The following is a 72,089-nucleotide window of genomic DNA, read 5'->3' as shown; positions in this document are numbered from 1 at the left end:
CATGAAAGCTCTTGACTTCTCTAGATGTCTTAGGTGTTGGCCAATTGAGGATAGCCTCTACCTTTTTATGATCCATCTTCAATGTACCCTTTGAGATGACAAAATCCAAGAATGTCAACTTTGTCTATAGGAATGAACATTTTTCAAGGTTAATTTCTAGTTTGTCATCATGCAGCCTCTTGAGGAATTGTTCAACATGTTTCAAGTGTTCCTCCTTACTGCTACTAAAGATCAATATGCCATCAAGATAGACAACTACAAATTTGTCTATGAAATCATGCAACACTTCATTCATCAATCTCATGAAGGTGCTAGAGGCATTGCTTAGACCAAATGGAATGACAAGCCATTCATACAACCCTTTAGTGGTCTTAAATATAGTTTTCCACTCATCTCCATGTGTCATCCTTATCTGATGGTATCCTAATTTAGGGTATATTTTGGTCAAGTAGCATGCTCCTCCTAGTTGATCAAGTAGATCTTCAATTTTGGGTATAGGGAACCTATACCTAATAGTTAATTTATTTATTTCCCTAGAGTCAGTTCATAGCCTCCACTTTCCATCATTTTTAGGGGCCAAAACACTTGGGACTGCATAAGAGCTGAGACTCTTTTGAATGAGTCTTTTGGACAATAGATCACTTATCTGCCTTGACACCTTTGCATTTTGATCAGGGGTTAGTTTATATGCAGCCGTATTAGGAAGAGAGACACCTACTATGAAGTCAATTTGATGTGAGATGTACCTTAGTGGTGGGAGTTCATCTAGTGTGTCTCCTACAAAGATTTCCTTATATTTCTGCAGTGGGTTATTGATCTCTTTTGGTACATCTTGATAGAGGTGTAGACACCTAAAATTGTCCAAATACCTGTTTCATGACCAATTAAATAAATATTATTTATTTATTTAATTACCTTACCTTTTATTAAATAAATTTACATTTATTTAATTATATTCACCTCTTCTTGATTTAGATAAACTAAGGTTTATCTAAATCCTAGCCTTTTCTTGATTTAAATAAACTAAGGTTTATTTAAATCCTAACCTATTCCACTTGCATCCTAACCCATTCACTTTAATTAAGTACTTCATTTACTTAATTAATCCCTTTCCTAATCCCACTTGGAATTAAATATTACATTTAATCCTATTTGAGCACATGGCTCCTTTCTTTAACCCTCACCTAACCTCACTACTCCTAACCTAACCCATCATTCTAAACCTACCCACTTCCTAATCATGCTTGCCTTTCCTAATCATCTTGCTAATTACCTTTTAATCCTAAGTGTGTGCTCACACATGTGTGAGGAATCCACACACATGTGTGAGGGATGTTCAGACTTTCCTCATCCCTCATGTCTTCCATGCCTCTTGCACACTTGTCCTCTTGCATGAGAGTCAAGGTGTCTCACACATGTGTGAGAAGCCATGCTTCTCGCACCTCTTGCACACTTGTCCCCTTGCATGAGAGTCAATTTGTCTCACACATGTGTGAGAAGCCATGCTTCTCACACCTCATTGATCATGTCACCATCAAAGGTTGTTCACACATGTGATCATATTGCCCCCTTTGAATGGTCAAAACCCCAATCCACATGGAGTCTACTTGGCCTCCACCTCATAGACACCTCATCGATCCTGAGAGATCCTAGCCCTTCATCTTGCATTTCATCTTAGCTGTCCATTGCATCTCATTTCCTATAAAAAGAGAGCTCTCTCCTCATTTCCACAAGCACTATCTACCTCATTGTTATGCTGCAAGAATTGTGAGCAACCACATCCCATAATGTGAAATCATCTCCACTTGGTGATTTCATGAGATTTTCATTAGTAGATTATGGTCTTTTTATTTCATGTCATTCTTAGTTACATGTTCTCTTGCATATTTTGAGGTGTGCATGATCATGTAGGAATAGATGTTAATGTTTATCCTCTTATTACATTTTTATGCAATACAAGAGGTTTTGTCTTTGGCTTGATAACCAAGGAATACCCAATCTAAGAGTCTCAAATGGTTTATAACATTTCCTGCTCACCTACCATAACAACTAATTGTTCCTTGGGCTTCTCTTAGTGAGGGTCAAGGCTAGGAAGAATATTGAACTTTTGGCCATCCTTCACAATTTGGTATTTTTTGTTGACACCATCATGTTTTGCTTTGAGGTCATACTACCATGGATGACCTAGAAGAAGGTTACATATGTCCATGTCGACAATATCATAGAGAACCCTATCCCTATAGTCCTTGATTGAGAAATCTACCCAGGCTTGTTCATTAATCAGGATCCGTTGGCCTTTTGTTAACCAAGATACATGGGAGGGGTTTGGGTGGGGTATCCTTTAAAGATTCAAATTTTCTACCATTTCCTTAGAAACAAGATTTTTAGTAGAATCAAAATCAATGACAACTTTACATACCTTTCCATGGCTTTTTTAGTTGGTCTTGAAGAGAGTTTTCCTTTGTGGAGGTTCCACTATCATGGGTGCTTGAATCAATGTTCTCTTCATGATGAGAGTAGCCCCCTCTTCACCAGTACAATCTCTAACACCTTTATCATCTTGAAAAATATTGGTCCTTCTTTCTCCTTGGTTGTTCTTCTTCTTAGGACACTTGTTTGTGTAGTGGCCCATCTGATTGCAGTTATAGCACTTGATATGCCCATTATTCCTTCCACCATTCATGCCTCTGCCATTACCTTTCCTTCATCTATATCCACCTCTTTAACTAGTCTCACCTTGAGTGTTTTCTTTGTTAGAATCTCCTCAGGGTTTGTCTCTTTGTGTTCCTTTACCCCAATAATTTCCTTTTCCTCTATCATTCTTCCCTTTGTAATTTCTACCACTTTGCCCATTTCTTCTTTTGAACTTCTCCTCAACTTTAAGTGCCAATTAATAGCACTGATTTAAAATGGTAGGGCTTGTCAAACTTAATTCATCTTGGATGGAAATCCTTAATCCTTGCATATACCTTGCAAGCTTCATACTTCCAGGTTCAAAAAGTTTGGATTTCATCATCACCAACTTTTGGAATTCCTCAGTGTAGGTAGGGATTTCCATTTCTTTCTACCTCAAACTAATTCTTTTCTAATGAAGTTGAACTTCATAATCCTCAAGTACATATATCTCTCTGAGTAGAGTCACCATCTTCTTTCATGTGGTGATTAGATTCTTCTCATTCTTCACCCTAACATCTAGGATAAAGTTCCACCATGTGAGTGCACAGCCCTTGAGTCTAGACTTGGAAATATTCACCCTTATGTTCTTAGGGATGTCTTCATAATCAAATAAACTATTTAGGGCATCCACCCAATCAATTGTAGCCTTTGGGTCCATCTTCCCATTGTATGTGGGCAAGTCAAACTTAGCATCCATGGTTCTCCTCTCCATACATTTAGATTCCTCACAAGTAGCCTCTGGTTAGTAGGACATTCTTCTTCCTCCTACTCAAGGGGCTCTTCATCACTCCCTTGTTTGAATTCTTTAGTGTTTTCACTAATATTGTTACGAAGTTCCTCCTTAAGTTTGTTCATTTCTTGCCTCATTAACTGTATCTCTTTGTCTCTTTTCTCCATCTTGCCTTAATCTCTATTCTCTCAATTATTTCACAATCTCTGCATTGGTCATCCTTGAAGATAACCCTCCTTCATCTTCTTTTGCCATGGTGTAAATAAATTTGTTAGCCTAAGGGATCTTAGGTATGCTCTGATACCACTTGATGTAGAGCTTTCCTTAAACAATAAAATTGATGTGGTGGGGCCTTGGAAAACTTTTGAGTACTCCAAAATAGAGTCAAGAGAGGTCTCTATTCCTTTGAAACAACTTTACTCCAAAAACATAGCCTAGGCACCAAAATTGCACAACTAGGCATCCAAAACACAAAATCTACACAAACTAGGCTTTTGCTTAGACATGGAACCTATGAGTTTAGGGGGAAGTGGAAAGGTTCCCTAGTGATCAACCATCTCAATCTAGTGAGTTTGATTAGCCCATTTTTTCCCAAAGGTTGCAAATGGAATAACCCCGACAAGATTATTAAACACCAAAAATAACTCTTAATTCTTTAGCACCAAAAAAAATACTCTTTATACTTCAGCTCTGATACCACTGAGATTACCCTAGCTATAAAGGTCACTAAATCTCAACAATGTACTGTGGCAATTCATCAAATAGTTTGCAAACAGGCTCTGATGCTACTGAAATAACTCTTACTATATGGGTTATTCAAAAATAATAATGAACTGAGACAATTTGTCAAACGCTTGTTATGCAACCTTCAGTTTGATATTATTTCCAATAAGTTTCATCAAGTGATATAGATGCAACAATAGGTAACATTGCCATACTTATTCAAGGAGGTATTTGTAAATTCAAGCTTTTCAGTGTCTGATCACAAATACAATAGTTGAATAACAAACCTGGATTAGAGGGATATTAAAAACCTCAAATTTGCCGCCCTCTATGGAATTCACTGATACTGTTCAAGTTGTTTATACCCGGTGAATTCAACTCGCACCTCTCAATTCCTGCGATGTCAACTGGTCCTTAAATGCCTGGTCTTGCCGCCGTTTCTCTTTAGCTTCCAGCTTCCTTAACCCTTTGGAACCGGCATTCATTTCTTTGAAATTTCTTTTGGGTCACAATAGTGAAGGTTGGGAACTCGTTTACAGAAACCCTTCACTCTTTCAAATTACCACAGCGAAAGTTATTCGCCTTCAATACACCCGCAACCTCCCTCATTTCATGCAATTTTTACTGGTTTTTAGGAAGTGACGGGAAAGATAATGAAGACGCCTGTTAGCAATGCTCCAACAGTTATATGGAAACGCTGCCCACTGCTCAATTCGCAAGTCTTAGAATAATCGCCAGTTCGAGCCGACCCAATCTCGGGAATACTGTATTTCAATAAGTGTTCAGGAGTGCTTCACCAAGGGAAGTATCGCTCTCCGATTCTCGACCTATTCTTATTGCAGAAGATGTCCTTTACTCTTTTCAACTTTGCCCTTGATCTGATTGCAAACTTGTTTCCTGCAAAAATAGGAGCTACCCGCAGTCGAAGGTGATGGATTTGTGTTGCTGACGGATTCCCACTACACAGTGGTGGATTACTGACGGATTCCCAAACGCAATACCGTCAACGGTGTGTAAAATCCGCACGCATGAATGCCCTTCGTAATGGTTCAGATGGTGGTTGCCGGTACTTGCGATTTCACCTTTTGATTTTGCCTCCAATGACGAAGATGCCCTGCAGATTAATGCAATTGTTGTTCATAGGAACCCCACCATAACTGATCTTTGCAACTTGCCTACGGTCCTGGTTCGGCCTCTAATGAAAAAGCTGGCTGGAAAGATGTCTTCAGTCCAGACTTTGATTCCAACATTAAACAGGAATGCTTGCTGATAAGAAGTCTTCCGTTCTTTGAACTTTAAATGCTTATGCAATTTATATATCTCCAATCGTTGCTGATACGGATGGATTTCAATCTTGGTTGACAACGAACAAAGGCGGTCCTATATTGCAGCTATCTCTATTCTACAAATAATTCACACAATATTCCTTCCACGTTGGCCCTTGGCCACAGATTTCGCTCTGATGAAATGACTGCAGCGTCACCTCCAATTTGCAATAATTCAGATGATATTTCACACCCTCAAAATCGTGTACCAATTGAGAGTTATCGTTCTCAATGGCCAACTGTGACAATTGCGAAAACCCTAGGTTCCACAATGCACCTGTGATTGAATCACAATCTGAAAACACAAAGAGAGATAATCAACTACCTGATTCGAATGGAGCCCCGGGGTGCCTATTTATTCTTTTCTCTCCACCTTCTCCAGAGACTTCTAGAACATTTTTGATCTTATCCCTCAAGTGACTTTATTAAATATTTTCCAAGTCACTTTATTAAATATAAAGTTATCTTTTAATAACTATTTATTTAATTAAAATAATTAATTAGTCGTCCTTGGACAACCATTAATTAAATTAATTAAATCGAACTGTCACCTAAAAATTGGGGACATGACAGCAAATAACTATATTTCCTTTTAGGCCATAGAGCCCCTATTAGCCCTACTAACAAGGTAATTAGGAATTGGTTTGAAATTCCTCCAAAATACCAAAAAAAAATTGCATATATGGATACCCTTTTGGAAGAAGTCTAAGATTCCAAACTTATAGACTCTAGACTGGTTAGATTATCCCCTAACCAAAAATGGAGCAAATTCCTTATTAAAGCCTACTTGCTAGGGTTTGAGGAGAAAATGTTTGACTAGGAAAAAATATCAATTAGGAAACATGTAGAGAACTATCAGGCTTCAATATCCACCCTTAGGTTGGTTTCATTCATCCCCAAAGTGCCTGCAACACTCTAATACTTGTTGTCCTACACCAAACACATAGAGATGTTTCGCCTAGGGCTTGCTAGAAAAAATAGGATCCTTGACTTCCATCTCCCATCCTTTAGGAATCTTATAATACAACTTCCTAACTTTCATTTTACCAAGTGGTTTGGAAATCCCATGGTGGGAACACAAGTTAGGGCTTCATTTCTAAAATTGGGCACCAAAAGGAGGGTTTTGGTGTACTCGAGAAAGAACTTTGAATATCTTGAGTTGAAGAGTACTTAAAACCCTAAAATAAATTGTATTAATCAACTATGATATCCAATATTTCAGAACAATGGGTTATTCACATGTGCCAATCTGTACCTATACGTACATACATAAATTACAACATTTTACAAGGAAAAAGAAGATCTTTATTTGATTTGAAAGGCAAAATCATATTTTGTGACTTCCACCCACCTAAAAGGGATATTTGAATTCCTTCCCCAGCCATACCAACTAATATTCAAAGGTTATGACCATTGGGGAGTGTTTAACAAAAATTGACAACTTTTTGCAAAAGTTGTCAAGCAACTTTTTGCATCTTTTACAAATTCCTCAATCTGATCCATCTAGGACCTTTGCCTTGTGTCTTAGGGGCCTAGAAAATGTTTAGAAACCTAAATATACTCCTATTTTATGCTAGGATATGAAATTCCTCTTGACCATAGTCAAAACCCGTGGTTTATAAAGTACCAAATGGGGACTAGGTCTTACAATTAGGCTTATATTATTGAATAACTATTACTACCTTACTAAAAATGTCTCTTGGGAATAAATGCCTTTGAGTAGAACTCATGAAGAGTTAAAATTGTGATGCAATGGAAAATGGAGGGTTAGGTGCTCCTACACCACATCTTCTCTAAGCTATGTTGATTTTATGATGTGAAGGAATGTACTACTAACAAATCAAATGTGATACAAGTTGGTTCAAATCCATGGTGGAGACAAAAATGTGTTGAGGGATAAAGATAAAATTTTGAGAGGAAAATTTGATGACATGTGAGAATGAAAGAAGGTGAAACTATTGCTCAGTATTGTGGCCAAATCAAGGAGGTTGTGAATGTTATTAGAAGAGATGGAGGCATCATATTTGATGAGACTATGATAAGTAAGGTATTGATGATTTTACTACCTATCTATGCAAATATATTTTCTACAATTCAAGAACTAAGATGTACGCCTAGTAATGATCTAACCTTGGATATTCTAATTAGTAGACTTGCTGCATTTGAGCTATCAAATTTTGATAATTATTCACCTGCTAGTATTGAATGTGATTTCAAGTCTTAACTAACCCTTAATAAATCTAAGAGGAATAAGAAAAGCAGATATGTGGAAAGTGATAGTGAATCATATGATTATCTTGATGGTCTTGAAGAATTATTGGAAAGAAGGCTACCAAGATGAAAAGGCAAATACAAAGGCAAACTCCATATTATCTATTGTACATGTAACAAAGTTGGTTATATTGTTGCAAGATGTACTAACATAACTAAGAAGGAAGAAAGGAAGAACAAAAAAATTAGAGGAAAAAGAGAAAGAAGAGATAACTGAGGTAACATAGACTATAAAGGAAAAGGTAAGCAATAATGTTACATTGCTGAAGAAGATGGTTATGATAGTGATATTGATGAAAATGATGAAGAAGTTGTTTATGTTGCAATGCAAGAATATTATGATGAACATTAGAAAACTACACTTATTTGACATGTGAGTAAGAATAACAGATGTATAATTGATAGTGGTTGCTCACATCATATGACTGGTGATACAAGCCAGTTCGAAAAGCTAGAACACTATAATGGAAGTAGTGTTAAGTTTGGCATTGATGCACCATATTATGTGAAAGGTAAATGATCAATTATACTAAATGATAAGATTAGATTTGACAATGCATGTTGATGTTTTAAAATATATCTTGTTGAGTACGACACAATTGATCAATTCATGCTACTAAGTTAAATTACAAAATAAGAAGGCAAAAATCTTTGATGCTACCGGTGAACTGATTGGAAAAGGTGATAAAACAAGAGGTAATTCATTCTATCTAGACTTATCTAAAGACACTTGTCTATTTTCACAATTTGAAGATATTTGGTTATGGCATAAGAGGCTATGTCATGTAAAATTTGATAATTTAGTAGTCATCAATAAAATTAAAAGAGTTAAAAGGATTACCAAGATTGAGAAAACCTAATAAAGTGATGTGCAAACAATGTCAAATGGGTAAAATAACAAAGTCTAGTTTCAAGAGCAAGATCTATTCCTTTGATGATATTTTGGAGTTGGTTCATACTTATATATGTGGTCTTATTGGAGTAAAAAGCTATTATGGGGATAAATGCTTTATTTTATTTGTTGATGACTTCTCTAGAATGATGATGGTGATGTTTCTAAAAGAAAAATCTGATGCATTTCAAATGTTTAGTGGTATTTGGCCAGAGTTGAGAAGGAAACAAGAAAGAGTCTAAAGTGCTTGAGATTAGATAGAGGAGGTGAATTAATACTAAATGAGCTCAACATATTCTGCAATGATAAAGGAATCAAGAGACAAATGAGTGCACCAAGGACTCCACCATAGAATAGTATAGTTGAAAGAAGTAATAAATCAATCATGGACTGTACAAGGACATTGATGATGGAGAAGAATGTTTCTCAAAAGTATTGGAGATATGTTGTAAGTATTGTAGTCTATACTCAGAATGAAGTTCAAGTGAAGAAAGGCACAAACAAAATACCTTTTGAACTTTGGTATGGCTATGCACCTAATGTTAATTATTTCAAAGTTTTTGGAAGCAAATGTTATATATTGAAGGATGCAAGGAAAGGAAAACTCAATGCAAAGAGTGATGGAAGGTATATTTCTAGCATATTCCACTAAAAGAAAGGCATATAAGTATTTGAATTCTTACACTTAAAAAATTGTGGAAAGTGCAAATGTTAGAGTTGATGAATTTGCGAAAAAGAATGAGGAGGAACAGAAGGAAGATTAAAGAAATTTTGTCTATGTTTATGAAGGTGAACAAAAACTTACCTAAACCATAGAAAGAGGTCATCAAGCATAAAAAACTAAGCATTGTTAAGGTTTAGCAAAAGCGCTATGTTGAGTAGCAACAAACTATTAAGCATCAGGCTATAGAATCTGAGTTACTGATAACAAAAGTCAAACATCGGAGAGAGAAAACTGAACACTAGACTAACCAAGCCAAGTTGTAGCTAGAGATACCTAAAATTGAAGAGAAATCATAACCAAGTGAAATACATGAAGAAAAAAGAAGACCTAAACCTATCTTAGCAAAATATGTAAGGAGGAATCATATAGGAGACCAAATCATTGGAAGCAAAGATTTAGGAGTCATGACAAGAAGTAAGTTGAAAAATAATACATTTTTTTTTGTATGAGGTTAAACTTAAATCAATCAAAGAAGCCTTAGAGAATGAAGACTGGATAAAGTAAATGAATGAGGAAATTGATCAGATGGAGGAAAAAAACATGGACATTGGTACTTAGGCCAAAGGACAAGAATGTGATTAGAATTAAGTGGTTTTTTCAGAAAAAAGATGAATGAGAAAGGTGAAGTTACAAGGAACAATGCAAGACTAGTTTGTAAGGGATATGCACAAGAAGGAGTTGACTATGGTGATACATGTTCCCCACTTTCAAGATTGGACAGAGTGAGAACTTTGCATGTATATGCTACTTACAAAAGATTCAAGGTATACCAAATGGATGTTAAATCTACATTTTTGAATGAAATCTTAGAAGAAGAAGTCTACATTGAAGAACTTGGAGGATTTGTCGATCCAAGTAAAAGGAATATGGTATGTAAGCTACATAAAGAATTATATGGTTTGAAATAAGACCCTAGAGCATGGTATGAAAGGTTACACACTTATTTGGTGAAAATTGGTTTTGCAAGAACTAATGACAATAGAAATCTGTACCTAAAAAGTGAATCTAAAAGTAAGATAGTGCTAACTAATTTTTTTTTTGATGCTATCATATTTGGAGGACAAGATTTGATGTGCAATTCATTTTCTAATGAGATGAAAAAGGAATTTGATATGTCAATGTTTGGAGAGATCAAGTTCTTTGTTGGTTTACAAGTTTATCAAATGAAGAAGGGTATTTAAATTACATAATCAAAGTGTATCAAGGAGATATTAAAAACTTCTGGAATGGAAGACTCAAGACCAATTGGATCACCTATGGTGACTAGTCATAAATTATCAAAGAATGATGATTCAACTAAGGTGAATCAAACATTATATAGGTCAATGATTGGAAAATTTCAATATGTTGTACATATAAGACTTGACATTGCATTAGCAGTTGGTATTGTTGCTAGATTTTTTGTTAATCCTAGAGAAAACCATATGATGGCAATGAAAAGAATATTGAGATATTTGAATGGAGAAGACTATGGATTATGGTACAAGAAAAATGATAAGTTTGAATTGAAGGTTTATACGGATATTGATTGGGTAGGAAACATTGATGATATAAAGAGTACAAGTGGAGGTACTTTCTTTCTAGGTAGGAGATTTATTTCATGGACAAGCAAGAAGAAGAAAGTATTCTCAATACACAACAAAGGTTGAATATGATTCTGCAGTAGTCAATTTTTCAAACATTGTGTGGATTAAGCAACTTTTGAAAGATATAAAGGAAGAGATCATTGAATTTGTGGTAATATATTGTGATAACACAAGTGTTATAAATATATCAAAGAATCTTGTGATGCACACTAAGACAAAACACATTGCTATCAAGTATTATTACTTGAGAGAGGTCGTACAAGACAAAGAAATGAGATTGGAGTATGTAAACACAAAGGAGAAGATATCTGATATATTCACTAAGGCATTACCTAAGGATGCATATAAGTATCTAAGAGATAAGATAGGGGTGATTCCCTAGTCTAAAGCAAGCTGAGAAGAGATTTTGCATTGCATTAAATGTTATGATTAGAATATCTTACACATTGATACATGAGGTCACACTTTAGGAGCTTCCTAAAGATTATGAAATGAGGGACTAAAGCATGAAGAAGATGAGACTAAAAAGAGTCAATCTACATATGATAGTGGAAGTAATATTTCTATATCAGTCAAATAGTGACAAAGTGAAGATGATATGTTTGATGAAAAAAAGAGGACGAGATATGTGAATGGTTAATGTCTTTGGAATTATTGTCAAAGAGGGAGAAGTTGTGCAATTACCATTCATATCCATATGGAGAGTATGATTAAGAGGGAGAATCTATAAGTAGTTATTATTGTCAAAAGAAGGAGGCATATGAATATAACTAGAGGTGTTGTCATCCAATGACAGAAATAGATCTGATAGAGGTGTTGCCAATACAATTGGTAATATAATGGATGTCATAGAGGGAGAAGTGTAAATAAGTGCAAGATTAGAATTAAAATGAAACTAATGATATTATGAAGATCTGTATCAAATTACATAGGGAACTGTTAAGGATTTATTACTGATAAATCATGAGAATGTCTTTTGCATTTGCATGGTAACTAGAGGTGTTGTCGTTAATGCCAAGGAGGGAGATTGTTAGAAACTACAATTGGAACAATTTTTGTGTTGTCATTGATGTCAAACCTACTAGAGAGATGTTTACTACCTATGTAGAGTAACATATCAAATAATTTATGAAGAGAATTTGAAAAGAGAGATATATGGTTAGTTAATGAAGGAGTTGAAGTAGAAGATTAAGGAACTTAAAGGTTAGCCGAGAAAAATAGTATTGGCCAAGTAATAGTTATGGCCGAGCAAGTTGGAGAAGCAAAATGTAGTGTTAATCGAGAAAGCCAATAGATTTTGAATGAGATAGAACAATAGTGACCGAGCGACACAGTAATGGTTGAATGTCAGCAAAAGTTACATTTTAAAAAAGAATCAAGTATGAGATCGACATAGTTGAATTTTCAGATTATTCAAAATGTGTGGATGATAAGGATTGATGATTTTCCATATTTAATGCATGAATAGAGTTTGTTATGTGATCAAAGGCAAGGATTTAAGAAGAAGTTTCTAGAAGTGTCAAGAAACAAGTAGAAGGGGAAAAAATGGATAGATTCAATGGATCTAACCTAAACCTAATATCTACGGTGGTGTTTAAGAAGAAAAATATCAAAGCTACCTATTTAAGAAGGCATAAGAGATATTTTCTAAGGTTGGTCCATTGTTTATTGGTGATTTTAAGGAGAATCTATGAAGAACGAAGTGGCAAAGAAGTAGTGAAGAGATTGGTGAAGTGTGATTGCTTGAAGGGTTTCCAAGTAGATTGATCATGGAGTTGATAATGAAGTCTAGTAAATGAACCAATATATGAGCCAAATGGAGTTCTAAATTGACAAAGTGAGTTGTGTTTTATAGATCAAACCTATTGTTACTTTCTAACCATTGTGACAATCAAAATCTTTTAATCAAGGTTGACCTAACAATCATTTTGTAAATAATTTAATCAAGGTGACATTATAATGGATGTTATAAATTCCTCTAACCATACCACTCCTAACATGTTTTATTAAATCATCTAACCAAGTCACACCTAATAGTGTGTTTTATAACCTTTAACATGGTTGGATCTTAACCGAGCTCATTTTAGAAGAGTAAAAAGTTGGTAGCATGTTACTGGTGTTTTTTCCCAAATTGGGTTTCCACATTAAATCCTAGTGTCATTTACTTGTATGGATGTTATGTTATACATGTAATTTATACAATTGTTAAGTTTATTGTTAGTCGCCATACACTAAAACATAGAGTTAAGTAATGAACAAAATATTAAATTAATGATGGTATGTTATATAGACCGAGTTGTTTCATGAGATTGTTTAAGTTGTTTGAAGTTGTTAAAAGTTTACTTGATATATTTGGACCTAAGGATAACTGATTCACACCTTGGCCTCTCAGTTATTCTAAATATTCTAACAAATACAACTTACTTATAGAAGTCATGTGTTTCTAGGAAAGGGCTAAAAGTACTTTACCTTGAAATAACCTTATAACGAGGACCCTACTTCCACTCAATAACTTATAAATTTTCTACTCTTAAAGAGTTACTTTTTGTAAAGAGATAAATTAACAAGCCAATAAAGAACTTATTTCTAAAAGTCAACTTTATCTTTTTTAATTAAGGCCATAGTAATTTTGTTTAAGTTGTTAGCATTTGGTGAGAATCATTGTAATCCCAAGATTTAAGTCTTTTATGGTGCTTCCTTAACCACCTTGAATTTGGCACCTAAATTCTTTGATTATTTGAACCAAAATTTTATATTACATGAATTTAATGTATTAATTTTAAATTTTTGATGCCCTATTCAAATTTATAGAGCTAGTTCTACTATTTCTAAAAATTTACTTAATATTACATTTATAAACTAATATGCTAAGCTAAAACATTAAGGTAACCCCCTTGACTTCATAATAGAATTAAAACTAACAAGCCTCATTTAATTTTAGAAAATCCTCCAAATGGGTAGCTTATAAATTTTTATAAGCTATTTTAATATAATTAAATCCCCTTGTCTAAACAAACTCCCCCTTACTATGATAAATCTAATGATGTAGTCATTAAAATATTAATACTTTCTTGGTTGGGTAACATCTAGTCATTATTTAAATATTCCTTCTAGATTTAGTATAAACTAATTCCTTGTGAAAATTAACTCTAAAACTTTCAAATCCCTCCATCATATATAGAGTTTATTAATATACTACCAAAGGAAATCAAAACTTTTAGAATTTTAACATTTATTATTTCTTCACATCATACATTTTATAATCATTTAATTATTAGTGGGATGATTTATAAGTTATTATTACTCAAGAAATATGATGATATAACAAGAACCACTAACATGGTTAATTTAATTAATGCATAGATTTAGGTGATGTTTTATTACTAAAGAACCCCTTATGACTTATTGTAGTTTGCATTATCTCTAAATGATTGAATTTATCGTAAATGAATATGAAAATATCAAGGTCATACTACTAGTCATATTAAAAATCTCTTATAGATACTATTCATAGTTACTTAAAACACCAAATTTCCCTTCATTAAATTAAGCCATTGAAATTATTTAACCATCACACTCATGAGAATTGCCTAAACTTTATTTGTTATTATTTTTATTATATTGATTTATTATCAACTCTACCACCATCCAAATATGATACTGTTAGTGAACAAATTGTCCTTCGAGAAAATGTATGCAATTCTGACCCTGAACACCCAAGTGAAAGGACAAACTAACACCAATAGTTGGATAGGTTATCACGGGGTTGATAACCTTCCTCTAAATTTTACCAAGTACAACTCCCCATATGAAATATTCAATGAATCAAATGTGAATGCTTTTACCAGAAACCATAAAAGGATATCAAACATCTACCCGTAAATACAGTGTAGATGTGAAAATCTATACTACTGCATAGAAAGAAAGCAAAGAACAACAGACGACACAAAGTTCATTTGCTGAACACTACATTGTGTAATGAAAATGAAACTATGTTTTTCATCTTCTTGAGGGAATTAAAATCAAAGCTTTGAAGGATGACATAATAAAGAAACAATGATATCATACCGTAACTTCAGAGAAAACTAAAAATGACTCAAAGTTTGAATTCAGTCGAAGGAAAAATACATCATAACCAAAGTTTAATGTGTTTAACCTCCAGCCTCCCTTCCCTGACTGTAAAGATTACAAAGCCTCTTTCACATATTACAATCTAACCATTATTCAAAGAAAATAGAAACTTTCTCCACAATATTACATCAAACACCAAAATTTAATCTTGATCTCAGAGACACAATTTTGAAAAGAAAGAAAATTTGCCAATGCTCTGCCTCTCACTGTCTCTCAAGAAAATGAAAAGATTTTACAAAATCCCCTCCCTGCCTAGAGCCCAAAGTTTGTAGTCTGGAAGAAGGAAGAATTCTAACCCTCTACACCTCTATTGCTAGCTTATTTATTGTTTGATTGCCTTTGTGACCTTTTAGTTACATAACTAAATCTTGAAAAGACTTTTGAATTCTCCCTTCCTCTTTTTTAATATTTCACTCTTCTATCAGCACCATCTTTTAGATAACAAGGTATGATGTGTTTTTATCCTTCTTGATTCTCAAATAAAGGCATTTCTTTAAAGTCTATAACTACTCTCTATATGGTATCCCTTAAAGTAGGCCTTTTTTATTTCAGCACTTATGTTTTAAAAATATGTGTTGCATGAAAAATATAAATTAAAGCTCCACATATATATGTGTCTTTGATCTGTTTCACTCCATTTTCTTATTTAAACTCGATGAAGCTCACATCTTTATTTCTTGGCTAGTCACCATGTGGCCTCTATGATATACTCATGTTGACAGGTGGCATTTGTTGGTGATGATGTTCTGTCATGATTTTGTAACTGTCATTGACAGTTTTGATAGCACCCTACTCAATCGGCTGTAACTCATTAACCAGGAATAATTTTGAAGATCGCTTTGGTCAGGTCGTGTGTAACTTGCCTCTAAACAACATATCCAAGATTGAGCTTGATCCAACGGTTCAGTTGGAAGTTATGGCCCCCGCACTGAGACCCAATTTGGTTGTCTGCATTCTATAATTACTATGGCTGAGTCGATAGAGGTGCAAACAGTGATGTATATGTCATGATTCTCAACACATTTTGGAAATCTCCCTGGTCAGAAAATAGAAAACTAGGATTTAAAACACATATCCAAGATTGAGCTCAATCCAACAGTTGAATTGTGAGATATGACTATTTGTTTTGTCATCAAAGAATCTATGTTTGCAAGTTATATCTTGCATGGTGTTTCGGGTTTTTTGTCATGGGAGCACCAATGCTTGTCTTTATTAATGCTTGCAAACATAGGCTCTGATGCATGTTCCATCATTTCCATTGATTACAGAAGCTAGTGCATTGAGAAGAATTGGCTATCGGGTTCTTCACACAGGGAAGGATGTGCTGAATAGCATGCTGACGATCTAAAATTCTACAAAACTTTCTCACCTTTCTTGCAACCACAATATGCACTTCTGCTTCATCATCCATGAATTATTCACAGTAGCAAGCCTCTTCATAGGTGGGATAAACCAATCGATCAAATCACCCTCCTTCACCTAAGAACTAATTCGGCACAGTGGTTCAACAGGTTTGTTTCTCACATATGTTTCCTTTATTGTACAAAGACTTTCCAAAGGAGGCAGCCAAACATGAGCATGTTGGACTCCACCGATATATGGTATAAAAATTCCCGATTCTTCAACCATTATAAGAAAAACATCATCATCAATGTCATTGTTTTCACTCAAAAATGATATTAATTCCTTGCTTGTTCTCTCTTCACCAAATTGTTGAAAGCCTTCATGTGGAGTTCAATCATAACTGAAAGTCTTCATTTTTATCGATGTCCCTTGCTGACACTTCATGTACTAATTGTAGTGGAGCTTCTGAATTTCTGTACTGGATCATTGAACTTGACAACTTTGAGCCTAGACTTGAATCCGCATGTTGAACCAACGAACCACCTTGGACCTCTGAACCATTGAACCACTTTGAACTACTTCAAACTTCAATTTGAAGTGGTTCAAAGACTCTGAATTTGAAGTTTTACTTTGATTGTATTGAACCTGCAGAATGGGTTGTTTGAACCATTGAACCATTTCAAACTACTTTGAACTAAGGTTCAAAGTGGTTCAAAAACACAAAATCCAAGTTTTAAAACCATGCTCATATTGGTTACTAACAGATACAAAATGAGATAAATAAAATAAAGCCCTCTCCATATGAACCCTAAATAGGGTTTTGTTCTACTCTTCTTTTGACCTAATGTTTGTAACACTATTTCTAACCCTAATCTGTAATAGGCACTTTCAATATTTGGGTTGTAGAATTATTTCCTATAGAAGGTAGAGGCATGGCTGTATGGTAAGGTTAATGATGACTGCATCCTTTTGTTAGACACGATCAAAGGGTGACGATCACATGGTTACTGTGTAGTTGGGTGGGGGTTGTTAAGGTTATGTGGAGAACAAATGCAACATTGTTTTCTTCTTCTTCTTTTTTGTTTAGACAGGGAAGTTGATGATGAGAACATTGAAGCAGTGAATTTGGTAACCCGGAGTGGGGTTATTGGGGGACATTGCTAGTGTGGTGTTTCCCAAGTGTGCGTGGGGGTCACATTAAGAAGACATGTGAGCTATGTAAGGAGGCACCTGAGTGTTGGTTATTTTTGGTTGCATCCACACTCAGTCATCCTAAAATAGAGGTGTGGGCTAGGTAGTGTTTGATATACCATAACAACTATGAGGGAGATATGTGTGCCATGAGGTGGGCATCGAGGTAGCTTGAGTACACAGAAACTAAAAAGTAGTAGCACAAGGAAGCTTGTAGTGCCTACCCCTAGTTTTCTTTTATGTTATATTTTCAAATTCTTTTAGGCCACTTTGCATGGTTATGTGATTTGATTTAGTGGTACTTGGTTACCTAATTTGATTGATACCATTTACATGTTTGGATTATATATTTGATGAGCTACTTCAAACTCAGATATTTTATATGTTCATGGTTACTTATTTGATGACAATGTTTTATATACTTCATATAGTGATCTCATTTGTTTCATGATGAAATTTTTATGGATGGTTTCTATATGGTTTATGGATACTTACCTCATACTTGCATGTATATGGTGTGCATGTATGTTTTAGCTTATGTCTAACGTATTTGATGTGGTTGAGGGAGGGAGTCATAGTCACCTTCTAGTTGGGATCTACACGATGTACCACTCTCCACCATTTCTTATTTAGTTTAAATATATATACATATGTACATGTTTAACTTTTATGCAGATTGTTGGTACTAGGCATCGAGTTCCCTAAATTGCGAAGATTAGTGTGCCCTATCATAGTATCTCAATGGTAAAAGAGGTGAGATAAATCTCAAGTCCAAATCCTAAACCTGAGCCTAATTGTCCTAAGATAAAGGACAAGTATCTAATTTATTTACCTTTCTGAATTCATCAAGTAACATGAAGTTGAGATTTTAACCTTTGAGTTTGATTTGTACTTTGCCTTTTAGTCAAGTTTTCTTAATTGAGTCTGTGGGTTTATTGTGATTTTCAAAGTAGAATTAAATCAGTCAAAGACATTATTAAAAGATTTAATTGAAATGAAGATTTAAAGAGAAAACTCAATTTTATTACATTTAATTAATTGAATAAAAGAGTTAAATTTAGAGATTTAATTAAATAGATAATTTTGGCATAATTATATTTATTTAATTTAAAAAATAATAAATTTAGAAGTTACATTTAAATAATGAGCTTTAAATATTATTATTGGTCAAAATAATAGATATGTCTTCTTTAAATGTCTTGCTAATTAAAATCGAGTGGTAATAATTTAAATAATAAGTATTCTAATTTAAAAGCTATAAACATGTACAAAGGAATTAAATAAATTAAAATAATAAAAGATTAATTTAATGAGAGGCCTTTGCATGTTTGTAAAATCAAAAACCCTAAGTAGGGTTAGTCTCTTTATTAAGAGATGAGAGCTCATTTCTCCACACACAAGTTTGGAGGAGCAATGTGAGAATTGGCAAGCATGAATTTCTTTTGTAGGCTTTTGGAGACAAGAATTTGTGGGCAAAGGATTCACTGGTTGTTTAGCATCAGATTGAGGTAGGGTTTTGTAGAAACACATTTTAGAAATTTCCTCAAGCTTTTGACTTCTTCATGCCTGCAAGAATGAGAAATTCCTGTGTTGAATCTTTGGAAACATTTGTGTTGCTTTCATTTTCCATGAATATGCTAGAAGGAATTATGAAACTTTGTTGTAAAAATTGATTGCCCTTGGTTTAAGAACATCTGTGAGAGAATGAAACCCCAAAGGAAAAGTCTGATTTAAGAAAATCATTTTCACAACTAGGGTTTGAAGAAAAGCAAAATTTATGTGACTAGGTCTTATTTGAGATTTTTTCAATTTTTGGTTTTGATTATTTAGAGTGTTTTTACCATCAACGTTTCAGATCATACTACATGATCCATCATTAGGATGCAAGAGAATGAGAAGAACAAAAGATGGATCCTTAAATAAAAAAACTCTACACAATTGAATCCAGAAATTAAGAAAATCATTTACATGGATTGTAGAAATCTAATAGATCTTATTTATAAAATAAATAAATAAAATTAACCCTTTTTTGAAAATCATGCCCAAGGATTTGATGCGGGGGAGAGAGTTTATTTTAAAAATAAAACTAAAAAATAATATATAGGTGGGCAGGGGCCACCACCCCCCCACCCCCTCTCCTCCTTTGGTAGTGCTACCGCCGCAACATCCACTACATGGCAGCACTATTGCTACAGTAGTTGTATATTGCTACACGCAGCGGGTTGAGCATGCAATTCACGTTGTCATAGCAGTGTCCACTTCGAGGATGTTTCAATAAAGTTTTTTAAAACTTTTTTTCTTTAATTTTTTTATTAGTTATTATATTTAATGTTCTTTTTAAATTAAGTTTTTACTATAATATAATAATATTTAGTGTAGTATTAATTTAATATTTTTTAAATGAAACTAATTTTTAATTACTTACTAAAAGTATATTCAAATAATTAAATATGAATTTTTTCTAATGAATAAATAAAGTAATTATTACTATGAATGTGCTATTATGCTTGGATAAATGCCTAGACATTAGGAAAACACAGACATATAACTAGGAAGTCAAAACTTAGTTTATGATCAAAACAAAACTTGGAAAGCTATACTAACTGAGAAAATTTTGGAAAATAAAAAATTAATCTTTATTCAAGAGGAACTCTTTGAAATATTACGAAAAACTAGAGTGCTTGGAAATATCACTTGCTGTAATGTTGGATGCAATGTCCTGTTTTTATCTTGTGATGGGTTATTTGGGAAAAAAAGATTTTTAGCTGCACAAATAGGAACATTACCAGAGGCAAGGTGTCAAGTTTTTTTTTCAAGTAGTTCATGTCAAAGATTATTCTATGTTTTGTGATGATGACTAGTTCTTTTGTAAGCTCTTGTGTCATGATCTTTTTTTTATCGGTGAGAAGTCGAAGCCAAGATTAATTATTATGTGTTTTGATTAATTATTACTATTATTTATTTATTTAAATCAAGTATAATTGAACCCAAGACCTCCCACATAAGAGGCTCACAATTTACCCTTGTGTTGTAGGCTCTTGCCTTTGCGTTGTGATTCTTGATGCAACCTATTGAGGGTATTTGTTATGTGATCTATTTGTGATTCTGGTCGGTTGTATAGAACTAAGATGTTTATGGTGATTTTATGAGGTACATTTCTATGAGATTAGGGTAGGCTATCTATGTGTATGTTGGGAGGTGGCTTGCAATGGGGGCCAAAGCCCTACAGAGGTTGTCTCAGTAACTCATAGTAAGAAGTATTAATAAGTGATAACATTATCATCAATGGGGTTAAAATGAATTTACAAGATATCATTTTGGTACCTCGTTAATGCCTCGAGTGCTAGTACAAACTAGGATGGTAGTAGAGAGGGTGCTTACTTGCGACCTTGCTTCATCGGTATGCCTTGTCTATATGAAAGGATATTGATGCCACATAGAGTCACTAGGGGGTCGAGGTACTGAGAGACTATCAAGGCAACCTTAGAGTTGACTCATGTGATGACACTTGCCCTTATATACATTAGGTTTCCTATGTGTCTTTTTGCTTTTGGGATTACTTACCTTGTGTACTTAATACCTTTGAGATAGATTACTTTTAGGATCTTGAGACTTAGATTCTTGTTGTGACTTTTGGATTGATATCCATTTATGACTTTATATTACTTACTTAGAATGGTGGGAGTGGGGCCACTTAGGCTCCATGAGATCGAGAGCTAGTGTTTCTTATACCAGATTGAGATCCAAAAATCGGATGTTGATGCTAGATGAACCTTGTATAGTTGTCATATTCCTCCTATCTTGTGATTATGTTCTATGGTCACACTCTAGTATTTTGTACTTTAGTTATTTTAGATCATATGGGATGTTGTATCTTATCATGATGTATATTCTTTTAGTATTCCATACCTTATTACATGTGTAGAGGATGAGTATGCATTCTAGTTATGTCATTTGGCATCTTATGTTGTATTTTCTTCCATGTGATTTTGTACATGTGGCTATTCTATGACATAAACTTTGTTTAATTACAAAACTTTAATTTAATGAAACATATATATGTGACTCAATGTTATGGAACCCTTGAGAGATTTAACTTCTATTGTATTACTTATGTATGTGTGTGAGTTATTGCTTCTGCTTTGTTATCTCTTGATAGGTTAATTTATCTTGGGTTCCCTAGTGGGGTGTTATAAAGACCTGCTCAACTTAGGGCATCCAAACATAGGTTCAACAAACAACAAAACCAACATATGTTATTTCATGTAGGCCCACACCCTGGTCTATGTCATAGGGTAAGAGTCGAGTGAACCGCCAACCTCCTCCTCCACCACCCCCACCCCCCCCCCCCCCCCCCCCCCCCCCCCCCCCAACTAACGCTTTATTTTGAAATATTTTATCTAAATTCCTTTGTAAAAGGAAATTAGTTATCTTGACAATAGTTTTATATGCTATGTAAGAGATGTATGATCTCTGAATAAAATTTTATTTATCAACCTTTCCATATTTGAAAAGGCATGGTTTTACTTGAAAGCATATACTTAAGTCAGTCTAAATAATTTTTGCAATACAATTAAGGGGAGATAAAATCCATTTATTTTGTATAGAAAGGGGATGTACAATATTTTCCTATATAGCATAGGTTGTTTCTAATCAATTAGGCCTGTTCACATACATTATTTCTATAATATGTTTCATGTTTTTTTAAAGTATAATGTTTAATTTGTACTACTAACTTAAGTTTGTTTCTCCTCGTTAACATTTATAACTATTTAAGAGAAAGGGGGATGTGCTTATATTTATAGCTTAATCTCTTAGGATCTAATCACAATAGTTTAAAATTATGTGCATAACATTCATTTTTTATCGATATGTTCTTGGTTCTTCCTTTGGAACTAATGCAACAATTTCATTTAAACATATAATCCTTTTAAGGAAACATTATTTTGTTTATATGTATTTATGTATTATTATAATATGTTAGAATGATTAGAATAACTAAGGAGGAGGGTGAATTAGTTATCCTTGGGTCCAGATGTACCAATTCAACTTTCAAAAACTTAATCACACCCATAAATCCACTCGGCCAATATAGCAATTCATTAGTAATTCAACTTATTCATCTCATCACTTAGCTCTATATTTAGTATATGTTGAATAACATAAACATATAATAGTGAATGACATGAAACATGATAACAACATTAACACGAGTATGAACTAGGATTTAACGTGGAAATTCAATTTGGAAAAAACTACCAAGTAACATGCTACCACTTTTCACTCTTCTAAAGTGATCTCGATTAAGAGCTAACCCTATTAAAGGTTTCAAAACACATTGTTAGGTGTTACCATGTTAAAGGATTTAATAACCCTATTAGGAGTGGCTTGTTGGAAAATTTTCAAGACTATGCTAAGTTACTGAGAGGGGATGGATGAGTCAGTAACTTCTAAAACTTCTACCAATTTCAATTCTTAATCAATAAATCAATTAACACTTAATTCATCACATTTGATCTAATTGCATGCATGAGAAACTGAAAACATGAAACCATCCATAACACTTGAACACAAAGATTTGGTGACCCAGAAACCTTCCAAATAGAAAGTAAAATTGGGGTAGGTATAATACCCACAAACTTTAGTATTGCAACATAAATTTGGCCTGTTAAGGCTTACATTGATCACTTATGATGATCTACCCTATTAGGAGCAAATAGGACTACTAGATCCACCTTGTGAGAGGATTTACAAACATATAATTAAGTATGCACTCAGTAAAGAGATTTAGAAAAGACTATTAGGTTTGCCTTGTTAGAGGAGTTTGACTGGTGCACCTATTAGGATGAAGAAGTAGATCTTTGATTTGCAATTGAGTTTGCTGATAGAGATTCCTTAGTGTAGTAATCACCTTTTTGTGATAGATTTTTCACTGCTACTCCTTGTAATAATATGGCCTTTATAATTCTTTATCTACTGCATTCACAATACATATGCTTACACATTCACATTCTTGCACTTTCTTGCTCTTACTTACTTTTTCATACATTGGATATGATACAATACATCACATATATATACCAATCCAATTTGCAAAATTACAAAGTTAGCCATGACACAAGTTAACACAAATATTACAAAGTCAGCACACATGAAGATACGCAGGTTTTGAAGACTTACTCTATGAGGTTCTAATACACAACATTCATTGTCACTACTTGTCATCGTCATGCTCTTGGTAGACATAGAAGCTCGATCCATACTGATCACTTTCAAGTATTCTTGAACTTGGTCTGTACTGTTGAGTCAGTAGATACTGTGCAACTTGGAAAACATTGAATCACTTAGTCACCATGAAGTAGATTAGTTAACACTGGGTTTGCATCACCTGAACTACTAGCTCAATAGATATTGCAATGCTTAGTAAACATAGGCTCCGCATCACATGAACTGCAAACTTGGTAACCATTGATAAACTTAGCATATACTAAAATGCTCAGTTTGAACTATTGAACTTCACATTGACTGGATTTGCTCAGTTTGAACTACTAAACTTCACACTGACTGAATTTTCTTTGTAACCACTAGAATTAGTCCAAAAGACTCGGTAGCAACTGTAGAACTTGGTGGCTATTGAATTACATTTAAAATATTGTAGACTATTCAATGAGCTTGATAGCTGTATAGAATTAGAATAATTGTGTATCACTAATAACAAACTTGACTGATATCTCAACATGGCCATCTTAGAGGTCTTTAGAACATCCCATTAGAATGTCAGCTTGATTAAAGAATTTACCATATGATTGTTAGGTCAACTTTGATTAAAGGATTTTTACTGCCATAATGGTTAGTAAGTAATAGCTAGGTTTGATCTGATAAAATACAACTCACTTTGCAAGTTCAGATCTCCATTTGGCTCATTTCTAGTTCATTGACTAGACTTCATCACATTCTCAATCTTTGATTTGCTTGGCAACTTTTCAAGTAATCTCACTTTACCAATTTCTCACTTTTCCTCTGCAACTCTATTCTTCACTTGTCCTTCACAAATTTGCTAGTCCAATCACCAATAAAAGCCATATCTCGTGCCTCCTTAAATAGATAGGTTTAATCTTTTTCTGCTTAAACATAACTGTAGATCTTAGGGTTTGGTCAAATTCATTGAATTTGTTCATCATTTTTTTCTTTCTACTTATTTCTTGAAACTTTTGGAAACTTCACTTTGAGTCCTCACCTTAGATCTCTTAACAAACACAATTCATGTATTAAATACACTAGCTCATCAATCTTAATCTCTTACGCTTGTTGACCAATTCATAAATTCAACTATGTCAACCTCAAATATTGATTCTTTCTCAAATTGTTGATTTGTTGACACTTGATCATCACTACATTTGTTAGCTCAATCAACACTAGGTAGCTCAATCACTATTGATTTATCTTGCTAAGCTTAGACTTTCTCGCTTGGCTAATATTATGCTCGGTCATAACTTCAGTTTACCTTCATCTTGCTTGGTCATTACCAACACTCGACTAATATTATTTTTCTCAAAAATTACTTAAGTTCCTAAATCTTCTGCTTCAACTTCTTCATTGACCTATTAAACTATCACTCGGTCAACTTCATGTAATACTCAACTTCTTTTCTTCTATCAATTTTATCTTCCATACTTCAACTCATCTTTATTCTTCACTAAATACAATGATCAAACAATACATTATCTTGTCAAATACAAATTTATCAAGTGCCCATTGTAATTCCATCATACTTACTCCTCTTTACTCAAGAACTTTACTAGTTCATCTTGTTATCTCTATTTTCAAATCCTCTTCATCAATCATAAGATATGGCACTCTAGCTTGTTAGCAAATGTCTTACCAGTAAGGTTTGACGTTAATGAAAACATAAAAATTGTTCCAGTTGTAGTTTACAATATAATATTGAATATTACTTATACACAACGGAAAGTGGTTAGTATATAGCTTTTTTATGCTATGCAATGTTTTTTTTTATAATAAATAATTATGCAATTTTTAACTTAGAAACTTATGTTAATATTTCTTAGGCCATATGTTGCCCTAGTGTTGCAAAAACCTCGCTCTAATACCAAATGACATGCCCAAAATTATTTATACATAAACTAGGTACTTTTATTCATTTATTTATTTGGGGTTTATATTCCAAATTTAGTTTTAACCAATAGAGCCATAACATGATCTTTTATTTATGTTGTAAAACAAACTACATAGGAAGCATAGTCAAACTTCTATGAACAACAAAACATAGTATTATCCAAATTTAGTGATCAATAAACTTCTCTACTTTTACAAGCTATGACTATTCCATTAAAACAAATCCTTAAACATTTTCCTTTTAGAATTGAAAATATCTAAAAGCAAACCATAATAAAGCATGACAAAGGAGTCTTCTAATTAACAAGAAATGTTAAACTCTATACATGCACACTTTATTATTAAATGTTGAACAACATAATTAATACTAGAAATAAGCATGACTTTCCATAATTGAAACTCTTGCAAATCTAATATTTTTCTTTTGTTTTCCATTTTTCTTTATAACATAGGAAAGAAAATAAATCTATTCTTTTCTCTTAACCAAAATTCTTGAATTATAAACATGCCCTTAAGGGAGACTCTCTCACACTTGTTATGAAAACAAAAATTATTACAACACAAGGGGAACAACAACAACTATAATATTCATTTACAAGCTTTAAAAAAAAAAATTCAAGTAGAATATGCACTATAGGAAAGAAAGACTATGCTATGGAAGGTTCACCTCCTAGCCTAGGCCTTTACAAGGCCACCCTCGAGCTAGGAGAACTAGATACCAAACTAGGATACACACATTGCCACACAAAAGATAAAAGCTACAAAACAAGAATATACATGTAATGGCCCCATCTAGTAGGTTAGTTTAGAAAGAATATGAGATTATGTAGAAGTCAAATTAATCATATTTAAATCAAACTTGTAAGTATCAACACTAATCTCTATTAATAGTTTTAGATCATGTCTATATTCCCCATGTATCAGATCATGTAATGGATGGTAAATTTCCAACAAGTCAAGTTTGGGCACAATCTATGTGGTTTTCTCTTACCCAACATGAACAATTTACTCCTCCCCCTATGCACACTCCATATCCATTACATAATAATAAAAGAGTACTTATCAACTTACCCTTACTTACTAATACAATTATGATCAAATTATAATAGTTTAGATTATAGTGTTTGGTCATATATTTCTACTTAATAACATAGTAGGTTTCATATTAAATAGTATTGGAGATAATTATATTTGCTAATTAGATAAAATGAGGGAATTAAGTCACTTCCTTATAATATGCAAGTTACCTAGCCTATCATAATTTAAACTCGCCTCTATTACCTCTACTAATATTAGAGATGGCATTATTAAATATTATATTATAATATTCTATTAGTTGTTACATAAATCATTAAATGAATTGGTCTTCAACATACTATAATTATCTTGTCCCAATATAACATGTTTCTCCTAGGATATCCTTTGATGTAAGGTGGCTATGGTTCCTTATATATTATTGACACACTATATACATGTGTACATAAACACATAACATGGCAGCCCCTTGTTCTCCTCAAAGTTGGTTGTGTATGTGGTAATAATCTTTAATAAGACTTGTGTCTATATCCCAATATTTACAAGTTCCCAACCAAGTACAAGTGGGTCCTCCTTTGACACTAGCCATCAGTATTTTGCCAATAGCGGGACCCTTAATTTCCATTCTGAGTTTGAATGGATGAAATTTTTCTAGCCTCCCCATATTTCTTCAATTGATCCCAATTTTTATGGGCCTATATTGTTGATGTCATATTTTGAACTCCTTATCTCTACATATCTTTGGTAATAGTGTTCCCTACTAATAAGGTGGCCAAATAGGATGACATCGCCTATAAGACGTGTTAGCATGAATGCTGATGATACTATTTTGGGGGAGTATCCTAAGCATTAGAGAGTATTGACATGTTGCATTCATGATTGTGTTTGTCATTGATGACAACATAACAGTAAGTCTGTCAAGACTACTAGAGTAACAGAGAGATATTGTAGTTGTACAAACAAGGGGTTGATTGTCTGGTGATGCATAGTCATGGACATGTTTAGCACAGTGTGTTGATGATGTGGTTTAGTGTGCAACATGTAATTCAAAGACATACATAAGTTGTGCCTAATTTACAAAGAGCAGTACAAAAATAGAGCATTAGGAAAGTAGTTCCTAATGTTCATTTGATATCTTACTTTTGAGATGCAATAAAGATATGTGCATTTAGCCAATGACAGAGGATAATATGTTTGTGATGTCAACAAGTGTAAAAGCCCTAGTATCGCACATGTGAAGTTTTATATAGATTGTGAGCCAATAGTGCTATTATAATTATAATTAATTCATTATTTTATTGTAATTAATTTGGAAAGCCTCAAGGCTGACTCAAGGAATTATTTTGAAGATATGGTATAAAGGAAATATTTTTCCTTGTTTGTAAAGTATCTATTATTGTATGAAGTGCAAAGTTCAAAAAGGAGTAGAGTGTTTGGTAAATGTGTGTAAGTAATTCAAAGGATTATTGGATGCGAGTTGTCTGATCTGGTTACAAGATCTGAAGGATCAGAGGTCTGATTGACAAGACAAAGATAGAGGAAGGAAGTAATATTCATTTCTATTATTCTATAAGGAATAATACATAGATCATTTAGACAGTCGGTTCATTGGTCTTAACCTTGAAGTTGTTTGGGAAGTGGATCCACAGCTCTTAACAGGGTTGGAATCTCCTAACAGGGATTTAATGTCTTCTAATAGGGACTCATATGTACTGAATGTATTCATAGACTCCTAACAAGGTCTATCCTCTAACAAGGAATATTTATATTAGTACATCATCTTGTGGGTACCATCCCCATTAGGGTTTTCCCTTTGATTAAAAGGGTTTCCCTAGTTAACATATCTGGTGTTATTGTGTATGAGTATCTTGTGTTGGTTTTTGATTATATTACCCATATGGTTAAGTTTGTTTAAGGTTGATAATTATGATATTATTTGTATAATTGATTCACACCCCCCCTCCCTAGTTATATTAGTGGACTATATATTCGAACAATTGGTATCAGAGCATCAGGTCTTGTAGGATAACCTTAATAGCTTTGAGAGATCAATGGAATTTTTTTAGAAAGGATAGTCCTAGATTTGATGGGGACAACTATGATAGTTGGAAGGAGAAGATGAAGACTCATCTCTTCTGCATGGGTTCGGGTTAGAGATATATACATGTGTAACATGAGAGCTAGAGAGGCTCTTCTATTATCTCTTCCAAAGAATGAATATAGTTAGGTAAAGTCACTTCAAAAATCTCATGAAATTTGGCATTAGAATCTACTTTTGAAGGTGATACACATGCAAAGAGAATTAGATTGTAGAATTGTATATGTGCATTTCAAGATGCTAAAATGACGTAAGATGAATCTATAAGAAACTATATTGGTATAATATCATAAATTCTTGTAGGAATTCGATCTCATAGTGGAACCAAGGAAGAAGGTGAGGCAGTATGGAAGATATTGAAAATTTTGATGCAACCATTCAAGCAAGTAGCTCAAATGATTCGACTATTGATACCCTGCACTAAGGATTTTACCAAGGAAACATTGCTTGGGAGATTATAAGTTGCAAAAGTAGATATGAGAGAATATGGAGATCTAGCAAGAGTGGAAACAACTTTTAGTATCCTTAACATTCGACCTAATCTAACAAGGAGTGCAAGCACACTTGGATATTTTTCTAGTAGCAGCAAATCTAATGAAGACAAGAAGATTAAGGAAGGCATTGCCCTTCTTGTGAGAAGAGAAAAAGATGGTAAGAAAATCTTTAAATGTTGGACTTGTGATGAATTCGGTCATTATGCATCTAAATATCCTTAAAGAGAGAAAAAGTATAAGGGAAATTTTAAGCCTAGAAGAGATATAAATTATTTACATACAAATGAAGATGAAGAATCTGATGAGAGAGGTCAAAGTAAAATTGATGATGAATTGTGATTTGTGGAAATCAAGGAAGATGATCTAGATAGAGAAATTAGAGAAGAAAGAGCTCTAGTTTCCCAAATTGAAAAGAAATCTGATTGGATAACTGATAGTGGATGTTCACATCACATGACTGCTAATATGAATAAGTTTCTTAAGTTTAGGAATCATGATGGAGTTATTGTTAGAGTTGGTAACAATATAGTCTATCATATAAGAAGAATTGGATTCATTACTCTTGATGATGTTTATTTTGTTGATAGATTGAAGCATAATATGTTGAGTGTTGGATAGTTAGTGGACAAGGGTTATTAGTTGCAATTCACTTAAAAGACCTACATTATTAAAGATAGAGATGGTAAGTTGATTGGAATAGGCACAAGATCCAAAGGTAATGTATTTTAGTTGAATCCTACTGAAATGACATGTTTGGCAGCTAAAGTGGACAACAGTTGGTTGTGGCATAGAAGATTATGTCACATAAATTTTGATAATATTGTGAAAGCTAGTAGTAAATTTGTAGTCAGAGACTTGCCTAAGATAACAAAGACTACTAATGTTGTTTTTAAAGAATGTATTTTGGCTAAATAGAAGAAAATATCATTTCCTAGCAAGAAGTTCACTACCACAAAGAAGTTGGAGATCGTTCACAGAGATTTGAGTGGTCCTTCAAGAACAAGAGGATTCTATGGTGAAAGGTATTTTATGATTTTTGTTGATGATTTCACTAGAATGATGTGGGTAGAATTTCTTAAAGAGAAATATGAAGCTTTTGAGAGGTTTAAGATATTTAAGAATAGATTTGAGAATGAATCTGGTGTTAAGATAAAGTATTTAAGATCATATAGAGGAGGAGAGTTCACCTCTAGAGAGTTTAACATATTTTGTGAAGAGAATGGAATCAAAAGATAGCTATCCTCACCTAGAACACCTGAGAAAAATGGGATTGTTGAAAGAACAAATAAATCAGTAGTAGAGGAAGTAAGAGAAATGTTATTTGAGAATGATGTGTCTAAGATATTTTGGAGAGAAGCAATCAATACAATAGTATACACTCTAGATAGAGTACAAATCAAAAAAGTTATGAGCAAGACACCTTATGAATTATGGTTTGGTCATTCACTATTAATTACATATTTTAGAATAATTGGAAGAAAATGTTACATTAAGAGAGATTATGACATTAATAAGTTTGATTCAAGAAGTGATGAAGGTATGTTTCTTGTTTATTCATTTAAAAACAAGGCATAAAGATGTTTCAACTATAGAAATAAGACAATAGTTGAGTGCACAAATAAGGATTGATGAAAAGCTTGAAACTAAGGAAAATATGGTAGATTATAATTTAGATGAAGAAGAAGATAATTCTAGAATTGTTAGACAAAATGCAGAAGTTTTATTTGAGACTAACAATGATATGTAGAATGATGTGTTAACTGTTGAGAAAAGAGGAGAACAAAGATTTGAACCTAGAGATGAGATAAGGGTTGAGATGTCAGCTCCTACCCCTAACAAGAATCTGACAAAGAATCGCCTTCCTAAGTAGATAATTGGAAGCAAAAACAAAGGTGTGATGACAAGAAATAGAGTTAATGAAGAGATATGTTTGATTTCTCAATTTGAACGTAATAGTGTAGATGAAGCATGTAAAGATGATCATTGGATTCAAGCAATGAAGGAAGAATTAGATTGGATTGTGAAGAATGAAACATGGGAGTTAGTTCCTAAACCTAAAGATAAGAATGTGATAGGAACCAAATGGGTATTCAGAAACAAGATGAATGAGCAAGGGGAAGTTGTGAGGAACAAGGCTACACTTGTATGCAAGGGACATTCATAGCAAGAAGGCATAGACTATGAGGAGACATATGCACTTGTAGCTAGAATGGAAGTAGTGAGAATGTTCTTGGCTAATGCAGTGAATAAGAAGTTCAAGGTATATCAAATGGATGTTAAATCAACTTTCCTAAATGAAGAACTTAAGAAGAGTTATACATTGAGTAGCCTAAAGGATTCCCTTTGATAGAAGACAAAGACATGGTATGAAGACTAAAGAAATCTCTATATGGTCTAAAGCAAGCACCTAGAACCTAGTATGCAAGGTTGGACAGCTATTTGGCAAAGCTTAGATTTGCTAAAGGTACAATAGATAGTAACTTGTATTTGAAAGAAATTGAGAATGGTTTGCTGGTAATAGTAATATTTGTTGATCATATCATATTTGGAGGTAATGATGAAGCAAGTGATAAGTTTGTTGAAGAAATGAAGAATGAGTTTGAAATGAGCATGATAGGAGAAATGAAGTTTTTCTTAGGATTGCAAATTGTACAAAAGAGTGATGGTATTTTCGTTTCACAAGCTAAGTACTTGAAGGATTTGTTAAGAGATTTGGATTAGAAAGTCATAAACCTATTGATACACCTATGATAATTGGTCACAAGTTATCCAACAAAGATGAGACACCTACAATAGAGCAGAAGAAATACAAATCCATGAGTGGAGGTTTATAATATTTTACTCACACCAAACCAAATATAGAAAATGTAGTTGGGATTGTAGCCAAAATTTCAAGTTGATCCCAAGGAATATCATTATGCAGTAGTAAAGAGGATATTCAAATATTTGAAAGAGACATCTAACTATGGAATTTGGTATGATAGATCAAGGGATTTTACTCTATGTGCATATACTGATGTAAATTGGGAAGGTAGTATGGATGATAGAAAGAGCATCAGTAGTGGACCATTTTTTCTTGGAGGAAGATTGGTTTCTTGGATAAGCAAGAAACAAGATTATATTTTACAGAGTAGACCTAAGGTAGAGTATGTTGCAACAACAAATAACTATAATCAAGTTATGTGGATGAAGCAAATGTTGAAGGATATTAGAATTGAGTTTGTAGAACCTGTTATCATTTACTATGATAACACTAGTACAGTGAGTATGTCTAAGAATCCTGTATTGCATTCTAAGACTAAGCATATATCTATTAAGTATCATCTGTTGAGAGAGAAGGCAAAAGAAAAAGAGATTAGATGAGAGCATGTGAATACTAAAGATCACATTGCAAATATCCTAATGAAGCCTTTACCTAAAGATACATTTGAGCACTTGAAAGGTATGTTTGGGTTTATACCCCGACCTACTTCTGAGTAGATGATGCCCTAAGTGCATCAGTCCAGTGGTACATAGCACTATTGTTATATTGGACTGAATGTTGATACTTTTCGTATGGGGAGTATCTATGATGAGTTGAGTCATTGAGGACTCTTGGTATTTGGTTTTGAATAGTGTCTTTGGACACTCAAGTTGGTTGAAGACTTGGAGTAGTTTACTAATAATTGTATTTAATAATTGGTATACTATCATATTGAGGCCTTTGACATTGATGTCAATGGGGAAGAATATACATGAAAAACATCTCCTAAGCATGTATGGGGGAGACATCTCTTTGGGGGAGAAGCTAAGAGCTTTTTAGCATGTGAACAACTAATGCTAATCCTAGAAGTGTTCCAAAGAATTTTAGACTTGATTAATGAAGAGGATTTGAGAAGATGAGAACAATAGTAGCAGCAATAGAATACTGCTTTGGTATTCTTGGAACTTAGATGCTTTTCATCTATGTTCCCATCAATGCCAAAGAGGGAGATTGTTAGCATGAATTTTGATGATATTACTTTGTGGGGAGTATCCTAAGCATTGGAGAGTATTGACATGTTGCACTCATGAATGTGTTTGTCATTGATGATAACATAGTAGTAAGTTTGTGAACACTGCCAGAGTAATAGAGAGAGACTGTAATTGTATAGATAAGGGGTTGATTGTTTGGTGATGCATAGTCATGGACATGTTTAGCACAGTGTCCTAATGATGTGGTTCAATGCACAACACATAAGTCAAAGATGACAAAAATTATGACTAATTTATAGAGAGTAATACAGAAATAGAGCATTAGGAAAGTAGTTCCTGATGTTTGATCACTATCTTACATATGAGATCTGCAATGAAGAGATGCGCACTTAGCTAGTGACAGAGGATAGTTTGTTGGTGACATCAGTAAGTGCACAAGCCCTAGTATCACATGTGAAGTTTTGTATAGACTATGAGTTGGTAGTGTTATTATAATTATAATTAATTAATTATCTTACTATAATTAATTGGGAAAGCCTCAAGGCCAACTCAAGGAATTATTTTGAAGATATGGTATAAAGGAAAGATTTTTTTTCCTTGTTTGTAAAGCATTCGTTGTTGTATGAAGTGCAAAGTGCGAAAAGGAGTAGAGTATTTGGTAAATACATGTAAGTGATCCAAGGGATTATTGGATGTGATTTTTGTGATCTAGTTACAAGATCTAAAGGATAGAGATAGAGGAATGAAATACTATTAATTTATATTATTCTATGAGGAATAATATAGAGATCATTTGGATAATGGGTTCATTGGTCTTAACCTTGAAGTTGTTTAGGTAGTGGGTCTAGCTGTCTTCCACAACTCTTAACACAGATGGAATCTCTGAACAGGGATTGAAAGTCTCCTAATAGGGACTCTTATGTAATGAATGTATTCATAGAATCCTAACAAGATCCATCCTATAACAAGGACTATTTATATTAGTACATCATCTTGTGGTTACCATCTCCATTGGGTTTTTCCCTCTAATCAATGGTTTCCCTATTTAACATATTTGGTGTTATTGTGTATGAGTATCTTGTTGTGGTTTATGATTATATTGCTCATATGGTTAAGTTTGTTTAAGGTTGATAACTGTGATATTACTTGTATAATTTATTCACCCCCACCACCCCCCCCCCCCCCCCCCCCCCCGCCCCCAACACACACACCCCCCGCCCCCAAAAAAAAAAAAAAATCCCAGCAAAATTTTACATATGGGTTTCAAGAGGTTTGACCCATCCTAGGGATCTCTAACCAAGTGGGTGACATGGAAAATCTAATAGGTTACTATGGTCAAGGTAGGGCATACATGTTTTCTAGGTGGATATGCCATACATACACATCACATGTGTCAAGTGACACCATAATTACATGTCACAACACAGATGTAATTTTCTACCTAAAAATTACACATTGACAAAAAAAATATAACAATTACACTAATGCAATAACACATTTTACAAATAAAACACTGTTAAAAATGAGGTTTTGTCTCTCAATAGATGCAACCAAGGTCCTTCCATTGTTTGCAAGAAAAATGCCTAAGGTCCTTTTATCCACCATGCTTTATTCATGGTCCTCGTTCATGAATTCTTAAGAAATGATAAGAGGTACTATGTGTCCACAGATATTACCTCTCGCTTCCTCGTGTCTCTTTTCGACCTTGGAGGCAATCAAGTAGATATTCTGATGCTTCTGCATAACATTTTTAAGAAAATGTTTTTAGAAGATGACATCAAAATTATTGTATTGGTTGAGCAAGTACCAGGGTCGGGCATTGGCATCCCTTTTGTAGACATAGTAGACAAGTACTAGGAGCAAGGCATAGGGAACATTGTACAAAAGCATCCCTTCCTACTCGCCATGAATGAATGATAATTGACTTGCCACCGGAAGTGGGCGCGGCTTAGAAATTATTTTCTACGAAAGTAGTTGTTGTTGGATGACATCAGCGAGACTGACTTCACATGGTTGGACGAGTTTAGTGACATCATCTTCTCCAACAGATTCTATGTGAAGGGACTTGAAGACCTTTCTGATTAAAGGCTTCAAGCCCTCAGCCCCTCAATCCGCTGATGCTTCCAACTTCCCTATTCCCTGGTTCCCTATTCCCTATTTCTTGAATCTTGTAACCCTATTTCCTTGACCCTTGCCCTTTGGGAAAAAAATATTTTTAAGATATTTTTTTTTTCTTTAGATTGGGCCTTATCCTTTAATGTAAATTATATCCTTTAATGTAAATTATGAAATAGTAAAACCAAGTTGATTTAATCAGCTATTTTGAATATCTATGTTATGAATCAGTATTATGTACATTGTACATTCTAAAATATTATCAATGAAAATAATAGTTTTTGGCTTCTCAAATCGTTGTTCCTGTTAATCTATGACTTTGGTTTTGGCATCCCAGTGCACTGTTGAAATGTTAGTCTATGACTCTATTGTAAAAGATTAACTGTTAATAGTTATAAAGTTAAAAACGAAAAAAGGATTTCAGCAATCCCTTTATGGTTTCATATTTGATTAACGATTTATAGTAAAAAATTATTCAACTGAAAATTATCCAATGAAAATTTGTAAATTTGTAATATGTATATGTATGTCATTTAAATTTCAAAACTTGTAAAATTTGATAATATATGAATGCAGGGACCAGCACCATGCAAGTTATTAGTTATTAGTTATAATAGTTTTAACTATTATTAATTTTTTTTAAAATATTAAATAAATAATAGTTTGTTAAAGTTAAACTTATGATACATGTAACATCATGAATCATGAATCGTGAATCCTGAATCCTGATCAATGATCATGCAATTTAAATTGTATAGATAATATTGAAATTTGATTTGAAAATAAAAAGCTCAAATTATAACTTATATATAAATGTTCATATAAAATATTGAATATTAATTAATTTATTTATTCATTTTTTCCTATTTTGAAATGTAAGTTTACTTAAATATCATGATCATAATAATATTTTTAACTTTTTATCGTATTTTAAATTAAATTAAAAATGCCAAGGTTATTTAAATTTAAAATAAGTTATCACACAACTCATTAAAATAGTGCACTTAGTGAGATGTGTCCAAAAAATGACTTCTTAAACATTCGATCAAAGCTTAATCTAAAAATATCTAATAAAAAAAATTAAAACTATTATTTGTTGTTAATAGAATATTGTATAACTATATGAAATGTAACATATGTGTAACTTGTGTAAATGAGCAGGATGAGCGGGAAAGGGAGCGGGCCTGGAGTTTTCAAACGGAGGGTTCCCTGTGGATGCGGTTGCACTGCAGAGGCGTCTGAGATTGGAGAGGGAGAAGGGAGTGATGAAGATGAGGATGATGCAAAGCTTGGTGTTGAGGGAATCAGGTTTTTTCGGCTTTTGGAGGACTTTTTTTTGGTTGGATCTGGCAGTCTTGTTGTCTCAGCGCTCTCTTGTTGTTGGTCAAAAAACATGGGGTCAGATTTCTTGAGTGTGGTGCAGTTCAGCTGTGAGTTTTTTCCTTTGGGGTGGAACTCCTCTTGGCTGTGGCCTTTTTCTGAGAATGATATGCAAGGATCAGGGTTGGGTATTCGGTACCTTTCCTACTGGTGACAATGTTGACGGGTTCCTTCTGGGTGTTACTCCTGGCTGGGGACAACTTTCTTCAGAGGGTTGTTTTCTGGTTTTTGAGAAAGCTTGCTCTAGCCTTCTATGTTTTTGGGGTGAGAGGTGTTCCCCCAGATGCGTAGCTAGTTGTGATGGTAACATGGGAAAAGGTGGGAGCTTGGGGTTCCAAGGCTTGGTCCAAGGCTCTCATTCTCTTTGGCTCATCTTACCTTTGAGTGACTTTTTTTGGATCAAGGCTTTTAGATCCTCTGTCTTCCCAAGTGCTAGTGTGGAGATTTACTATCTGCATGACTCTCCTTGTTGTTATGCTGGTAATGGCCGGGGTGGAAGGTTTCCTCCCCCCCTCCATTTGCTGGATATCAGGACAGGTTGCTATTGTTGGGGCAATCTTAGGTTGTGGAGGCTTATGCGGCTAGCTTCTCTTGGACACTACCGGTTTCATGCATTAGGCTCTTGTGTCCTAATGCTAGTTAACCATGCTTGGGTTCCACCACTAGTGGGTGGTTGGTTCTTGGCTGGGAGGGCTATTCTTTTTCCTCTCACTATGAACAAAATGTGGTTACAAAGGTGGTGGGCTTGGTTTTTTGTCTCTACTCTGTCTCGCATGGCTTCTATGGAGGTGAAGCTATCTCCTATTGAGGTGGAGATATTTTGTGAGTTGTTGGGGGTGGAGGTGACTTCTAGTTTGGGAGACATTGTCAAGGCTACTACTTTTGATAGGTTGAAGGGTTGGTGGTTCCACTTGCCTAACCTTGATATTTGGACCGTTGGTGGGAGTACTCACCTTTGTCCTCTCATTATGAGAAAAATGTTGTTACAGTGGTGGTGGGCTTGGATTCATGTTTCTGCTCCTTCTTGCATGGCTTCTATGGAGGTGAAGCTATCTCCTATTGAGGTGGAGATCTGGTGTGAGTTGTGGGAGACTCCTAGTGAGGGGGACAATTTCTTGTTTGATGCTGCTGATAGGTGGGGGGGTTGGTGGTTCCATCTTCCCAACTTTGTTGTTTTGATCTTCCATTGTCGTGCTTCTGTTGTGGGGGACCCTTTCACTATTGAGGTGGGAAAGGAGACTACTGTGGGTTGGAAGATCTTTGAAGGTGTTGGCCTAAGAATTGGGCCAAGATGGGTCCGGATCTCTGATTCAGAGAAGAAAAGGCAGGTAGCTTGTTGCCTTATTTTTTTGTTCATGTGTTGGTGTTAAAAGGACCTACTACTTCCTGGTCCTGGTTGTCCTTTGTTTGGAGGTACGCTGGAAGTTTTAAAGGGCGCTTCCAAACCATTAGTTTTTGTGTTTGGATGAATGCTAGAAGTTTTAAAGGGCTCATCCAAGTCCTTGGTTCTTGTTTTTGGTTTTGTTTCACAGTTGTTTGGGGGCTTGTCCCAAGGTGTTTTATTCTCTAACCTCTATCATTGATGGAGGTAAGTTAATATTGTAGATCCTTCGTGATCTTGGATTTGGCACTTGAGACTGTTAATCGCATTTAGCAGTATAGTACAAGTTGTTTGTACCACGGGCCATCACCCTCTTACTGCTTAACTTAATCAAAAACATATGTCTAACTTAAATGGACCAAATAGTTATTATTAATCACAAATATTTATTATACATAACTTTTATATATAACACAAAATGACAAATACTTTTAAATAAAAATAACACATCATTATATAAAATACAACCTAAAACCAAAGAAAGGGACCATTAAATATTTTTAATGATGAAGAATAGTTTATGAATAATTATCACATGCATATTTTCAATATATATTAATAATTAAGCTGAGAGGCTTTCTACAGTGGCAGCAAACTTCAATGTAAACATTTTCCATTTTGAAAAAAATTGACGTTCATTTACATGTCAGAAAAAGAAAATAGAAATAGACTAAATATAATTATAATTAAAATCGTGAAAATTATAGAGAGGAAATGGAAGTAAAAATGAGGCAGATCAAGAGTCTTGAATCATTTTTAAGTCGAGAGGCTTTCTACAATGGCAGCAAACTTCAATGTAAACATTTTCCATTTTAAAAAAAAATTGACATTCATTTACATGTCAGAAAAACAAAATAGAAATAGACTAAATATAATTATAATTAAAATCGTGCAAATTATAGAGTGGAAATGGAAGTAAAAATGAGACAGATCAAGAGTCTTGAATCATTTTTAAGCCGAGAGGCTTTCTCTAATGGCAACAAACTTCAATGTAAACATTTTCCATTTTGAAAAAAAATTGACCTTCATTTACATGTCAGAAAAATAAAATAGAAATAGACTAAATATAATTATAATTAAAATCGTGAAAATTATAGAGAGGAAATGGAAGTAAAAATGAGGCAGATCAAGAGTCTCAAATCATTTTCTCATGTGTCTTAGACTCACATAAATATACGATGATGAAAATTATGTGATTATGAAAATAGACGCCTTAAGAAGGATATCTCTTGGCTTATTATATATATATATATATATATATATATATATATATATATATATATATATATATATATATATATATATAAGCTAGTTTATAGATAATTAAACCATATTATTAAGTCGAGAGGCTTTCTACAGTGGCAGCAAACTTCAATGTAAACATTTTTCATTTTGAAAAAAAATTGACATTCATTTACATGTCAGAAAAATAAAATAGAAATAGACTAAATATAATTATAATTAAAATCGTGAAAATTATAGAGAGGAAATGGAAGTAAAAATGAGGCAGATCAAGAGTCTTGAATCATTTTTAAGCCGAGAGGCTTTCTACAATGGCAGCAAACTTCAATGTAAACATTTTCCATTTTGAAAAAAAAAATTGATGTTCATTTACATGTCAAAAAAACAAAATAGAAATAGACTAAATATAATTATAATTAAAATCGTGAAAATTATAGAGAGGAAATGGAAGTAAAAATGAGGCAGATCAAGAGTCTCGAATCATTTTCTCATGCCTCTTAGACTCACATAAATATACGATGATGAAAATTATGTGATTATGAAAATAGACGCCTCAAGAAGGATATCTCTCGGCTTATTATATATATATAATATATATAAGCTAGTTTATAGATAATTAAACCATATTACATTTTAATTTTGAAAATAATTAATAAATATGAATAAAAAATATAGCATTTGTAATTATATTTTAAAATTTTAATTATTGTATTTGAACTATTATCATTATTATTTCATATCTTGCATCAATTTTATTTTATAAAATTTAATATATCTTCATTGAATTTTTCATATCATCTTTACAATAAAAAGTTTATGATAGAAAAGAAAATCATTTATATAATAGAAAAGTAAATCCTTTATTTATATTATATTATAACTATTATAATTATTATTATAAATTATATTATATATATAATATTTTATATAAATAATTAAATTAACATCATGATTTTTACATGCTCAAACTTAAAAATAAAATAATAATAATTAATAACAATTTATTTAACAATATTTATTTCAAAATTCTTCTCTATATTAATTAATATGCTATTTAAAATCTTTTCATGCTAATATTTTTTTTAAATCAATTTTTTACTACTATCAATTTTTTTGGCATGAACTTAGTTGCTATGCAACCTTGTTTAAATAATTAATATTAGTTATGTGAAAGGTTTAATGATTCACAATTTGATCTAGACCATTCAATGAATGATAGATCAACAACTGCAGCTCTATTTTGGATCAAATTTTAAAAGATTGAAGTTAAATTCTATTTCTACCCGAAATTAGTACACGTGTATTTGAAGATTATTTCTTATAAGTTATATTTATGTCTGACTCCTGACTCCCAACTATTGACTAAAAGAAAGATTGACGAACACCAATTTGGGGAATGTTTTCCCATGTGCTTAGATTCATCTGGAATCATGACATGTGTCTGGTCATTGCAAAGCTCAATTAAGTGTCAGGACTTGGTTAATACTAGTAGTTCCAAGCTTTTGTACTTGCAATGATCAATCGATAGATTTTTATAAATATTTTTTAAAACTATAATTTAATGTGCATAAATTAAATTAAAATTAGTTTTTCATTTAAGTAAAATAAAATTTGGGCGGGGGCCCTAGCTCGGTTGGCTAAATCTTCCCTGTTGCAGGGGGTTGGTCATGGGTTCTAGTCTCCCTTGTTCCCGTGGTACCGGTGGGTGTGTCGCGCCAGCGCTACCGATCACGTTAAAAAGTTTACCCGGCGCATTTTTAAAAAAAAAAAAAAAGTAAAATAAAATTTTATTTTTTAATAAACTAAATAAATATTATTTATTTATTTTATTTATCATATACTAATAAATTAGCATCTAAAAAAATAGCACATATAAAATGAATAGTAAAAAATAAACTAAAATAATTATAAAAACTAAAAACTAAACTAATTTAAAGTTTGTTAACTTAAATATATAAATAAATAGTTTATTTAAAAAAATCTCTAGCAAACAATCTATTATAAAAAAAATTAATGTGAGAAATATAAAAATATTTTTAAAAATTGGAACTCCCACAAATATCCTATTAGCTAAACTAATTTAAAAAATAAATTAAATAAATTAAAATTCTAAAACTTAAATCGATTTTAAAAGTCAAAAGTTAAATAAAAGGAAGAAAAATGTGAGTTAAAAGTGGATATAACAACTAATTAAGTTTCTAAATAAATAAGAAAAAAGAAAGAGTTAAAATTAGAGATAAATTATAAAGTATAAATTAAATAAAACCATATCTCAATAAATTAAATAAAACCATATCTCAATAAATTAAATTTTAAATAATTTCTAATTAAAATAAAATAATATTTATTTTTAAAAATAAACAACCAATAATAATTCTAAATGGCTTCCAAATACCACTGATAAGTCTATTTTCAAAGGGAAAGCAATTGTTCAGCCTGCCAAACCCTTTTTCCTTAACCCTCATTTTCATGATCGAAGGTTGCAATTGAGATCTAAAGGTTCACAAGCTACAAATCTTGGATTCTCACCCTATTACGAAAAGGGTGAATCTTCTAACCATTCTCAACAGCCTTAGCCTCCAAAATATTTTGGGCGGGAAAATTCTTCTCATAATAATCATTCAATGAATCGTTTGTTTCGGAGAAATGCTTTAGATTCATTGGTTCCTGCAAAGGCGAATATGTGATATAAATCTACACTTGCACAGAGAAGTCCAAAGAAAAATATCTTCAAAAAGAAACTAGTTTTTGATATTTGTGAAGGTGCTCCTCATGATTTACCTGTCCAAATGCAATCTGTCCAGATGCAAAATAGTTTGACTCAAGAGAAGTTAGATTTGAGAATTCATAGAGCCCCCTTCATACCAAAAATATCTGGAGAAAGAAACCTTAGGGTAAATTAGATCAAGGCCTTTTGAACTTTGCACCTAACCAACAGTTGCAGGACACTAGTCAAGAGAATTATTAGAATTATATGTATCAAGATCCTTTGAATCCTTCTCAACAACAGCTGCATGTTACTTTTTCAAATCAAATGTTGCAGAGCTCGATCTCCACTCTTCATCAAATAGTTCTCATAGGTAAGTTTTCTATTGCTTCTTTATCTTTTATGGATATCAAGAATTGGGCTTTCACACGTTGGTCTGGACTTAAAGATATTTTTTATCATGACTCAGACTCCAATTTCTTTATTGCTATTTTTAATTCGAAAAATGAAAGAGATGTTGTTAATAAGTAGAAGGGTTGGTTTTGTCAAGGAGTGGGATTATATACCATGTTGTGGATTCCAAATTTTAATTCAGCAGATATTAATATCGAATTCTTTCCACATTGGATTTCTTTTCCTTCTCTGCCTTTGGAATATCGTGATCCTGAGATTGTGGAAATTATAGCTAACAAGTTGGGTATTTTTTTGAAACATGATTTGATTCCATATGAGTGCCCTCAAATGGAAGTTAGGGTTTGGTTATTGAGTAATATGCACAAACCATTTCCTAAATCTATTGCTCTCATACCTAAATGGGGGAAATGGATGCAATCAGTTAAGGTGCAGGATTCCTCTGTGATTCACAAATTTCAAGATAAACTTGGTCACTTTAGTTTTATGTGCCAAACTGGACAAGAGGATGTTTTACAAGTCTGTCTCGATCACTGTTCAGACCCCAATATTTTCTCTCGAAAGATTTCTTTGATGGACTATCACACTTCTGAGGCCAATAATACTCTCTCCATGTCAGGGGATCAAGATGATACATTAGATAGCTTGCACAATATGCACGCAACAAACATGCATATGGGTGAATTTATGCCAATCTCATTCATGGTTTATCTTCAACAATTTCTTTGGATTATGGCTTTCTTCTAGCGTGTGTGCTTCAATAGTAAAATATTTTTGTTGGAGTTTGTCCCTTCATCTTCAATGGATTCCTTTAAAGATGTGAGATCCAAGTTACTCTCTCTGATAGACTTTCAACGTTGTGTATCTCCAAAGTCACTCAATTTGATCAATTTTTAGAACAGAAGATTCTTACTTTCATTGCTAGGGCGGCCTATTTGGTGCCTCTCTATTCATCCTTCTCCTATGATATTCACTTTTATTTGTTATCAAATTTTGTTTCAAATTACCACTTCTATTATTTTTGATATTGCTAAAGAAGAAGGTGTGCAAGCTGAGGATTACAATTCACCTATAATTGACTCCCTGCTTCAAGAATTTCAATTTTGGAATAAATTGATCCCAAGTCAGGCATTTGAAAAACAAAAAATTCTTAACCAATTGCCTCAGGATTCTGGCACAGGAAACATAGATTTAATGGCAAAAGATCCCTTGGGACTAGAGGCTAATCTCTATTAGCTAGTGCAAAAGTCTACAGTATCATTTCCTCAAGAACCTCAGTCTCAGGATCTTCACAATCAAGATAATTTTAAAATTCAGCCTCTATCAATATTGCAATCTCCATCTACAATACCTCCTACTACTAAAACACCCAAGGCGCGAGGTAGACTGAAGGGTTCCAAGATAAGAACATAAATTGTTGCAGGTATTCAAACAACTTTGGACAATAGCTTCATTGTTATTAAAAGATCGACAAGGAGAACTAGGTGTTCTCCTTGTCTCCAATGAAAATTATTTCTTAGAATGTCAAAGTTTTAAATGCCTCTGACAAGAGGCAAAGAATCAAACAAGTTATTGATTCTTTGCAGGCAGATTTTTTTTATTGCAAGAAACTAAATTGTCCCAACATAACTTTGATAAAAATAGTTGCTAATTGGAAAAAATGGAACTCTTATCATATGCAAGCATTGGGTTTTAAATGCCTCTGACAAGAGGCAAAGAATCAAACAAGTTATTGATTCTTTGCAGGCAGATTTTTTTTATTGCAAGAAACTAAATTGTCCCAACATAACTTTGATAAAAACAGTTGCTAATTGGAAAAAATGGAACTCTTATCATATGCAAGCATTGGGTTCTTCTAAAGGTTTAGCGGTTCTTTGGAATCCTCTTACAGCTAATTCACAGGTCCTCCAACAAGAAAACAATTGGCAGATGCTTCATATAATTGCATTTGACATATCTTTTATCCTCATTAATGTATATGGACTTGCTTCGTCTAAGGACAAAGCATGTTTATGGGATTCTATCACATGCTCTCTTCAAATGCAAGAGCATCTGCAAGTGGTTATTGGAGGTGATTTTAATTCTTTATTATCTCAATCCGAGAAAACTGGAGGTATTATCTCCCCCCCCCCCCCCCCCCCCCCCGCCCCCCTAAAATGTTACAAGATTTTAATGCTTTTGTGGATAATAACGATTTGATGGATGTTCACCCAAATAATGGCTCATTTACCTGGACTAATAAGAGATTTGGATATAGATCTGGATTTGCTAATATTGTTGCTCGTCTAGACAGATTTCTCTTATCAAATGATTGGATGTTGAGTTGCTAAGATATTTCCTTAGAACTCCTTACATTGCCAGGATCTGATCATTTTCCTATATCTTTAAGCCTCATTTGCAATAACAAATGTTTGGAACAACACTTTCACTCTTCATTCAAATTTGAAAGTATGTGGCTCAGGCATCCAAACTTTCTACATAGTATCCAACAATGGTGGAATGAAGTTTCTATGGAAGGTCTTAAAATGCATTAGTTTGCTATGAAGCTAAAATATGTCAAAATCCAAAATTAGAATCTAGAATCAAAAGGTTTTCAAAAATGTGTTCCACCAAAAGGCAGAAGTCAAGGAACGGTTAGAAGAAGTATATAATTAGATCATCTAGCAGGGAATGAATGAAGAAACATATTCTTCTCAAAAGAATCTACAATCACAATGGGAGGACCTGTGTGCTAAAGAAGAGATGTACTAGAGACAAAAATCTCGAGAATGATGGAAACAGAAATACAAAGTTTTTCCATAATTTAGCTACACAAAAAAGAATTAATAGCACAATATTCCATATCAAAGATGCTACCTCTGGTGATCTCCTGTCCAATGAAAATATTATCAGAAATGAAGGTGTCAAATTTTTTAAAAACCTTCTTGCGCCTGACGTTTTGCCTAATCCTTCTGTGTCATAAGTGGATGAACTTCTTGACTCTATTCCAAAATTGATTACGGAACAAGACAATGATATTATGATGGCTCCCTTCACTATTCAAGAAATTTGAAAGGTTGTATTTTCATTTTCGCCTGACAAAGCCCTGGGTCGATATGGTTTTACTGCATTGTTCTACCAAAGTTGTTGGAATATAATTGGATGGGATTTATTGGCAGCTGTTGAAGAATCTAGAAGATCTAAACATATGTTGAAATATTTTAACACTACCAATATTTCCATTATTCCAAAAATTATGGATACCCAAATTTTTGTGGATTTTCGACCAATTTCTTTATGCAATTTATCCTTATAAGATTATCACTAAAGCCATATATCTTAGGATTCAACATCTTATTCCACGTTTTATTTCTCCAAAACAAGGTGGATTTGTCCTGGAAAGGGAAACCATGCAAGGGGCTCTCGTGGCTCATGAAGTTCTCCACTCTATAAATTCAAGCAATTCTTCAAATTTTGTTATTAAACTAGATATGATGAAAGCTTATGATAGAGTTTGCTGGAAATTTTTGCTTCAAGTTCTTGATAAAATGGGTTTTTCAAAAAATTGGTGCAAATGGATTAAGGCATGTATTTTGGGAGCTTGGTTTTCACTGATCATTAATGGTAAGCCTATGGGTTTTTTTCCTTCTAAACAAGGGATTAGACAAGGGGATCCTTTATCCCCAGCCTTATTTATTATTATGGTTGAAGCATTTAGTAGGGCCATTTCACACCAACACGTGTTGCAAAAATGGAAAGGAGCTCTTATTTTAGGTACAAACATATCTATTACACATTCTCTTTTTGTGGATGAAACTCTTTTGTTTGGATTGTCAGATGTCCAAGAAGCTCGCCATATTCTTCATACCCTTGATCTCTACTCAGTTGTGTTTGGTCAAGCTATTAATGCTCAGAAATCCAAGATTTATTTTTTCAATACTAAGAAAATGGTTTCTGACAAAGTTAAATTGATCTTGAGTTTTTTAGAAGACTTTCTTCCCTCAATATATTTAGGTATTCCTTTCTTCATGGGTTCAAATAGATCTTCATATTAGTCTTTGGTTATTCAGCGTATTAAGAGTAGAATTGCATCTTGGGAAGTTAGATGGTTGTCACTGGTAGGAAGAATTTTGTTGATCAAATCAGTTCTAGCTACAATTCCTAATTATTTCATTGATGTCCTCAAGATCCCACCTAAAGTGTTACTTACAATTCAAAAATTGATTTAGGGTTTCCTTTGGTCAGGTAACATGAATGAATCTCATAAGATTCCACTTATTTCATTACAAGATATGTCACAGAGTCCAAGTGTTGGAGAGGCAAGAATTCATGATCTATCTATTAGAAATGAAGCATTTGGTGGGAAATTGATTTGGCACATGTATTATAAGTTTCAGTCTATGTGGTGCAAAATTATGCAGCAAAAATATCTAGATAACAATGATCCTTCAAGAATCCTTACTATTTCAAATCCTCCAAAAGGCTTGGTTATTTATGATTTCATGATAGCTTCACGCAAAATCATAGTAGACTACATCTCTTGGGAAGTCAATAATGGCTTAAGTATTAATTTTTGGAATGATTCCTGGAATGGTCAAATTCCACTTTCTAAGAGTGGAATCTCATTGAATGTTATCCAAGTTTCCAAACTTCACTGGGGATCCTAATTTAATCATTATGTGGAAAATGTTTGTGAATTTTCAAAGAAAATAGTTTGGAAGGATCCCACTAAATTACCTCTTTCACCTCAGGAAATCATTCAATTTCAAAATATTTTGAATTCAAGGCAAGTCTTTTTTTCTGAAGCCCAAGATCGTATTTTTTGGGCTTTAGCTAAGGATGGAAATTATTCAGTGACCTACTTCCAGAGCTTTTTCATTTTCTTGCAATCCAGTTGTTCTTCCTAAAGCAGGTTGTTTCTCATGGCTAGTACTTAAACATAGGATTTAAACTAGTGACAGATTGAATAGACTACATATTGCTCCTCCTTTTAAATGTGTTCTTTGTGAGGAACAAGAAGAAACTATGGATCACATGTTTGTTACATGTTCATTTTCTTATCAATGTTGGTGCTTCATTTTGAATAAACTTAATTATCTTATTCCTTTTCCAGACAATCTTTGGGACCTCTTTCAAGCCTGGCCACTTCTTTATCAAAAAGCACTATTTGCAAATCTTTAGAAATGCATACCAGCCTTGGTAGTTTGGGCTATTTTGTGGGAACGTAATTTTAGAAAGGAATCCCTACCATTAGACATTGTTTTGATTGGTATTGAAAAATCAATCTCGGAAGTGACTAATTCTAGTCTAAGAGTGATTAAATTCAACCTGATTGTGACCCATTGGGATTCCCAAATTGTCCAACAATGGCAACAATTATTCATACCAAATGGGTGAAAAATTAGCCACTCACCCACTTATCTCTTACCTAGAGAGAATTTTTGGAGATCCCCATCATATGGTTTTTGGAAGTTGAACTTTGATGGAGCTTCAAGAGGAAATCTAGGTTCATTGGGTTTTGGAGCATGTATTAGAAATCCCTCTAGTCAAGTTGTGGCTATCACAGTTTCTCCTTTGCCCATTGAAACTAATAATATAGCAGAGGCTCATGCCCTATTGGCTGGGCTTATTTTAGCTATTATTTGGTGGGAATGTAATTTTCATAAAGGAATCCCTACCATTAGACATTGTTTTGATTGGTATTGAAAAATCAATCTCGGAAGTGACTAATTCTAGTCTAAGAGTGATTAAATTCAACCTGATTGTGACCCATTGGGATTCCCAAATTGTCGAAAAATGGAAACAATTATTCATACCAAATGGGTGGAAAATTAGCCACTCACCCACTTATCTTTTACCTAGAGAGAATTTTTGGAGATCCCCATCATATGGTTTTTGGAAGTTGAACTTTGATGGAGCTTCAAGAGGAAATCTAGGTTCATCGGGTTTTAGAGCATGTATTAGAAATCCCTCTAGTCAGGTTGTGGCTATCACAGTTTCTCCTTTGCCCATTGAAACTAATAATATAGCAGAGGCTCATGCCCTATTGGTTGGTATAGAAGGAGATTCTTTAGTTATTATTGATGCTTGTATCCATAGGCGCATCATTTCTTGGAAGCTAAAATATGTTCTTAACCAAATTTGGAGACTTCTTGATGAATGTTTGGATATTTGCATTTCACATATTTATCGAAAAGGGAATAAAGTAGCAAATTTTTTATCAAATTTGGGTTGTGATGGGGTTACTACCTCTACTTTTCATCCTTTACCTTTTATTGAGAAATACAAGGTTCTACAAAATCTTATTCATGATGACTTGGAGGCCTCTATCTGCTCGGCATCTGAAGTTCATACTTCAGGTTCCAAGTAGATGCTGAGTCCAATAAGATGGTAATTGATGCTGAGTAATGCGGATTAATATCAGATGTTGAGAAAGTCTTTAGGTGTCGAGTTGAGCAAGTTATATTCTGGTGCCGAGTAAGCTATGTTCTGGCGCTAAGTAAAGCAGAATTGTTTCTGGTGCCAAGTTGGTTAGTACACATAGTGGTTTTCAAGTTCAACAAGAAGGTAATTGAAGTGGAGTAATGCTAATAAGTATCAGATGCTTACATTCAGGTGTCGAGTGAAGAAAAATTGTATTAGGTGTCGAATTATCCGTTGATCTTGTTCTAGTTTGAGTGTGATATATGTTGAGTGAAAAATAATAGGTCGAGAATATTTGATATCCTTCAGGTGTCGAGTTAAGGTGTTGAATTTAGCAGGATTGTTTCAGGTGTCAAGCAGAGTAGTTGGTTTTCGAGTTCAACAAGAAGGTAATTGAAGCAGAGTAATGTTGATAAGTATTAGATGCCTATGTTCAGGTGCCGAGTGAAGCGGAATGGTATCAAGTGCTGAGTTAAGGTGTCGAGTTTAGAAGTATTGTTTTAGATGTCGAATAGAGTAGGTTTTTTAGATGCTTAGTCAAGGTCATAACTATTAGGTGCCGAGTTGCCTTGGAAATAAAGTACAATTCAAAGCTCATTAATTTTGTATGATTTTATCAGAAGCATTTATGATGACACGACATGCATAGTATATTTTGAGTGTTTCAAATCTAATTATTCTCTGACAACATTTAATTTCTATTTTTGTGATTTGATTTCCTCATGTGGCTAAATCAGAGTCATTAAAATGCATCGTCATTAGTACTTTTTCCAGCTCTTTCAAGGACATTTTTTGTGTGAGCATAGATTGCTTATATCATGTTGCACTGTGTAATTTATTACTTGAGGAATGATATCTTCAATTGCACATATATGCAAGAGTTCAATTATGTGATCTATGCTCGTGTTTGTGTTACAAGATGAGTTGTGGGTGGGATATCGCTCTGGCTTGTCAAATGTGTCACAAACAACATTTTGTCATCATGCCAAAGAATTCTTGTATATGTTTGCCACCGACATTGGAGGAAACTGTATTACTGAGTATTGTTTCAAATGAGGTGTTGGACCAAATTTTTTTAATTTATTCACTCACAGTCTGAAGAGCTATTCAACATATCATTGGTGAAGAGTTTTTATATCCTTTGGCACTTCTATTTTTCTACCCATCTCAACTCATTTCAATTTTCCTTTCCAATGCTATGGATCTCCTGCAGTCTCTTGAAATGCTTCATGCTTTGGCCCATAAGTGGGTCAGGCTATGATTGATTGCAGAAGGAACCTAATGTTTCAAACTCTAGGGGTATGAATGTAGCTTCTGTGCAGCCAATTGAACAAAATTTTTGGGTTTCAATTGATGAGGTTAACTCATATTTGGATTGGATTCATGGCACTTCAGAGTTATGTTTTGGCTAGGGACCTATTCCTGGTGGGCTTGGGTCAATTGAAGGTGGATTTGTGTTTGATTGGGAAGATTTGTAAGCTAAGTGCTAATTGCTAGAATAAGCTTGTCATGAAGATAGTACTTGAAAAAGTCCAAAGAAATCAATGGCAAGGCACTCTCTGGTTCATCGTTGGGTGGTAGTTGATACACTGCTTGTAATTATTTGCTATATAAATCTATGTATATATTAGGGATGATGTTGGGTTTTCTTCACTGATTCTTTCCCAGTTGACCTCGTTGAATTAGAATTAATTAAACATTATAGTGGCTTGCCACTTTTTCTTTAAAAAAATAAAAATAAATTAATTAAGTTAAATAAATAAGTTTAAAAATAAGAGTTAATAGTAGCTAATTAAGTTAAATAAATAAGAAAAAAAATAGTTAACAGTGTAGATGATAGCTAATTAAATTAAATAAATAGATAAAAAAGAGTTAAAAGTGGAATGAAAGGAAAATTGGTCAAAAAATTAATAACCACAAGACTTGACAATTTACCGATCAAAGGCTGACAATTTTCCAACCAAAAAAGTAATTTTACGAGAACAAAGTTCCCACATATAGCCTATCGGCTAAGTTAATAATTATTATGTTTAGTCTTTTAAAAAATTATTACTTAATCCAGACCCAGTCTCGATGATGCTGCGATTATTAAGTAAAAGATAGATCAACAGTCAAGGATGAATTTTGGGTAAATTTTAGGAATGCTATTGTTGTTGTCAAGAAACATCTAAAATCTTGACACATGTCCTTGACAAGTGTCACAATTTTGGATTACTCTTGACAACAGTGATAGCATTCCACAAATTGACCCAAAAATCATATTGATTATTAAGTTCAATTTTTATTAATTTATTTATTTAAAGTGAACAAATTTCAAAATTCAAATGTATATTAATATAATAAATTTTTACTTTTTATTATTATAGTTATGCACATTATTGATTATTTATGTCGTTTACATGTACATTGTACATAGTATTAGTAAAGTACCTAAAACCATTAATTACTTAATACTTACATTTTAATTTTTAACTATTAACTTTTTATGTTTTACAGTATGAAGTTCAAAGTTCTCCAAGTCGAGAGTCAAATACAATAGGGTTTTCAAGTTTCAACTTTTCAAAGACTAACTGAATTCTATTTTGTGTTATGAAGACTGAAAGTATGAAACTCGAGTATCATAGGAAAACACCAATTATTTAAGTATCTGCTAGCACCAGTATTGTCAAATCTCGATTCTCAATTCTAGGTATTTGATTCTTTCTAAAAAAATTCAATTTGCAGTAATAGAAATCTTGATTCTTATTGTCTTAGGTTTACACTTTACAATTTTTTCAAATAGGGCTTGAAGAAGAATTTTGTGCAATAACCAGTAGCAGGCATGGCAAAACAAAGTCAAAAACCTCCAATACGAGTGCAAGCATAAAGGAAAAGAAAGACATTATACAACTTAGGAAAGTGCTACAAACCCCAAGTTTCATCGATGAATTTCATGATATTTTTTATCCTATTATCCATGGAGATTTGGTAATCATAGGAATTAGACATTCATTGTTTAATAAGTGGAAAGATACATAAAAGGGGAGCATTTATTACAAATATAACAACATTCTTGCACATACAAATAAACTAGTTGCTTTGGTTACTACATTAGCAAACTTCGCTATACCTAAAGTATTCCTTTGCCCTGAAATTGTAATACTATGTGCTCAAAATTATGATGAAAATAGAAAGGCAATTGTAAACCAAAACACTCAAGAGGAAATTTCATCCATAACTAAGAGTGAATTTTTTCTCTGTTAGACCTAGGGCTAGGGTTTAAACCAGAATGCTTTAACGAGCGCATTGACTTGGTTAAACTAGCACAGGCTTATGATAAACTGGAAAGAGTTTTTCAAGATTCAGATATTAAGGGTTTAATAAGCTCAGAGTCGTCTACTAGTGTTATACTAGACATAGACCATAAGCATCCTTATCAATATGATATTTTTGTGCCATGGGTTCAGAATATTATTTCTTTGTTATCATTTTGTCTGTGATTAGATAGTAACAAGTGAGAGCCTGTTTTCTTGAAATGATTTATAATATCCATTGTCGAGGTCAGTTAGTTGAGAAGGTAGATCTAAGATATAATTTTTTTTAGCACATTGTTAATTCTATGCAACAACAATTACTAATGATTAAACAAAGTGCAACTATAGGTAAGACAAATACATTTAGGTTCACAAGTTACTTGTACTACCTTTTTTTAGCAAAGCATCGCCTAGTATTTGAGACAGAGAACAACAAGCTTGATATTGAGGTCTATAAGTTTGATGAGAAAACCCAGAAGAAATCAAAGACTCCAAGTCTAGTATATGAGTGGACACATAAGATGAGGATGACTGCTAACAATAATAACTACAACCATTTTGTAGACTTCTTTTTGGTACCTATTTACCAAAAAATCATAGGCACTTCGATGCCTGGATTGCCTATGTCTTGTAAAGATTACATTCAATTGGGAAGTCAAATTCAATTGGCTAACTGGTTCTTCATGGAAGAGTACAATGTCTTAAGGTTTTACAGTTCAGTGGTTGAACAGTGCAAACTTCCAATGCATGTTACAGAAATAGTTTTTGCATTGGAATATGTACAGAAAATGAAGAGTGCAAATGAAATTTTCGCTAGACAACAAAAGAAAATGATATTTCCTTCCTTGCCTTTCACAATTGGAGGCCTCTCATTTGAGAGAAAGGCTTTCAAAGTGGAAAATGAATTGGTAACTTTTTTTGGCTTTGATTTTGTCAGTCATTGGAATAATGATCCATTGAACATAATAAAAACAAGACTAATTTCCAAGGGGAACTCTATGAGTAAATATAAATATCAAGAGATGCCATTGATAGAAAAGTTAAAAAAACAAGGATTCATGGGATGAGGTTAAGAAAGAGATGGAGAAACATGCAATAGAGAATAATATTTCAATGCAAGAATTGTCATCCCAAATTATGAAATTACACATATCAGAGTCACACAAATCAAAACCTCTAACATACTTAAATTTCTATAAGAAAGCATCTCAACCTTCTAAGAAGTCTATGTCGAAAGCAATTAAAGAGGCATGTACATCTGAATTGTAGTGTCAAACCAAGATGACTGATTTTTGGAAAATGAGGCAAAATTTAGGTGAATCAAAGACATCACTAGGTTTTGAGGAAATTGAGGAGGATGAACTTTTCAACAATTATTGGAATAAAGAGAATCCAACTATACTATATGATTTTGGCAATTGTAATGATAGTGATATTCAAAGATAGAAGGACCTTGAGTCTGATGGAGACATTCAAGGTATTCAAGATTCTAGTCAACTAGGGGAAAACATATTGTTAATATTCAAATGAGTAATTCTATTAAACAAATTTATAGTAAAGGGGCAACTATGATACAAAAAATGGGTTATGTAGGTATAGGGTCTATTGGTGCAAATAGTGAAGGGATTTGGAATCTAGTTCCAGTACAGACCCACCCAAAAGAGGAAGTAAACCAATCATTGGACTCTCTGATGAGATTGAAGATGATTTATCCAGAAAGGGCAAAAAACATTATACTAATGCTTCTGAAGGTCATCCCAACACATTATTTGTTATATCTTCAAATCTAGTTGTAGTTGATCCCACTGGCACTGGCATAGGCACTAGCATGGATGAACCTTGTGCAAAAAAGAAAATAGTTAGGACAAATACATCGCAAGAAATGTCATCGTTACTTGAACAATGTATGCACCAGTAGCTTCTATACAAAACCCTAAAAATAGTCTTAAAATTCCAAGATTTGGAATGGGCCATCTTCAGTATGTTGGCAATCCTCAAAATACAATTGTAGGTGAAGTAAGTTTAACTAGAGTTGGAGGAGCATATAAAAATACAACTAATTATTCACCTTTCAAACACTCAATTGTGTCAGCAAACCCAAATTTTAGTTTGAAGGAGTTTGCATCAAAGTTTGATCAGACAAGCAAAAGGAATAGGCAAATTATGAAGACTTTGAAAAGTGATGCAGTTAATGAATTTCAGGGATCTACTAATAGTATATTTCCAACATATGATCCAATCAAAAAAACAATGAACTTCATGGTTATTATGCCCCTGGCTAGAGATAATAATCCACCAGAAAATGCAATAAATTGTAACAATATACAAGTTACCAGTCTTCAAATGGATTTCTCAAACATGAAAAATATTGACAAAATCAATATATCAAAAGAGACCAACAAAATTGTCTACTCTACACTTCTAAAAGTGGAGAGGGAAAACAAAAGGCTTACAAAGAAAATAGAAAAGTTACAAGCAGATCTTGATAATCTGAAGGCCAAGGAGAAAGCAACAGACAATAGGTTCAAAGAATTGGAAAACAGGATAAAGAATTCTTCTCCTACAAAGGCAATTGTCCAGCAAGAAAAGATGAATGAACAACTGAAAATTTTGATTAAAGAATTAGATGAGTGCAAAAAAAGAATTTAGCATGAAAAAGCCTCTACTACACAGTTGTCTTAGAATTTCTTTAGAATAAGTGAGGGGGGGTGGGGGGTGAATCAGTTATTCAAGGTCCAAATGTCCTATTCAAACTTTTCACTAAGTATAGTAAGCCCATTCAACTTATCATTCATCCAAACTTTAACTTTAGCAATCAACAAGTTACTATAAATCAACATGCAAGCATAACACATAAGAGATCAACACATAACACGGTGATTTACATGGAAACCCAATTTGGGAAAAAACCACTAGTAACATGCTACTCAATTCTCACTCTTTTGAAGTGATGCCCTGTGAAAGGCCTACCCTATTAAAGGCTTACAACACACTGTCAAATGTGACCTTGTTAGAGGATTTAACCACCCTATTAGAAGTGGGCCTAGTTAAAGGACTTTAGAACATTCACTTGGAATGCCACCCTATTAACGGATTTACAAATGGCTATTTAACCAACCTAAGCCCATATGATTTTCAGATCTAATATAATTGCTAGAGAGTATTATAAAATCTTGACCTGACTACAACATACAACTTATCTTGCAGATCTCAGATCACTTCTCAGCTCATATTCTTGCCTGGCCTTCAATCTCTACAACTCTGATAGCTTGCCCTCCTTTCAAGCTTAGTCTCCTTGAGTCTCCTTACTCGATGTACCAATGCAATCATCTCTTCATGACCACTCATAGAAGTAGAGCCTCTATGCTCTTCCTTCTCCTAGATATCTCCTCCTTGACACCCTTCTAACCACTTCGCAAATTTGGCTTTTCAGCAGCAATAGTATCAACAGCTCTTTGCTTCTTGGTCTATGACTCTTTAAATAGAAGTCTTGGAGTTCCTTTTCTCGCTCATTTCTTCCATTATTTAATTTCAATTTGTATGGATTAGGTAGGATTCATTGCATCTAACCCATATTATATTTCCTCTAGAAACTTCTTGAATAATCCTGTAGAATTTGCCCAAAAATGATTTACATAGGATTTTGTGCTACTAGTTTATCATCCTTATCCTCCAACTTGTTCACAAAATTCAATGTAACCACTATGTTGACTCAGATTTGGTGAATCTTTGTCATTTGAAATAATGCAGTAGCTCGGCACTATTGAAATACTAGTGCTCGACACATACTGTGTTACTCGGCACCCACTGTGTTTTTCCTAATGCTCGGCACCTGAAGATCACTCAGCACCAACTAGGAATTTTCTAATGCTCGACACCTAATCTTCACTAGGCACACACTAGAATTTTTTGTTACTCGAATCCAACTAGGAATTTTCTCGGCTTCAACTAACTTGCTTGGCACCCACTAAAGATCTTAGTTTAAGCTTTGCAATCAACCTTGTTATAACTTCTTCCTCCAATGTGTCTAAGTGTAACCAACCTTTGTATTTTTGAGTATTCTATCAATACATCATTTAACCATTGTCTTAATTTATCCTTGCACTTCATTACAACATCATAACTCAACCTTTTCTTTAGGTGCTCTTGTTACATCTTGTTGATCGAATTCTCTTCATCAATCAACTAAGTGATAATACTTGAATCTTATAAGAAAATGCCATTCCTACAAGTAGCATGTTTGACATCAATGACAAAACAATAATTGAAAACATTCTCTTAACAACAATCTTCCTTCTTTCCAACAATCTCCCTCTTTAATCTTAAACAATGAGCTTTTCAATCAAATTTCGAACAAGTTGTTCAAGTCTATAGAGAGTAGTGCACAGGTCAACAATAAATTGAAAACTGACCTAGACTCTATTGTCAAGGAAAATAATAATTTGAAGACTAAATTGGAGAATGAAAAGAAAAAAAGGAGTCTAAGGCAAGGATAATTGATAATTTGTAGAAGGAATTGGGGAAAGAGAAAAAAAAGAGGAGTCTAGTGCAAACACAATCCACAATTTGAAGAAGCAATTGGAGAATATGAAGAAAAAAGAGGAGTCAACTGCAAATACAATCCTTGATTTGAAGAAGGAATTGGAGAATGAAAAGAAAAAAGAGAAATCAACTGCAAAGAAAATTCTAGATTTGAAGAAGGAATTGGAGAATGTGAAGAAGAGGAGTCTACTCAAACACTCCATGATTTGAAGAAGGATTTGGGCAATGTGAAGAAAAAGGATGAGTCCACTGCGAAGACAATCCATGATGTGAAAAGGGAACTTGAGGATGAGAAGTAAAAAGAGGTAACTACTGCAAAGAGAATCCAAGATTTGAAGAAGAAATTGAAGGATGAGAGGAAGAGAGCAACTAATTGGCAAGGGCAACAAGAGGAAATATAGAAAAAGAGTGAAATAGAGATGTCTGAAATGAAGAAAAATATGGAGAATGTAATTGCACAAAATATAACGACATCTTTTGAAGACCATCATGTTAAGGATACTATAATAAACATAGTTAAGCTTATCAAACAAGAAAACTGGGAAAAAATAATGAAGAACAGTGAAAGTTTGTTTGAACGGCTTGTTTTAAATAGCAATCTCAGACTTGTCTTTGAAAATGTTAAAAAAGATGTTGAGGGTAAAAGAAGTATCTTCACCAATTCCTTAAAAAATCTTGCTAAACAAATTTTGAATAAAGTACAAAGATCTAGTGACAGGGATTTGGCAAACCAAGGAATAAAAAACTACTTGGATGCCTCTGTAATGAGCTTTGTTTTCTGTCACAATTGTAAACAAGTAATGGAATTAGATGAAGCTCTAAAATATGCTTCTAGAGACTTGATGAAGATGAATCATAGCATACTGAACTTGCTGAATGTTGGATTACCAAATCCAACTTACTCAAATGGAAAATTCATTGGAAAAGAAGATTACATAAAAAAGTTACACAACATTATGAATTCTAATTTAGGCAACTCACCTAAGCAAACCACTCCAGAAAGAATTGCAAGTTGCATCAAACCACTATCAACAATGAATGCAGTTATAGATAAATTCCTTGATTCATGTAAAAATATACCTTTTAAGTATTCATTATTGATGAGGTTTAAACTATTTAGCTACAATCTCAAAAAAATAGAGCTTCTAAATGATGTAGAATGGAGTACCCTAAAGAACATCGTTGGAGTTGAGTCATCTTCTCAAACTATTACTGTTGTTGTCAGTGACAGTCATAGCTGATAGCACTAAGAAGTAACAATTTAGTAAGTGATAGTACTATAATCATTTTGTTACTTGCTGCTCTTTAATTTCAAATTTTGGATTTAATTTAAACTTTTTTTAATGTTAATTGGTACACGAATCAAGAGCCAGCATATCAGGATAGTTGGACAATTAGGCACTTACATACTATTACTACACAGAGCAGCTGGAAAAAATTTCCCTACTCTTGCTTCAAAAAATTATACAATTGGCAATGTGATTATACACACATAATGTATTATGTACTAATAATCTGATTATATATACAATTACAAACTGACCTATAGCTATTGTTGCTCCCTCGTGTCTATAAAAGGGAATTCAAGGTTATTTGACATTGAGTCATTTGCAAAGGCTTGCAATTGTTTGTAATTTTTAAATGTATTATGTTACAGGTTGATTTATAATTATAAATTAAAATACAATTTTTTTTAAATAAGGCTTATTATGTTAAATGCATTATGTTACAATTTCTTAAAGAAACTAGAATCAATGAAAATCTAAAAGTAAAAACGTCTAAAAACTAGAATGAATGAAAATCTCAAGTTCAACATGTACTATTGTATTAAAACTAGAATCAATGAAAATCTTAACATGTTTAAAAAATACAATCAATGAAAATCTCAACATGTGTAGACTCTAAAAGTAAAAACTAGTTTCAATGAAAATATCAACATGTAAGTTTGTAACATCAACATGTTTAAGAAAAAAATTAAGCATCTATAAAAGGACAGTGAATAAAGGCTATAAATTAACTTCTAAAAACACAATCAATTAGTAGATAGAGTCTTAGATCCAAACTACTAGCCTACTACTTGACTCACGGAGAAGTTAGAACTTAAAATTGAGAAGCTGCTATAGTTGCCACTCCACATGGATCGACTTAGCATCAAAATCCTCCTCATTTATTGCATATAGCATTTCATTGTTCATTTTATTTTCTTCAAATTCATTGTCAATGTCAGTATGCATGCCAAAGTCAACATCATCTTCATTACTTCCAATATCAAGACATGAACCACTGCCACCACCTTTGCTACTGCTACCACTACCACTACCACTGCTACTTGGGTTTGAAATGTTGGCCATCCCTCTTCTTCCACATTTGTTTCTCCAAATTTTGAGAGCTTTGTCATAAGGGAAATTATCTACCTCCTACCTAGAATTATAGAGCCTCAAACAATTATCCAAATTTTTGTCTAATTTGTTTCTAACCTTTGACTTTAGGAAGCCCAAAGTACTGAAAACTCTCTCATCCTCCATTGAATCCAATATCATTGTCAAACATAAAGCAATAAGCTTGAATTATTTTGGTATTGAATCTATCAACTGATTGCTCTGACCAAGGTTTTTCCAAAGCTTTGTTACTGCTCCCTCTTTATTTGGATTCTCCATAAGATCATATTGTTCCCTCATTATGTTTGCAAAAGAATATGATTGATCTCTCAGTCGAGATTCATCTAAAATTCCATTTATAGTTACTCCATTGATTACTTTAGGTTTGCAAAAATGTTGAATCAAAGTCCTCATCCTTCTTCAAAAATCAGTTGGACACTTTAGAGACCAATATTGAGGAAAAATAATACACATTGCTTCGATTAGTTCCTCTAGAGGAAATCTAGATCTAGTTTTTGCTAAAAGATTGTAGCAAACTTTCTTGACAGAGTCAAGCACAGACTCTTTGATCTTCTTGAAGTCTTCACTTGTAACACGTGGAAGTACTTTCTCTAGTTCTGATTCAACTTTGCTTCCTGCTTCATTAGGGTTGGAGTCTAGGTTGATGTGGGCATAGTATTGCATTGATATGTCAACTCCACATACCCTAGCACATACCTCATCATTTGCACCAATATGTAAAAAGTTTCCAGGATTGTTCAAATCTGTGATTTCTATCCACTTTGCAAAATTTGATTCATCTAATGGTAGTAATTGATACAGAGTATCCAGGCTACTACATGTCATTTTACGTAGCTTATTATATTCTGTAATGTACATAGCTCTTTGTTGAACCTTTTTTATAATATTTCTCATGTCCTATAGCATGGGGAGAATAGCTACTAAAGTTAAGATTATCTTAACATTGGTTAGACTTGAATATAGCTGAGGGAATCTATCTCGTGCAAAGTGGATTTTTCCAAGCAATGATGGATATTCAAAGAATACTCGATGTGTTGGTCCATCCAAAGAGATCTATTTGGTATTATTATCCTTGAGAAGCTTCCTCCCATTAGTAAGTCCTTGAGCAAAGTGTTGAAATTCCCAAGCTTGTTTTGGACTTCAACAAAAGTATCGGTAAATCTCTTTGATTAGAGATCTCACTTTATTTACGCAACCAAAATTACTAGCAATTCCAAAAGTTAGATTCATTTGATGGGTCATGCAATGAATGGGAATAGCGTAGGGTGTCAAATCATTCTTGATCTTTTTGCAAAGACTACCTTTATGACCTTGCATAATCGAAGATCCATCTGCTCCAAAACACCAACTTTTTGGCAATCTCCATGTTATTCAAAGCTCCACATTCAATTAGAGTACTCTTTAATAAATCATATAAATTTTCAGCTATCACACTACAATTCAATTTAGCAATAGATAGTAGAAAGGGTTAATGACAAAGATCGTTTATAGTATAAACATGCATGCACACCCAGGAAGTATTATCAATTGTTGTAACTTCATCTAGAGACAATGCAATGAAATTTGAGTGTTTTATTTTTTCCTTCATATCTTTTTTTTCAACTTGTGCAAGACAACTAGCTCATTCCCACCCATTGTTTACTGACTAGTGATTGTTAGGATAGTTTCAAACTTTTAAAAAGCACAATAAGGTAGTAATTGAAGGGTAGTCTATCATAGGACATCTTGTACTCAAAATATAAAAGACCACACTTAATTGAACTAATTTTCCCGTATTTTTTACTTTTATTACTTTCCTAATGAAATCTTCAATGGAACATTTTATTGTAGAATGTTTCTCCTGTAATTGCTTGTGTAATTCATATATTTCAAATTTCCTGATATGCAAATAGTTGTCCTTTATTTTCTAAGATAGCACAAATTTTTCAACTCCATCTATAGTTTCCTTTTAGTAAACTTTACTGACATGTTTTTCTATGGTATCAAGTTTAAGCTACAACCTCTTTTCCTTCTTTGTTATCTATGTGCAAATCTTACATCTGCATTCTACATGAGGCTTACCATCATTTGGATTGGCCACTGGTTCAATGAACTTGTACTTTTCCACCCATTCTAATTGAAAATTCCTTTTGGATAGATCCCAACAAGATCGATCTTTTTATAATTCCAATTTTCTTTTCCCCTTTTGTTCATGAACATGATTTATGGAATCACTTTTGGTTTTCTCACCCGACTAGTCATTAACCGACTCCAACTCTATAATATCAATTTGTAACTCCTTACTTAGGGGAAGTGGCTCCAAATTGTGTTCAAGTTCATCTTTGACTAAAGTATTAGGTTCAATAACTTGAACTTCTTCAATATGGTCTCCAACTTGTAATGAATCTCCTTTTTCAATAAGCACTAGAGATCTAACTTGTGAATGTTGTAGGTTGCAACATTTTCACCACCAAAATATGTTGATATGTTTCTATATTTTGGTAATGGTGGCCTCTCTTGGCATTCAAATATCCTACCAGAACCCCTATTACCCCTCTTGTTTGACATTGCAAACTAATAAAGACTGCAAAATAAAAATCAACTTAGTTGTTGAACAAAAGACTCAAATTGTGATGAGTCAAAGACTGTGAACAGTGATAGTAGACTACTTAGACTACATATAATAACAATAATATGATTCATTCTCATAAAAAGGGCACTACTACTATGGTACTACAGTCTATGGTACTACCCAATAAAATTTGCAAACCTATAGGCTATTTTAGCATGTGAGATATTCAGTCACTAATGGACGCTGGACAGTAAAACTAAAAAAAAAACTAGTACCAGTACCACTATCCACATAATAAATAAATTAAAAATCACTTTCCTTTTATGAAAACCACAGTCCATGAGTCAATGGGAAATGCACTTGGCACTCTGAAACCTCAACGACAATAAGAAATGCCAGTCTCCAAACCAGAAAAGAGTGAATTATATAGAATAATAATATCTTATAGTCCAATTTAGGTTGGCAAATTATGTGGGATTAACAAGCGAGAATGTCAAATGTAGGTGAAATGCACCTTCCTATGCAAGCTCACAATAAGAAATAGTTGGCTAAATGGGGCTGGTGGTTGACACATGTCAAAAAAATGGTAGGCGATGCCCAACCCAAGGGAAAATTATTTGGTTGTAGTAATGGCGAAAGAACGTTGTCCAATAAGAAATAACATGCAAAGTATGGCAAAATGTTTAAAATAAATGTATCCAAAATATATATTGCATTGGTGATTGGACCAATATTTTTGACCAATCATGTGATAACTAATGGGCGACTATCATGGGCATTGAACTCAAATCTGATAAATATTTGGTATAGCAGTTGACCTATATTACATGCACTATTCGCTAAATTATGATCGACCCATGAGACAGGATTGCCAAAAGGCAAAGATTTGCCACTAAAGTAATCTTTAAGGATGACATATTGATCTATTCTAAGACTGTAGAGGAGCATGAGGTCCATTTATGTTAGGTGTCGGTGCTTGCAAGATCATCAGTTAAATGGCAACTTGGGTAAATATGGATTCTTCTAGTTGGAGGTGAAGTATTTGGGGCATATCATCACTAGTGATGGTATTGCAATAGATCTAAGGAAAATTTGTGCTATCATGGATTGGCTAGTACCCACTAATATTTTTGAGGTTCATAGTTTCATGGGATTGGTGGGTTATCACTATCACTTTGTGAAGAACCTTTAACATGTGGCTCATCCCATCACTTCTCTTCAATGGAAAGGGAAGAATTATGTTTGGTCAGACCAATGTGAGACAACATTCATTGCTCTTAAGGAGTGTTTGACCAGTGCACCAATCCTTGTAGTGCCTAATCTTGTAGGTGATTTTATGGTTTACACGGATGCTTCGTTGGAAGGTGTGGGTGCGATGTTGATGTAGGATGGTTATGTGATTGCATATGAGTCTAGGAAACTCAAGGACCATGAGCTTAACTACCCCACTTATGATTTTAAAATTTTGGTTGTCATGTATGCTCTTGTTAATTGAAGGCATTTCCTTTTGGTCCACAAGTTTGAGTTGCATAATGACCATAGGAGCTTGCAGTATATCTTTACTCAGCCAAACCTGAATGCACAACAACATCACTAGTTGGAGTTCCTATGTGAGTATGGCTTTGGAATTCACTACATTAAAGGGAAGGAAAATGTCACTATAAATGTCTTGAGCAGGAGGCGACATGAGATATCAGTTTTGTCATTGGGAGTGGATTTGCAAGGCTGTATCTTGGAGACCTTGCCTATGACACTTGGTATCAAGAGGTGAGGGCAGAGATTAAGCCTAGACATACCCTTAAGGGGAGATTTTTTGGTTATTTTCTTGAGTTTGATGGACTACTGCAACACTTGGGGCATATCTATGTATCAGTGTCTAGTGACCTTTGTAACTTGATTTTGTCAAAAACACATCGTGCACTATATTTTGCACATCCTAGCATTAAGAAGATGAATGTTGATCTTAAATAATTATACTTTTGGGTAGGGATGAGGAGTGATGTTGCTGATTTTGTTACTTGATGTCTCAAGTGCTAGAGAGTGAAGGCAAAGCATCAACATCTGATGGGCCTTTTGCAGTCACATACCATTCTAGAGTGGAAATGGGAAACCATATTTATTGATTTCATTGTAGGGTTTCCTATGTCATCATGAAAAAATGATTTTATTATGGTGACACTAGACAAGTTGTCCAAGGTAGTACATTTTTCACCCATGAGGACATCCTACATAGCTTCTTCTGTAGCGCATTTTTTCTCAGAAGACATTGTTAGATAGCATAGGATTCCTCATCAAATTATTTTAGATAGAGATCCGGTGTTTACTTCAGCACTATGGATGTCTCTCTAGCATGCTTTGGATGCGCAGCTCAATTTTCGTTCAGCTTATCACCCAAAGACTGATGGTCAGACAAAGAGAGTGAACCAGGTTCTGGAAGATATGCTTCGCATGTATATGATGGATAGGCAGTTGAAGTGGGAGGATTATTTCTACCTTGTTGAGTTTGCATATAACAATGGGTATCATAGTTCTCTTGGCATGTTACCTTTTCAAGCCTTGTACGGTAGAGCATGTTGTACCCCTTTGAGTTGGCATCATTTGGAGGATCGGGTACTTCTAGGTCTAGAGATGCTTTAGGATATGGAGTGCCAAGTTGTTTGCGGTAGACAACATTTGGTTACTGCCCAGGACAGGTAGAAGAAGTATGCAGATGCCCATAGGTTGGATCGTCACTTTTTTGTTGGTGATAGGGTGTTTTCGATAGTGTATCTGAGGAAGATCCCCATCTATTATGGGAAGGCTCTAAGTTGGCATCATGTTTTGTTGGACCATTTGAGATCCTCAAGAGGATAGGTCTTATTGCTTATTGATTAGCATTTCCACCCAGCCTATTGCGCATCCATGATGTTTTCCATGTTTCTATTTTGAGGTAGTATATTCTTGATGTGACCCATGTTCCTCATTGGGATGCTTTGCTGGTGGAGGATGGGTAGCTTTCCTTGGAACCCATTTGTATCCTTCAACATTGGAGACTAACTTTGAGAGGTCGGGACATAGAGCAGGTAAGGGTCCAGTGGGACCCAAGTGATGAGAATTCTACTACTTGGGAAGATGCTACACGATTGAGAGATTTGTACCCCTATCTTTTTGTAGGCTTCCAAGAGTAAGCTTAAGCCTAGTGGGGGAGGATGTAGTACCTCTCATTTTTGTAGTTTGTACCTTGTTATATTTTGATCTAAGAGATGCTTGTTACTCATGCTATTTTTACATTTGAAATGACTCGAGGGTCATATGTTATATTTTGATTTACAGTATCGTAGATGTGAGATTACTACGTTGTTCAGTTGATCATATATGCATGATGATGCCTTTTGAGATGATAATATGTTTTATGATGATAGTTAGTTATCTGGTATTTAGACATATATCTAATTATGTTATATGTTGGATTTAATGTTATGGTTATTTACTTCATTCTAGCTTTGTTATGCTTAATCCAAATGTGAGTGATGTAAATGGATTTATTCAGTTTAATTAAATAAATGATTAAATTAGGTTATTTAATGCATTTACTACATTTGCTATGTTATTATATGCAATTTCACTTGATCATGTGTTTTAGTGTGCAAGATTTGCATCACTGGAAGTGGCACATAGAGTTAGTGATTTAGTCGTTCATATTTAACCTATGTGATTCCTGTATGGTCGATATATCCTATTTAATTGTTTAAATTAAACCATCCCATGATTTGATTAAATATGGACTCATTTTCATTATGTGATTAGAACTGTGAGCATGTCTATATATTTAGAGGTTTGCATTTGTTGTAAAAGTTATTAAGAAATTATGTGATTTTGGTTTAAGAGTTTTTGGGCTTTATTTCAATTAAGACAACTTTTTCGTAGATGAATTCCAATTACTTGGAATAATCTATTTTTGTTTGGGTTGATTTAGGGTTTAATTAGGTTGCCTGATTATTTACCCTAATCCATTATTCACTCGAAAAGTGAATAAGTATCCAAAGAGGAATTTTATTCCTCACTTCTCACTTTTTGAAATAAGAAAATTGAGAGCTTTTTTTCAAATCCCCTTCTGGAGGATTGTGTTTCTATCTATTATGGAAGCTACAAGTGTGGGATCATCATGAGATCAGTCTCATTGGATCCAGCTCATAGAGACTTTGGTTTGCCATGACTTTCTATAGCTTACGTGGGTTATTTATTTTATCTAGCTAATTTCTATTTCTGCCCTTTTGGATGTCAAGTAGGGCTCTCCCATTTTTATGTTTCAACTCTATTTCTACTTCTATTTCTAGTAGTTATATGTTAGGAGGTGGAGAATTAGTGTTCCTCTCCATTTCTGATTGCTAGTTCTGCCTAGTTGGTTGGGTATGAACATTTTCCCAATTTTTGGAATGAGAGTTTTGGGCTTCACACTCTTATGGTAGCCATTTTTGCATTTGGTGTTCAAACCTAAATTTTGTTGGATTTTCATGGCTTTTGTGCCCTAGGACCAAATGGGTTTTAATTTCAAATTTTTTGAGTTTTAAGGATTTTACCTCGATTTGTGTGCCACCCAATTTTATTAGGCTTTCTTGGCATGGTGTTGGTCATGGACTTGGATTATCTATAAGATGTTAGTCAAACCCCTATTGCACTTTAATGTTGCATTGGGAGGTATGTCACATCCATCCTCCTGAGCTTGTATTTAGTTGAGCATTATATTTTCATGTGTTCTCATCCAACCCTTGTTTTATGATCTTTGTGAGGGTGATACACCACACACAAGCACGTGTGCATACATCGGTCAGGTGACTTCCAAGTCCCAACCTCCTATATGTATTTTAGTGAGTATATCATTTGGGGTTGGGTTGGGCATATGCATGCCTATGAGAACTCATCATTAGATGAGCATGGGTATGTAGGGTAGCATGGAGGGAGCTTCTCTCTCATAGCCTGATGATTATTTTCCAACAAGGTTGGCGTGAAGAATTTCTAAACAAGTGATAACTAAATAAAGTAATTGGGTAATAAATAAAATATAATAAAATGTTGTGAGTACCCAATTAAGTTTGAGGACATAAGATTGTGCTCCTCCCTAGGGAGTGTGAGCTGCCAGTACTAGCTTGGGCTACCCGATGCCTAGCTACTAACCCTTTAGGAAGCCCCTACATAGTGACCCATAGAGTGTTTGACTAGGATCTAATCCACTTGCATTGTCTCATGATCTTGGTTGCAGTCCTCTTTACTATCTCATGTGAGTGTTAGCCATTGACTTTTATTTTGTGTGTGTTTGTGGTTAATTCATTATCTCCATCAGCATGGCAGGGGTGCACCTATGGGCTTCACATAGTTGGGAGGCATAGCTACCTATACCACTAGTAGGGACCAATGTACAGAGATGGTTTATTATTCTAGTGTGGCTGGTGCTTGATGTATCACTTGGTATTTCAAGTTTTCAAAGTATGTTTCCTTGTGATTTACTCTTTTCTTAGAATTCTTGGATATCATGTTTAGATGATGTTAGTTATTTGATGCATTCCATTATTATGATGTTTAGTATATGATTAGATGATGTGATTCACTTAGTTGGAGTATCTATTGCTTTGTTGATTAGCATGTTAAATATTTTTGTTCTTATGATGTTATTATGTTGTAGTAGTGACATCCTCATAAGACAACTCTAACTATCCAATTGGTAGTTTGGGATGTTACGCATGGGGGATGGCTAGGGCTTTCGAGGTCTCATGATTTTATTATGGTTGGGAGGAATTGTGCAAGAGTTTAGTTTTTTTTGTACATTGCAATGTCTCTTTCAGTATGTTTTCTTAAATTGCTATGGGTTAGATGGTTAATTGTATTTCTGTCATACTTCTCTTGTATTTGAGTGTCCAAGCCTCAATTTTTGGATATGATACTCTCCACTATGGAGGTTCTAACTCTCTATTTATCCCTTTGGATGTTCATTGGAGCATTTTTGCATTTCTTGGGTGACAATGTTCTAGCATTGGCTGATACTTGTAAAGTTTTGCATGCCCAAAGAAGAAATATCATGTGATATGGAAAGTATCGCACGCCCAAGGGAATTCTATCGTGCGATACTAAAAAGTATTAAATGCCCATTGGTGAAACATCATATAATTTCAAAAGAGTGTCACACAACCATAGAAACTTTATTGCCCTAACCTTGAAAGTATTGCACGACCATTATAGAAATTTCGTACAATACTAATGTTGCCCCACTTTTTACCTCGTAACCATTTTGAAAAGTGGATAATTTTGTGTCCTAGTAAAGTCCTAGGTAAGTCTGAGTCTAAGTTCAAGCCCCCTTAGGTGGAAGGAGTCTTCATCGGATTTTTCATCTTCCCCTTCGCCACATTTCATAGCCAAGTGGTTTTCCTTTGTGTTGTGAGTTTTGTGGGTAGCTTAGTACCTAATCCGATGGGGATTCCCATAAAATAAAATGATCATTCATAAGAGTTGCATCCACTTGTGGCCTATCATATTCTCCATGAAAATAAGAAGCTTGCAAAAATTTGGACTTTGCCTTCTCCTTGGCAGGTTTTCAACCCATGAAGGCAATTTCCCACGAAGAGCACCAAATAATGCATATGAGACACATTAAGAAGATGATGAAGTACCTTATGATAAATTCTTATTTCCTTTATGATTATCTACCTTGGGAAGTATTGAAGATTCATTACAGCTCTCAAAATCATCCTAGGTAGAAAATTGAAAATTGACTTTTCCTTGGCAGGTTTTCAACCAATGAAGTCTGTTTTTTGCAAAAGGAAATTCTAAAGGAAAGGAAACAAAAGGCAAGTCCCTCATGAGGCCTCACAATCCTTATGGACATATCCAAACCAAAAGGAAGCAATAATTCAAAAGGTAAAATTAAAAGAAGGCCTGGGCAGAGAAATTAAAATTGTCTTCTCCTCCGCAAGTTTCCAACCCATGAGGACAATTTTTCGCATTTAAAAGAAAATCAAGTTTTTAAGTGAATTGAACTCACATTTTGCATGCAAAATATCTTAAGATGATAATGGAAATAATCTAACCATTGTGAGAAAGATCTATTAAGTAGAATTTGATTTGGCAGATATTTTCTTACGGAGTACATTGTTCATAACTTCCTAAAACTTGATGGAAATAGGAGAGTAAGTGTGAAAGGATAGAAAGTTATTGTTGGGCCAACAGAATAGTGAAAAGACACCAAGTTATATATTAGGACCCCCACATTTACTATTTCAATGGATTTATCCTTCAATTCATTCATGTGGTGTGAATCTTGAAGATCAACGGGTGAATTGAAACTCCTATATAGATCGAAACGTAAACAATTATACAAACCAACACTCTTTCTTGAAATGTTATTCTATTAATTTGCACAACTTTTTCAAATAGTTCATGTTTGTGCATTTTCTATTCTTTTCTCCTTCTAGATTCAAAATTTAATTCATTCTTGGACAAAATGGCAACCAAATTTGCAAGCTTCAATAGGCTAAATGGAATCAAGTCTGTACTACAAAATTTCATGAACACTTCTCTCCATTTCTATGATATGCAAGACTTTTAGAAGAGAGTAAGATTAGAGACAATTCATCCCATAACTAAGAAGCTCCAAGGATGTGGACTAGTTAAAATCCAATCAGCAGTTTTCCCTTAAAATAGTGGGCCAGTTCTCCAGGTGCACCAAAATGACGGCAAGAGATAGGAGGTCCTAGCCGAATGAAGATCCCCTAGTCAGTTTCCTAGTAGCAGTCCAAGACCTGAAATTAATGTATGAATGCATAAATCACTACAACCCAGACACCAAGAAGATTGTATTGCCAGATGATACGGTATTGATTTCCATTGATAGACAAAGAGTGGTGAATTGTCTATGAATTCCAGAATGAGAGGATTTTTTAGATTTGACAATTGGTGGAGCTATCTCTGAGTTTTCCACAAAGAAAATATTCTAGAGATAGGAGATTATGTAGTCATGGTTTCAAAAACCATAGAGTGACAAGAGTAAGGTCCCTATGACCCTTTTTGGTACTAATCTCAAAGCTGAGATTGTAGACATCCTAGTTCTCCTACACAGATTGAAAGGTGAGGTAGAAAAATTAAATTATGTTGAACAATATTTCTCTTTGGTACAAGTTATCTATTTAGATACCTAATATATTGACTGGGCTCATGAGGTAAGTGAGAAGCTATCTAATGCTCTTAGTATCACGAAGTTCTACAACACCTTCTATATGTTCTCTTTTCTAATTTACATGCTAGCTTCTCTACAGTGATAGTCAGGCCTCCCAAGGGTAGATGTGAAGTCCTATGAATTCTACCCATTTTTGCAGCTGCAAAATAGTTATGCTGAATATATGAGAGTTAGTGATGCATTTACAATGAGAATTTGTAGGGAGCTTCAAGGATGCCTAGAGAGGAGATTCAGTCGAGAAGCAATGGTTGCTATTAGTCAGTTTGGAAGCTATTTTATCCAGTTCTCATCTTTGAAGCTACCAAGATATTTGAGTGACATGATTGTGCTGATTGAAATCATGAGGCAAGCAATCCAAGTGAATGTGCTTGTTCCCTATGAAGGTGGAAGATTTTAGTTGTGAGTCCTATTCTAATGCAAAGAACATGTTGAAGGTGTTTGAGATAAAATATAGATTGGATATGTATGAGGTCTTAAGGCCTATGTTTGACCTGAATGGAAATGCAAGGGAAGTGTTGCAGATTGGGAGTGTGATCAAGCATACCACCAGGGTTGAAGACTACTGGGTGGATTGCAAAGATGAATTTGAGAGTCAGGACCATGCTTTTGCTAGATTCATAGTGGATCAAGTGAAATTGTACCAAATTAACATTGATGTTGAAGGAGTAGAGGATGATGGGTAGAATATGTATAGTAATACGTATCTAATGAAGTTAAGAAGCACTCCTAACAACTCTAAGCCTTAATGAAGATGCTAGAGAAGAGCTAGATGTCAAGATGGCCAAAATCATCAAAAGGTCTAGGAAGTGGGTTGAATGGACCACAATATGGAGAAGCTGAAGTAAGAGCACACCTCTCAAGCTTCTCCAATAGCTACCCCTGCTTCCTCCTCTCAAGGTGGCACATCAAGTGTAACCTTGTACATAACTCAAGGACTTGCTCAACCATCAAATGGAGGTGATCAACCTCCAGACAAAAACATCCCCATGGCTAAGACTTTCCAAGATAGCTCCCTCCCAATGATCAGTGCCCAATCATAAACAGAGAAGAAAGTGGATGAACCAAAAGATAGTGTTGTTGCTCCAGTTCCCTCACCTCATAATAGTCCTATTCCATCTACGAGTGCTACACTTCTCCTGCCAAGTGGCCCTCAAGTGCAAGTAGTAGATTTAGGAGATGGAGGAAGTAGTGATAGTGAGTCCATCGAGTCAGATTAAGTAGCCAAGAAGATTATAGAAATAGAGAAAGGCCAAGAGTCCTCAAAGCTTGTCTCTCAAGCCCAAAAGAATCCTTTCTCTTCAAGTGTGAAAATAATTACTCTAGTCAAGAGGAAAATGTTTAGCATAGACTCACTCAGGATGGCTTCCAAGGTGAGAGGCACTAATTCTTGGTTAGAGGACACTCTGGAGAGAAAGAGAAAGAGAAAGGATAAAGGGGTTCCCAATAAGGATACCTTATCTCTTGTGGTTCGCTTAGGATCTTCATTGAGTAAGGTCAAGAAGTAGAAGACCCTATCTATTATTGGACAAGACCTAGAAATAGGACACCTAACAATGGAGATTGCAAAACCCACCAAAGACGGAAGAATTGAAGATATGTCTACCAATGATTTTACTCTACATTTGGTAGATCTTGGGGAAGCTAAACATGATACCAAGGTTGGCCTTGGAAGTCAAAAAATGAGGTAATTGAAGGATAGTTAGAGAACCTCAAATTGTCAAAGGTTAGGATGAAGGCAAAGATACTCGAGTTGAATAGGTTTATCAGACAATGGGTCACTCTGTTGGCAAGCATTTCTGGAATGCCCATGACTAGTAATCCTACTACTGCAAATGTTCAAGCACTTATCTCCCAGCTTCAAGAAGATAAGCATTTTGGTCAGATTGGTAAAGAATGGAGTGACAAGCTTAAATCAAAAGAACTCTCCATTATAGAGAAAATAAAAAATGTTATCTTAAGATTAGAAATAGAGAAAGATAGCATTTCATCTAATAGAAATACCCTGGCCACAAAGAGAACTAAGAGTGATGATTGTGTATCTCTATTGAAGATGATTATTCACATGAAACCAAAGGAAGTTGTCGAAGCTAAGATTTTTCCCAAAGGAGATGAGCCTTTGTTCGAGTGCTTACAAAGCATGCAGTTCAAGTCAA

Source organism: Cupressus sempervirens, chromosome 6 (assembly GCF_028749045.1).
Source record: "Cupressus sempervirens isolate cs-2001-9-10 chromosome 6, ASM2874904v1, whole genome shotgun sequence".
Classification (NCBI taxonomy): domain Eukaryota; kingdom Viridiplantae; phylum Streptophyta; class Pinopsida; order Cupressales; family Cupressaceae; genus Cupressus; species Cupressus sempervirens.
Note: the sequence above shows the minus strand (reverse complement) of the source record.